At 36.6% G+C, this 72,089-nt stretch overlaps 1 protein-coding gene and 2 pseudogenes across 1 annotated transcript; 1 reads left to right on the top strand and 2 right to left on the bottom strand.

Annotated features, from left to right (window-relative positions):
* Positions 1-3,931: 3,931 nt before the first annotated feature.
* On the bottom strand, positions 3,932-4,698 carry LOC134391186 (transcription initiation factor TFIID subunit 9-like; annotated as a pseudogene).
* A 14,289-nt stretch (positions 4,699-18,987) lies between these two features.
* Positions 18,988-68,104, bottom strand: KIF14 (kinesin family member 14). Its single transcript, XM_063115159.1, has 29 exons — positions 66,999-68,104; positions 64,838-65,092; positions 64,032-64,119; positions 59,397-59,495; positions 58,326-58,378; positions 57,346-57,376; positions 56,719-56,826; positions 55,716-55,832; positions 55,247-55,362; positions 53,854-54,026; positions 52,383-52,530; positions 52,070-52,133; positions 49,653-49,837; positions 47,733-47,835; positions 46,747-46,907; positions 44,651-44,798; positions 44,011-44,163; positions 42,299-42,425; positions 35,989-36,082; positions 35,343-35,472; positions 32,531-32,631; positions 28,199-28,293; positions 25,383-25,607; positions 25,010-25,194; positions 23,969-24,127; positions 23,256-23,378; positions 20,695-20,769; positions 19,749-19,887; positions 18,988-19,370 (listed from the first exon to the last, which is right to left on the bottom strand). Exons 1-29 carry the CDS (start codon positions 68,102-68,104, stop codon positions 18,988-18,990), a joined length of 4,944 nt encoding a protein of 1,647 aa, XP_062971229.1.
* On the top strand, positions 38,625-38,780 carry LOC134391469 (U2 spliceosomal RNA; annotated as a pseudogene).
* Positions 68,105-72,089: the final 3,985 nt, after the last annotated feature.

Raw genomic sequence — 72,089 nt, 5'->3', positions numbered from 1 at the left:
AGTTGCAGGTGATTTCACATGTTTATATTACATTAGAAACCTTAATATACTGCTCAAAAGAATTTGCAATATTAGGATGTTAATTTATATCTGCATTCTGCTCTCATTAAATAGAAAACCCTTGGAAAAATGACCACATTTCCTGATTTTTGTTGCAAATGCCAAATGGATGTGCAAATGAGTTGTTTCATGCCATTTTCCAGTTGGCCTGCAGTGGAGATTGAACCCTTAGCCAGTGAGAACCAGAACAAAGGCAGCATTAAGATTCCCTGCACAGGGATGGGCGGGCACAGCGGAGGGAAGGGAGCCCTCGCACAAGCGGCTCACGGTTCTGTCTCAGCTGCCTGAAATGACAGAGCACAAGCTCTGTTTGTCATGACTGGTATGAACCATGAAAGGCATCTCAGTTGGAACTAAATACTCATTGCTGTTGAGATAAGGAGCGATTTTTAAAGTCTTCCTAAAAATTGGTGTTATGCTTAAACACTAACTACTTTAAAAAGGGGCCCAGGACTTACATTAGGCCCCTTGTGGCAGTTGGCTTGCTGAGATCCTAACATAGGCAATGCGTGGTCATGCTAAGCACAAAACGCATCTACAAAACCTCTGCAGTTGTCTTCTTTACCAGCACATGTCACCATTGTGCCAGTGAGTGACCCACTACCCAGGTGGCACCACTTTAGCCCAGGGCCTTCTAAATCCTTTGCTCCTCTATTGCTAGTTGAAAAATGACTTCTGCCCTTTTCTGGTTTATTTGCATTAAAATATAATAAAAAGAAGTACCATTTATTGACAGATACTGAGTTAATTCTCAACTTTGCCTGCACAATAGAAAAATACCCAGGAAGATTTAAAAACATATGGGCCATCCCCACCTCAGAGTAATTAAATCAAAATCTCCAGGAGTCAGGATTCAGGTGCTGGTATTTTTTAAAAGCAACCTGGGTGATACAGGTTTGGGATTCTCTGCTGTGGAGTATACTTACATTTATAAAGCAAATGTATTTCACAGAGCCTAGTTTTCCAAAGCCCTATAGTTTCAGGTTTAGCCTAACTTTTTAGAATTACATATACAAATGTTAACTTTACAAAAGACAGGAAACTTTCCCCAGGCTAAAGTCTCTGTTGTAAGATAAGGAATTGTGGCACAACAAGGTTGCTGGCTCAAGGACAGACAAGCTACTTGATCAATATTTTAAAATGCTGGGGAAGCTGTGTAGGGGGAAAGAATCTTTGCTAAGATCAAGCTTTTGTTGGTGGATTGACTTAACCTTCTGTGAATTGCATTATGGAATGTCACTTTGCTTATTTCGATGATGTTACTCGTTTTCCATTTGTTAGCCATTATTCTGCTGATATCCTTGTGTCTTTGTAATGGTTAAATCAACTGAATTTTCTTGTAAAACTTCCGTCTTTACAATAAAAGGGAGAGGCTAACTTTGGAAGTGCTGCCACATTCAGTTTTGCCTCTACTAATGAGGAAATTACTGAAGTGCAGTCCGTCCAGGCCTCAATGCATATGTAGTGCTTGAGTATTCGTGTAATTCTTTTCTTCATATGTGTTACACAGGGAAAAGAGGTGTAACACTCTGTTTCCGCTCCTAGCCAGAGGCTGTCAGGTATGTCTGTGGTATAGAACAGAGCCTTTTCTCTCCTGAGTTACAGAGGTAACCGTGAGTCCCCTAATGTGTCCTAATCGATTTGAACCACCCACTGGGGTCTGGTCACTACACTTTTTGTACGCCCTTGTTTCTGTGCCTAAGTTCTACATTTCTGATTGCCTAAGACTTGCAGAAGTAGTTAATTTATACATTGCAACTCTGCTTTGTTACATAAGCATTAGGTCAAGAGCAAGACCCTGAGAATGCAGCTCTGACCAACTGAAACAGATGGCAACTGAGCCTTCCAGAGGCCACACTCCCCTCATATTTATTTACCTGGCAGCGGCAGAATGAGCCCGTTTTGCTTTATGTGCAAAACTTTCCTCCCAGGCCAATTTTCTGTTGCCCCCAATGACTTATCGCAAAATGAAATAAAAGTATCAAGAACAGTAATTTATTCCTGAAATACATCTTCTAAGAGCTACAGATATCTACCACGTCGACCTCTCCTAGCCTGAACCTGAGCTGTCACCCACATTAAATTACTTTCTAAATCAGAGGTAAACTTCATATCATAAAATACCATTCATAGCCACATCAATCCAACCTGAAATCTGCATTACTCTCTTGACCTGAACTTCTAGATATCCACAATTCACAGATCGACCGGCTTGGCTCTATCAATATGCCTCACCCTGATGGTGTATTACACTAATAGATTACTGGAGTCGCAGCTCACTCTGTTGATGTATAAGAGCAATACGTTAGGAAGGCCCCAGCTCGCTTGGATGATGTATAGCTGGAATAGGCATCTGGGGGAAGCATGCTGGTGATGTATGGCTCTAACAAGGGCACCAACTGGGAGAGAACAAGTTCAAAGTGGGATCGGTTTAGCTTGTAGAGGCAAAGAGAAACACAACTTGGATCCCACCTGGCCACATTCTCACTAGCCTCACAAGGCCCCCTGTTTGCAGGAAAGTAAGCAGCTGCACACATAGTTAAACAGTGAGGTCTTAACCACTTCTGCCTTATGAATGATTGTTTGCAATTACTATAAATCTCTGCAGAGGCTTGGGTGAGAACAAAGACATGTAGATGTTACTTTTACTTTTTGGACATATGATATATTTCATAATAAAATTAATAAAGGAAATATCATAAGGACAATCCATTTTATTAATTTTTAAATTTCTGAGCAATGTAGAAAACTGTAGATGTGTGCACCAAAAGACATGTACAAGAATGTTCATATCAACATTCCTGTAATGACCAGAAACAGAGAATAACACCAAGGTCCACCAACTATACGATGCAGTGTCTATCGACTATGGCCACGATAATCTTCATGGCATACAGCAATGTTTTTTTTTCTAGCTCATGGTTTTACAGGCAGCTGATCTAGGCTGGGCTCTGGATGGTTGAGGGAGGCTCTCCTTCACAAGACTCTCATCCTGCTCCTGGGACCAGCCTGCACACTGTCTCATGGTGATGGCGGAGACACGAGACACTAGCAAGCCCAATCTTCACTTTTTTAACGATTGCGTCATTTCTGACTATGTCCTCTTAGCCAAAGCAAGTCACACAGCTAAAGTCATGGCAGGGAATTACACCCTACCTACAGTCAGAAGACACTGAAAAATTACATGTCAAAGGGAATGGATACGGGAAGGGTGGTCAAGAATCCAATTAATTCTTATTTATTATTAATGCAATAATAAATCTAATATTACATGAGGAAATGGTTATCTAGTCATACAATGGAACTATCCAGCAAGGAAAATGAATGAACTAGTGCTATACACAACATCCTAAATCTCACAAAAATAATACTGAACCAAAGAGGTTAGATACAAAAGAATTCATAGGTGTGATTCCACATATATAAACCTGAAAAACAGGCACAGTTAAAGATGGTGTTAGAAGTCAGGGTAGGGGTCACCTCTGAGGGGCAAAGACAAGGCGCAGGCATCAGGAGGGCTTCTGGGTGTGTGTACACTGTTTCTTTGGGTAGTGGCTACACCGATGTGTTCACATAGAGGACGTCCTTGCAGGACCCATACAATTTGTGCACTTATGTATTTGCTATGCTTCAATTAAAAAGTTTTTTTTCCAATGAATGACAACTTTATTTTTTTACACTTAAAGGCTGATGGAAAAACAATTACTAATCCTGTTAAAGAAAACCCAACATTTCAATTGAAAAATATGGTAACTGTATTTACTCATTAAACACTTTTTAAATTTTCTAAAACACAACTTGAAAACATCCAACATGTATTTTTAATTCAGTACAATGGATTTAAGACCGTGTTACACGCATCGAGGCTAGATTACAAATTATCACCGTCATCATCATCATCGTCATCTCCTTTCGATACATTTGATGATTCATTGGCATTATTTTGTGATGACACCATATTAGTTGTAATGACAATGTTTTTGGACCCAATTAATGATGGATTAATCGGAACAGCTGATGTTGCAGAGATTGATGCTTTTACTGCTGGGGACGGTGAAGCAGGCGTCTGTACTGTAAATCTTTGCGCTGTGAGGGAGTTTGTAGTCCCCACTTTAGCTGAAACAGACACGGTTTGTGGGGTTGGTGTGTCTAGTGTGGCAGTACTTGGTCTGCCGGTAACTGAACCAACCTTAACTGTGGAGCTGTTATTCTTCCCGCAGAAGTAGGTACCTTTTTTTGTAAAGACTTAAGCCTATAGCTTGGAGCTGTTAAGCAGTATTTATCAGGTGGCAATCTAGGACCTGATTATGGTTTGATCCGTGGCTAAGGGGTTTAATTTCTTTGCTTTGCAATATCTAATAAAAAAAATCCCTTGGTGGAGGAGAGGTAGAGGACTGGAGTGTGCGACACTGGATCGCCAATTGCACATCATCATGCATCAGCAGTAGCTTTCTTAGCGTGGCTTAAACGAATTTTTGCATCATCTAGAATTGTGGTCGCATATTGGAAGGCAAACTCCAACACCTGGTTTATAACTCTTGGCTCATGGTCTGTAATCCCCACATCATTCAGGATTTGTGCCATCAGCTGTGTATCCTTCGGCATGCTCTTGGGACACGCTGTCCTGCCAGACTGCATGATATCCATGATCAGACTTCTCGAGCTAAATCACCCACATCAATGTATTTCAGTCCTGGTCCTGATGCAAGTTCTTTGCCTAGTGTGGTTTTTCTAACCCCTAGAGTACCTCTCTCCACCTCACCTAGGAGCCTCTGGTCAAAGGAATTAACATTCCGTGTCTTAAAAGTTTATTTGAAGAAAACTGAACATGCCAGGTAGGTCAGATAAAAAATAAGAATAAGAAGACATTTAAAACATGAATGCCTTCAAGTTCATGATAGGCACCTACACGATTTCATGATGGTATGCGGAGTGACGGCTGGACAGTAGTTCAGAGGGGCAGAGAAAGGAAGGGGCTTCCGTCAGGGAGCTGATTTAGTCCTGCCCACCCACGGTTTAAACAAATGCTGGCTGACAATTATATACTCAGACGAAACTGGGGAGGATTTGAGTCTGGGACTTGAGTGCATCTGTACTTTCAGAGGACTACATTAATTAGCAAAATAATTAAACAGACCTGGGTTCTACTCTGAGCTCTACCCACTTCCTGACTCTACTCACGGCCCCAAACCTGTTTCTTTGACTAGGCTTGTAAGGACAACAATAGTATTTCCTTTATAGTCATTCGATGATTAAATGAGCAGTTGCGTATACAGTGCTTAGCTTAATAATTGCCCTATAATAAGTGGTCAACAAATGTGAGCTCCTGTTATTATCCATCCTTCCACGTACTTGTCCACCCTCTCATCCATCTGCCCCCATCCGTGCACCCATCCATGTATCCGTCCAGCCACCCATCCACCTACCCATTCATCCATTCATCATCCAACCCTTTCTTCCTCCCTCCAGCCCTTCATCCACCAAGATTTATAAAGAAGTGAGGTATCTGGCGTTTATAAACGTGTATTTGAGGCCTAATTCCAATTACTTCTCCCTATGTGGTCTTGGATAATTCAAATTTCTAAATTTTTTTTGCTTATTCTTCTGTAAAATGGGGAAGAGCACACATCCTTCCATTATAAAGCTACTATGAGAATTAAATGATTCATTAAACTCTCTTTAGGCAACATATCTACTTATTGGGGTACCAAGGCCAATATGACAAAAAGCAAGAGACACCACACTATGGAAATATAAAAGACCTATAGACCAGCGCCCTCTCGCACTTCAGATTCATATTTCAACTTCCTCCTGGATATCACATGTTGGAGGTGCCAAGATCCCTCAAATCAACAGATCTGAAACTAAGCTTATGATGTCTCCTGTTATGGGTGAATTGTGTCCCCCCCAAATTTATATGTTGAAATCCTAACCCCCAGTACCTCAGAATGTGACCTTATTTGGAGACAGGGTCTTTACAGAGGCAATCAAGTTAAAATGAGGTCATTAGGGTGGGCCCTAATTCAGTATGGCGGTGTCCTCATAGAAAGGGGAAACTGTGAGAGGAACACGCGTCGAGGGCCACGTGAAGAGTCAGGGAGAAGACGGCTGTCTCTAAGCCAAGGAGAGTGGCCTGGGACAGAGCCTTCCCTCACGGCTCTTGGAAGGAACTAACCCTGCTGACACTTTTATTTTGGACTCCGGCCTCCGGAACTATGAGGAAATACATTTCTGCTGTTTAGGCCACCGAGTTTACGGTACTTGTTGTGACCTTCCTAGCAAACTAATACCCCTCCCGACCCCCGTCCTTCTCTTGTATTTCCTATCTCAGTAAACTCTACCACATGTGCCTGGTTACTCAAGCCAGACACCTGAGCATCAATCTTTTCCCTCCAGTTTTCTCAGTCCTCCCTTCACCAAGACACCATGTCTTGCCCATTTTCCCTCCTAATATTTCCGAGATGCATCCCCTTGTCTCCCTCCACACCGCCATGATCCTAGTTCAGGCCTCCTAGAGGTCACCTCCCAACCAGTCTGCCCCTCTCCAATCCATTCTCTGTGCTACAGAGGGATCTTCCTAGAATCCAAATTCAAAATCACTTCCTGGCTCAAAATCCTCCAGTGGCCAAATTCCTTAATGCAACTTACAAGACTCCCTGGTGGGGGTCCTGAGGACATCTCCTGCCTCAGTCTCCCCACTCACCCATTTCCATCAGTACCAGCCCCACTGGCCACACACCAGGCTGTGTCTCGCTGCCTGAGATATTCAACTTCGCACCTCCTCACCTGATAACTTCCCCTCATTTTCCAGGTGTGACCTTACATATCGCATCTCGACCTGAGGGTCACATCCTCCCTGTGCTCCCTCTGTCAGAGCATAGGTCACACCACACTGTCACTGCCGCTGACTTGCCTGTCTCCCTCTAGAATGTGAGCTTCGTTGGAGGAGGTCCTGGGACATCTTCTCTATGTCTCAGTGCCCTGCCTGCCACACCCCAGGCATTCAATTAATATCGACTGAAAGGTTTTCATAAAGGAGGCAGAAGTTGGGAGAATGGCAGGCCTATATGAGGTGGAGAGGAGGAGAGATGATGTTTCTCATGTCAACCAAAACTTGGAGGCCAGCACACACAAGGTCCATCTGGTAGACATTGAGCGGTCATGGTTTGGAAGAGGAAGGTTGCAGAAAGAGTAAAGTGTCAAGCTCTGCATTTGGAAATCATTCCATAGGCAGAAGCAAACATCGGAAGTTCTTGAGTAGAAGGAGAGGAGGAAATAAATTCAGAGACTTGACGAGACTCTCCCGGAAATGCTAGGCAGGGTAGAATGAAACAGGAGACTGAAGGAGTGAGGTCAGCCATGAGCAGCCTCCACCACAAGGCAACAAAGACCTACAGTGTTAACAGCGGGGGTGGAAAGAAAGGAGTGGCAGCGGGACCCTCTGTGGAGGACGAGGCGACAGAGTTGCCGTCCAGCTGGCTGGTGCAGGCATGAGCCAGGTGGAGTGATGGAGAGTCTGAAACCATGAGATGGCGATAAATAGCCACCAGGAGGGAAAGAAGTTTGGGGAAGGAAAAGGTGTTGGATGAGGCAGGTGAAGATAAGAACTGGAATGTGTAAGCCTGTCCTCGGGCTGAGACAGTGCAGTCCTCAGACAGGAAAGAGCTTGCACTCCTGGGGGAGGAGTGTGGGTAAAGAACAGTGAGAGAGCAAGCCCCAAGCCTGGGGACTGCAAGAGAAAGCACGACAGAGACAGGATGGGGCAGAGCAGGGAGGGGCCGGAGGAGTGTTCAGTGAACGGAAGCCAGGGAGAGCTCCGGAGCAGAAGACGGGGTATAATGAAAGCATTTAATGCTGCAGAAAGACCGAGGAGAATCATAAGGTCCAGAGATGATTCACTCTTCTTGAGAAGACCCCACTGAAAGCACCGCTCTGCAAATAACTGGGAAACCCCTCGCTGATTTGCACGTGGGTTACCAGGAACTCGGGCTGCTCTACTGTAAATTTCCCTTAGTGTCGAATACATTTTATGTTACTTCAGATGGAATTTCTCATAATCTAAGCTGTGTGCCTATCACCTGAGTGCTTAAGCTTTTGACAAGTTTCTGGTCCCATATTCTGGGCAGATGTGAACTTGGCAGTGGGGACAGGTTCTTTACATTTCTTAATTCCTTAGCATCAGGATGAACTGAAGATAGGATGTCCTGAGTGGTTAGGGAGGTTATAGAAGTGGAGAGAAATGAGAAAGGAGAGATCTCACTATCGGCAAAAATTTCAGGCTAGTACTAGACTCTTAACGTGATTCTAAAAATTTTGCAAAATGGTACTCTTCCCTTAGAGTAATTCCCCTAGAGTAATTGAGATGGGAGTGAGGGGGCAGGAGCCAGACTTGAAAATAAATACAAATGGTGAACTGTGGCAGTGGAAGGTGGTGGGAAAGAGTGCAGGTTTGGGTATTCACCAAACTAGAGTACTGGTCCTCGTGCCTTCTGCAGCTGCGTGATCTTGTGCTAGTTCCTTAACATCTCTGAGTCTCAATTTTATTTTCCGGAAAATGTTGGAAGTACCTTGTGTGTTATTGTGAACATATCACGAACATTAAACGAGATCATGTTTGTAAAACCCTAAGCCCAGTGTAAGAACTCAACGAAGTTCCAGTGTAAGCTCACAGGGCGTGTTAGCTACGATTATATTTGTTAGGAAGGATCTGTGGTCGGAATGTAAATGCCATTAGTATGTGATGTGTCCAGACACTCCTGGGAAGAGGAAACAATGCCCATTGGACGTTCCAGGCTGAGCCGTGCTGATAAGTCACCAGGAGAAGTTGAATGGAGCCTAGCAGGCTTTTTCTGAGGTAGAAAGTCTAAAAAATAGTAGATTTAGAATTGAGAGGCCAGGACTTAACCTGTCAGAAAAGACTTGAAGAGGAAGCATAGGTGTAAGCATAAAGCAAGCAAGCAGTCAAGGGAATGAAACCCAGAGAAGCATGGAAGATGGAGAGTGGGGCCTCCCCAGCGCAGCTCTGGAGGTCAGGCACCCGGCCCCAAAGCTGGTCACCAGCAGGGACGGGACACAGTCTGTCCCAGGTCTGGGAGTGGGAAGCAGGTAGATAATATTAATACACTCATAATAATATTTACTGTTATTTACTGAAAACTGTGTGCCAGTCACTATCCTAAGCAATTCACGTAGCCTAACAATTCAATGAACCTTACAGCATCCCCATGAGAGTGTATTATTAGTTCTAAGGATGACGAGGAAAGTGGGGTGCAGGGAGGTCGTGACATGCCCAGAGTCACGCAGTGAAAAGCAGGGCAGGAACTCAAACCCGGGTCTGGCCTGACATCCCACGTTCTTGCCACTTCGTGCCAGCTCTCTAAACTCTGCCCTTGCTGGTGGTGTTTTTGTGACCATGTGTGTGTTTGGTGTTTTAGCCTCTGCCTCTTCTGTCTTTTCTCCTAAGCTGTTTTGGACAGCAAAGGGCCAAGCACTGTGCTCTGCTCCAGCCCTTCTTGTATTCTTTGTAGCTTCTTCCCAAACTCATATTTTCACTTTTTAAACAGAATGAAAACAAGGACGCACTCAAAAAAACATTAAATCTGCAAAAAAATGAATTCTCTTTATTAGCGTCCACTTTACACCCAGAATCCCCTCACAATGTCTCAGCAATGTTTCAAAGTGATTGTAAGCACTTGTCAAGTTTTAATTTCTAAATTGCAGGGAAGGGGCTTTGGAGCAAGTCAGTTCAACAAGTGCTTCTGGGTAGAGACATTTTATAGGAAAGAGAATGGGTACAGAATCATTGCAAGGCTAGGTTTTAAAAAAAAAATGAAGTCTAGTTCAAGAGCGCTCAGTTAATCAGTCAGCAGAGTGACCCTAGCTTCCCAGAAGCTCATGATCTCATTTTGTTCCAGCAGAGCATGTTCCAGCGTTTTATCAGGAATGCTAATTCCTTCCCAGAAGGAGGTTGTGAATTACATCGTAGAAAAACGTTTTGCCCTAGACTGGGTTGGAGAGCGTTTCTTTGATTTTTATTGTTTCCGCCCCATATGTAAGTTACTTCATTGTCCACTTGAACCAACTTGTGTCTCCTAGATTGTGTGGAGGGGAGGGAGACTCGGTTTCGGAGAGGAAAGAAAAAGAACGTGAACTCCAGCCAAGGAGCTTGCAGAAGCCTTTGTCTCGTCTCTGTTCTTGAGCAGTAATAGGGAGGTTTCTCTAAGACCTCTAAGGGCTCTCAGCAGGGAGGTCACCTGGCGGGTGCAGAAGGTGCTCTCGTGAACGCCCGCAGAGGCAGTGGGTTCTGGGCAGCACGCGAGCGGGACCAGAGGGGAAGGCGATGAGGGCCTTTGTTGCAGCCCAACCACCCCAGGAGTGGTGTGGAGGCAGGCGCGGGGCAGGGGGTGTTGAGGGCGAGGAGGGAGAGTTACAGGGCAGAAACGACTTTTAAAATCTGGAAGAAAAAATGTGCAAGAGCCCCCTCCAAATCCTCAACTCGAGCTGAGTACCCAACTGAAACAAAGAAAAACGTAATGAGGTTGGCTGGTTAGCTCAGTTGGTTAGAGCACAGCCTTAAAACACCAAGGTCACGGGTTCAGATCCCCTTACCAGACAGCTGCCGAGAGAGGGGGAGAGAGAGAGAGAGAGAGAGAGAGAGAGAGCGTGGATGAATTATGAGACATTTTGCTCTACACATAATTGCCAAAATTCATAGAACTAAATGCTTATATGTGCGTATTTTGTATGTGGATTGAATTAAAACAAATATTTAATTTTTAAAAAATTCAATTACAAAATTAATTTTTTTATAGGAACGTCTCTATTTTTCTTTTTCTTTATGTCTTTATTTTTAATTTATTTTATTTATTGAATCAAAATCGATTATACATATTTTTGGGGTAGAACATTGAGATACGTTGATTAAATCAGTATTACTAGCATATATATTGTTACAAACTGTAATCATTCCTTATGCCCCTTGTCCAACCTCTCCCCCTCCCCCATTCCCTCCCCCTCCCCCCTCTAATCACCCTAGATTTCTTCTCTCCTTCTGAAAGAATAATGGTTACTCTGTTCACTTGTTGCCTAGATGATCTGTCCAGTGCTGAGAGGTGTAGAGCAGATGCTTCTTCTGTCTCTCTGAAATGGGCTTTGTGGAGAGAGACCTCCTCTTCTTTTCTTTATCTCTGCTGGTGACTCTTCTTATGTCAATGCACTCCAGTGGCTGGTGAACCATCTGCATGGTGGCTGTGGCATCTAGCTGCTTTTGCGGCAGCCATGGTTATTGTGGAGGCTGTGGTGGGCCACCCACGTGGAGGTGCTGTTTTTGGTATGCTCCTTGGCACTGGCAGTATGCCTGGTTGCAGGAGGGGTGGCCAGTCCCCTTCTCCATGCCTCAGGTCACCCAGTGAGACCCATGGAGCTGGCTTGGTGTACTTGGTTGTGGGAGAGGGGTCCAGTCCCCTTCTCCATGCCCCAGGTCCTTGGTCGAGCCCCGAGGTGCTGGCACAGTGTGCCTGTTTGAGGGAGGGCAGTCTGGTCCCCTTCTCCATGCCTCTGATCCCTGTGCAGGCCCGAAGGTGCTGGCGCCATGTGCCTGGTGGTGGGAGGAGGGTCCGGTCCCCCTTCTCCATACCTCGGGTACCCAGGTGGGCCCCGAGGTGCTGGCATGGTGTGCCTTGTTGTGGGAGGAGGGTCCAGTTCCTGGCTCCATACCCTGGGTCCCTGGGTGGGCCCCAAGACACTGGCTTGGTGTGCCTGGTTGTGGGAGGGGGGTCCAGTCCCCTTCTCCATGCTTCACATCCCCAGACTGGCCCAGAGGCACTGGTGCAGTTTGCCTGGAAGTGGGAGTGGGGTCCGGTCCCCAGATCCGAGCCTCCAGTTCCCAGGCAGGCCCCAAGGTGCTGGTGGTGTGCCTGGCCCAGAACTAGTTTTTTGTCCTTTCCTTCAAACACGGGAGAACTTCCCATGGCAGCCAGTACTTGAGCTGTGTGGTTGTTTAAATTGCTACTTTGCTGCTGTTTCCCTAGAGAAGGCTTTTTGTGCAGCTCAGGATTTAATGGCTGACCTTATAGGTACTTCTGGCTCTCCAGAGACCCAGTGGATCTGTGTTCTGTAGAATCTCTGATCTGGACCTGAGTTTTGTCATCAAACTGCACCCCATGCAATTCTGCATTCCTGACCAGTCTCATCTGAGTGGTCTGTGCTCATTGGGGTGCCAGTTGGCTGTCCTTGCTGTGTCCCAGTATTCCCCTGGTAGGCACGTCTACCCCACCACCTGTGCTGCACTTCCCATGGGACGGGCCCTGCGCCAGTCCCTTGAGATGACTCACCGGCCTCTGAATGGCTCCCTTTTTTCAGTTGTTCTGGCTCCTCGGTCCTGTGTGGGTCCATGGGAACCCTATTAGCAGTCTTGCTGTCCTGGGTGCCACCAAGACCCTCTTCTCTCCTGCCGCCTCCGAGTAACTCCATCTGAAGGGCACAGCTGTGGCTCCTGCTGACTCCTGCTCCATGCGCTCAGCAGCTCCAGCCTTGAAGCAGCTGCAGCCTGAAATGCTCAGAGCAGCTTTTTCTTTCTTTCATCATAGCTTCTCCTGCCTTCGTGAACTCCATAGGTCTCTCCTCCTCTTCACCTGAGCTCCAGAAGCCCCTGCTTGGCTGATGTTACATTTTTATAGTTGTAAATTTGGTTGATTTGTGGGAGAGAATGATGCTGGGAACCGTCTATTCCACCATCTTGACTGGAACTCCTCAAAAAAATTTAAAAAACAACAATGGATCCAGTTCTTAGATGGCAATTCTTTAGGCACACCAAATGATACTAGGGTTTTTTTCCTTTCTTTTTTGTGACTGTTTGCTTCATTTATTCATTCAGCAGATATTACAGGGTGCCTACCACGTGCCAGGTATTGTTAGGTGCCAGAGATACAACAGTGAACAAAACAGGTGAAAAATTCCAGCTCTACCAAAGCTTACCTTCTAGTAGATGGAGATACACAGTAAATAGGAAAGATTAGTAAAAGATATGGTACGTATGGTAAAAAGAGCTAAAAAGAAAGAAAAGCAGGGAAGGGAATAAAGAGAGTGAGTTGTGAGTGAAGAGAAGCAGAAGGATGGATAGTCTGTAATTTCAGACGGGGTGGCCAAGTCAATGACATGACATTTGAGTCAAGACCTGCAGGAAGCGAGGGACTGAGCAATAGGGATTTCCAGGGAAAGAGCATCCCAGCAGAGACAAGAGCAAGTGTGCCATTTAATTAGCTTTAAACAGGAATTGATTTTGGAGGAGAGGGGTGCAGAGCATGGACCTGAGCCCAGGAATTCTGGGTCCGAGTTTCTGTACTGCAGAACAATACACCTCCTTTTTCTCACCTGCAAAATGAGGACAATATGTTACCCACCTCCTGGAGATATTGAGAGGATCGAATGTGGTCAGATATGTAATGAGCTTAAGATTTCCGGCCTGGTGACTTCATGGATGGTGGCATTTTCCACAAAGATAAGAAATACAGAAAGAATTAGATTTAAAGGGTATAGGGGCTGAGTTAACTTTTTAGATACACTTGGATTTGATAGGTGGATAAGTATCACAAACAGGTACACAAGTTGGATAAGAGAACTCAAGAGAAAGAAAAATGTAAATTTGGGAGTGTCAGCTTATAAATGGTGGTTAAGATTACTTAAGTAGATGAAATTAACTAATAAATACTAATGGCTGGGCTGGCCCGTGGCTCATTCGGGAGAGTGCGGTGCTGATAGCACCAGGGCCACGGGTTCGGATCTCATATAGGGATGGCTGGTTTGCTCACTGGCTGATCGTGGTGCTGACAACACCAAGTCAAGTGTTAAGATCCCCTTACCGGTCATCTTTTAAAAAAAAAAAAGAAAAAAAAACCCGTAATAATAATAATGGCTAACATTTCTTGAATTACCATGCATGAGGTATTGTGTGCTAAGTGCTTATAACCGTACTGTGTTATTTAGCTCTCAAAGCCATGACCCTATCAATAGGCACTATTCTTATCACCAGTTTAGCGATGAGGAAACTGAATCCTGAGAGTTAAGAAAGCAGGCAGGGAGGTGGGGAGTGACAGGCACAGCCACAGCCTCTAGAATCCACGCCCTCGACAGCTAAGCTGTGCATCTGGCCTCAGGGAAAGCAAGTAGACTGCAAGGGGAAGGTCACAGTGCACAGAATCCTAGCGTTTAAAAGACCTGGTGGAGGATGAGTCCCATGAAGGAGGTGGGAAAAAAACAACAGTTAGAAAGACAGAAAACTCAGGCATGTTCTACTGTGAGAAACATGGGAGAAAGAATTTAGAAAGAGAAGGAGCAATCAACTAAGATAAAGACTGAATAATTTCTTTGGATTTTGCAATTACAAGTTCGCTGATGACTTCAGTGAGAGCAGTCTCAGCTGGGGAAGTGGGGGCAGAGGGCAGCAGAGTGACCGAAGAGAAAGAAGAGAAAATGGTGATTGCCCATCACAGCATGCAAACGGCAGACATGAAAGACAAAAAGAGGAAGAAGTCAAAAAGCTATGCAGACAGCCAACAGGTATATGAAAAGGTGGTCAACATCACAAGTCAGCATTAAAGCCACAATGAGTTATTATCTCACACCTGTTAGAATGGCAAGAGTTAAGTGTTGGCAAGGATGTCAAAAAAAGGGAACCCTTGTATGCTGTTTGTGGGAATGTAAATTGGTACAGCTATTCTGGAAAACAGTATGGAGCTTCCTCGAAAATTTAGAAATAGAACTACCATATGATCCAGCAATCCCTCTGCTGGGTATATACCCAAAGGAAATGAAATCAGCAGCTCATAGAGATATTTGCCCCTAGCCAAACTATGGAAACAACCTCCTAAGTGTCCACTGACAGATGAATAAAGAAAATGTGGTATATATACACAATGGAATACTATTCATATGCACACACACACAAATGATAATTATGTATGGGGATGGATGTGTGAACTAATTTGATTGTGGTAATCATTTCGCAGTGTATACGTATATCAAATTACCATGTTGTACACCTTGGACACATACAATTTACTTGTCAATTATACCTCAATAAAGCTGGGGAAAATAACAATTTTTTTAAAAAAATAGGGCCATAGCATCCATTTTCAAAATTTCAGAGATTCTCTATCTTCGTAGGGATAGCTCAATCTGTTCATCTTGAAAATGATGCTTGACAAATTTAGTTTACACTGAATATTAGCCAGAGAAACAAAAACATGATTCATTCTCAGAAAAGCCTGTGAATTTTCTCAGAATAGCTCTTCAATTCTTAAAAATCTATGAGCTCAGGGCCAGCCAGCAATAGGAAACGTGCATAGTCTCCAGGTGCCATCAGTTTAATCAAAAGTTTATCCCCGAATTCTCTCTTGAACAAATTAGCAATGCTCTGGTCATTCTCTTATATGTTCAAGTTTAGTGTGTTTGGAGGTCTTTTGCATTGAGAAAAATATGTTATTAACAACTGAGGATCCAAAAAGTTGGGCCTTTTGAAAGTCTAGGATATGAAACAATCTAATCTTTTTCAGGTTTCTATGACTTAACACCAAAGCATACCTGGCATTAAGTAAATAATTTTCGAAATAAGTGAATCCACTTAGCTATCAGCTGATGTTAAAACAAAATAAGTGCCCATACTTCACATCTAACTATGCTGTCTACCCTAGGTGAATCATTGTGCAGCATATGCATGTGTTGAAATGACACACAGTATCCCACAAATATGCACAAGTAAAAGTTAAAATAAAAATTAAAAGAATAAAATAAGGGCTGCCTGGTTGCTTACTTGGTTAGAGCTGTTGCTGATAACACCAGGGTCAAGGGTTCAGATCTCCTTACTGGCCAGCTGCCAATAAATAAATAAATAAATGGTTCTATGCTGTTCTCTCGTATTAAAAAAAACTAACAAATGAAAAACTAAAATAAAATTGTACACCTATTAAAAAATAAAAATCCCATAGTAATATTGGTTAAAGGAAGAAAGATGGAAAAGCTCAGTCTTGATTATATCATGCAATGACTAAACCTTGCAAAATCCAGAGCACAAACTTACCTGATTAATCATGCACAGGAAACTGGGCATATCAACCTTCTTTTAACTGAACCAAACTATTGATACCTTCCTCCCTCATCTGTGATGTGAATTCTTTTAATCTTTTTATTGAAGTATAATTGATTATACATATTTTGGGGGTACAGTGTTGGCTATCATTATTTGTGTATAATATATGATGATAAAATCAATATTCTTAGCATATTCATTATTACTGTGATAATTGAATTCTTACTTTCCATATTTAGGCAAATCTCAAAATGCTTATTGGCACATAATTAGCTCTGCAAATATGAGTGTACTAGTTAGCTAACCAGACAAAACACTTTTTGCTAAAAATTTCGATGAATCCCATGGAGGATACACTCACATCACACTAAGTAAGGGCAGTAAGATGTTGTTTAGTTATCTTTACTATCAGCTTATTATTGTGGAACAAAATGATGGCAAATATATTTTCAAAAATGCCATGTTTAAAGGATTACAATACAACTTATACACTGACAGAATGTTATATATGGCATATGCTTGCACAAAGTGTGATTTTGTGTACCTAATAAGGGTTTTGTAGCTAGTAATGGAAAGGACAGAGATTAACATTTACTGACAGTATATTACTTGCCAGGAGTTATTCCTGCATTTTTCTTATTTAATGCTCATAGGTAAATAGTCCATGAAGTTTGTATTTTCTTTCTGCAAATGAAGAAATGGGCATGAAGACAGTAACTTGTCTAAGGTCAGGTAGTTTCACAGTGGGAGCTGTGTGGAGGGAAGACACCGGAGAGGCAGGCCGGGATTCACATTCTAAATGTGTGAAAAAATATGTCAAACTCCAAAGCTCATGTTTTTTCCACTGTAGCACATGGGGATAAATCTATTCCAGTCATAACCAACTAAAGAGAGACAGACCAATCAATGTTTTAAAAAAAACTAAGTAGTTGTCAAAATATTAATATTTGTTTAGTGTTTCCTAATTATTTATCTGGTTTGCAATACGAGGATAGCTATTGTCAAGGCAGAAGATAATTTAAAAAGTTCATGGAAAGATTTGTATTATCTTTTAATTCTATTTTTTCCATGAACTTTTTGAAGTACCCTCATTGCAGCAATTCTAAGTCAGGAGTAAAGTAAATAAAGAGAATCAATAAAATAAAAAAGCTTAGACCAAGAGACAATACTGAAGCTGACAAGATTTATCAAAGGTATTTTCTTTTTAACATTTCTTATCAATGCACATGATTCTAATAGCAAATATATTTTTCACCATTCATTCAAATACAGTATAACAATTTATTCAGTATAAATATATATACACAAAATTTTACAAAGATATTAAAAAGCTTCTGACCAATGAAGTCATGAGTTTAGAAAGCAGAGACTAAAGATTAAATACTGAACATTAAGATGAAAACCACAATACTAATACTTTAGGAAGTTCTTCAAAGAAGTACGACCTTCAGAAAAAATCTTTATACTACACCTCATCAAACTTGATAGCAAAAGTGCTACTTGCCAGAGCATTGACTAATAAAAATACATACTGAACTTCAGAAAGAATACAAGCACACATGCTAAAAATAAAAGAAAAAAATAAAATTTGCTACATTGCACCATTTTTAAGGACCTGAAAATACAACACATGGTTCAATAATAGTGTTCTGACTACAATGACCATTATTTATTTACAATCTGTCTCCAACAAGGAAATCATCAGATTTACTCATGGTACTAACAGCCAATTTCAACTAGTTATGCCAAATGTATAAGTGCTACCTACCTACAAGTGAAAAATGAATGGATCAGGTTATTTAAAAGAATTATTCTTCAAGAACTATTCAATATCACCCAAGCAGAGCTGCTAAGTATCTTTTCAAATTACACATATTGATGAGGTCAAAAATGTCAAACTATTTCCTTAATGTAAGATCCCACAAGTAGAATATTATCTTTATTACTTGATCGTAGATAAAGGATTTTAAAGCTGTGAAAAATAATAAAGATCTTCAATCTTCATCAAATCACATACAAATGCTGTTATTACACCTTTAACAAAATAAGCATTATCAAGAAAAGTCCAGCCTCTGATCTCCCAACCCCACCTACAGCTGAGTATGATTCTGGAAACATTTAATTGGTTTTAAATTACATTCATACAGCCTCCACCAGCAGTGTAGATAACACAGTAAACTAGTATGCCAGCAAGCGTCTTATTAATATGTAATTATACTATATTTAGGTAGCTACTTATAATTTAGAAAGAGACAGGAAACTATACCCTTGAACATACTATTCAAAACAGCAACCAGTTATCCCTTTGAGAAGAGAGTTTTAGATTTAGCAATGCAAGTCAAGCTGCCTTACTTAAACTTGTATTGGCAACTTCACCATAAACCTATCTTAGCTATTTGCAGGGGTGAGAAGACACAGGCACAAAGGGTAACTGATTATTCAGGTTTCTGACATGAGAGAATAACCGTTTACAAACGGACCAATAAACCAACTGCAGGTAGCACATCAATACTGAAGGTAAATGTTTAAAATTCAAGGCAATGAGAAAGTAGACACATGACCATTCACTTGGTCCTGAATTCCTAATTTCATTCTGTTGTCTCAATGTCCCAATGTTTAGACATCTTGTTTAAAATTATCTGCTCAGAAATTTCTGAGTACACATTCAGGCATTTTGAAACCAGGATCCCACAATTCTTACCCAATGTAAGGCCATCAATAGACATGGACATCTTTGAATTATTTATACCGATTTCTTCTTATACTTTCCTGCATAAAGAAAATTGCCTACCAACTGTTCTTTTTCATTCATGAGTGGTCATAAAGTGCCTACACACTGATATTCACACCCACTGAATCCTACTGGGTTTGCATCCCTCTGAGCTCACTGCTAGGGATGAGCCACTGTGTGCATAGACACGCTTTGGTACACCTTTATTCCTACTGCAGTCAGTTCTGCTTGATTTAGATTGTGGTGGTTGTTCTTCTCTGGTATCTTGATTACAAGTTTCCCACGGTTTCAACAAATTGGGTCTTTCTTCAGATGCAAAACATAAGAGGAGTGACTTAGCTAGAGATTCCAGTTCCCTGTGGCGAACTTGGGGTATGCCATTCTCACAGCTGTCAAGGGAAGTAGAGGTCATGCTGCATTCATTCTGAAAATCACTGGCCAAGTTGCAAATACTTTCAACGCAATTCTTGAGAAGATTTATATCACTGTAGCATCCTAGGCAAGAGGGAGAGGGAAAAATTAATTAACCTTCTCGGTTTTTATCAGGTATTTATTACTATTATATGACTCTAGATATCTTTTAAGTCAAAGTGACCCTATCAAGACAATTCCAAACTACTTAAGATTATTCAGCTAAAGTGCTTATCTACTAGATAAGCACCTGGTTTTTCAGGATCTAATTATCTAGGCAGAAGTACTTATATCCACATTAAGTATGAATCAATTACACAACTTCTTACTGGTAACTAATATCAATGAAATAGCATTTGGTAGGCTTTAGGCTAATGCCTTAAGCTAGAAATGAAAAGGAAAGATATCTGAGATTCCTTTAGTTATAGAATTCTGATTACAAATTCCATTTGGAGTATATACCTCTCAGTGCAGAAATAATAATTTGAATAGTTTTCTCGAAGCAATGTTTTAACTTCAAGAATTCTGGGGCAAGGTTAATCATCTTCTTGGAATCTTGATATCCCGAATTTTCTTCTTGTACTTGAGTTCTGAAACTTTTCTGTGTAAATAAAGTCAATGTTTTAAAAAATATGTAACAGGCATATGGCAGTAAGGCTTAGACAATATGATTTAAATTGCCAGAATCTTATCTTTAAGAAACAGAGTTTAATTTTCTCACCAGTGCTTAATTCCATTTCTATAAGCAAGACCAAAATACAATATTAACAATTAATGTTTTTTAAAAGAAATAAGAATTTTCAATTGATTTTAAATCAAAGCTCTATTATCCTGTAACATAAGAATGGAATAAAACAACAGTACCATTTATTATCCGATACCATAAGAGAAATTTATTTAATTTTTAAGAGTTCAACTTTATAACATCTCCCATTTATTTTAGTTAATTAAAATTTTAAAGCCACAGGAATTATTCTCCTTTCCAACACATTTGATTATATACTTGTTCTATCTTTTTCTATTTACCTGTGACACAGAAATAAAATAATTTGTCTAATTCATCTATATTTTAAAATCTATGAGCACTCTGATTATTAAACACAATTTTTTAGCCTAAAATGACTACTCAAGCAAAAGCTGCGTTACTAAAACAGTAGCAGTAAGAAACACATATATTAATTTTAATCAATTTCTATATAATCCCTTATCCATTACTAAAACTAGTAAGTTATGACATCCAAGAGGAGGTTACTAGAGAGCTATTGTACGTGCTTCAATTAAACTTGCACAAAAGAGTTGTCTCTAGCTGAGGAGAAAAACTTAAAGAAAAACAGCCACATTTGAACCAAGTGAAATGATAAAATACACCAAATAAAATTAAGTAAAAACAATTTAAAGCTTCTCTTACTATTTTCCATTCAGTAAAGATGTTTTCAAGAGATCTGATCAATCCCATGGCATTAGTTTTCATCTGTTTAGTAACCTATAGAGAATGTTAAAAATATATCATTATACAAATAATTATTTAGAAGTATAAAAATCCTAGAACTGTATGGATTCAGATAGGGAAAAAGTTCTCGTCTAGAAGCCAGAAGACTGGAGTTCTATTTCTGGGATTGTAATTAAATAGCTCGAGAGTACCTAAATCACATAAATGGGATTTCTTTCAAAATAAATTTCACATTGATTTCTACATTAAATATGGACACCTTCTGATAATAATAGAATTTTTCTTATATTGAAATATTTATAGATCTGAAATTTCCAAAACTTGCCTTGGAAGAGGGTGAGGTAACTAATACATCAAGCAATTATGCTCTGAGAACTTTATAAACATCTTTATTATTTGATTCTCAATTACAACCTTAATGCTGCATATGGAATTGTCTTCATTTTACAAGTAAGGAAACTGATCCTGGGTCCTAACTCCTAACACTCAGAACCAGAGTGGGAGGCCCAGTCTAAATTCTAAGCCTTTGCTTTTATACTGCTCAGTGCTGCCCCCTAAGGTGCTTTCTTATGTAATTTCTGCCAGGGGATTCTGTTTAAATATTTAACTGGCTTTACACACAGAGATCTTGAGATCTTCCTTAGGTCTGACTCAGATTAGCTCGATGTGGTAAGAAAAAAAAAAAGAACATCCAAATTATTTTTCCCCCTGAATCTAGCTTTAAAATTGTAACTCCAGTGCCTTATGTTTGAGCCTAATTTATATTTCTTTGGATATTTTATTTTTTTCTGCAGGATCTTACGAGTTTTAATTTATAAGGATATGATATGCTAATACCAAGATGCAGATAATAAAAACTGTATACAACATGGGCCTGACCCTTATGCTGTTAATTTCCTCAAAACAGTACCAAAGCTAACATCCACTAACCTCTACTTTAACAGCTTACTAAGCACAGTCAAATACATTATTTAACCACCATTTTTCATTAACTATTCTATGCCCTTTTGCACTAATTGCCAGTGGAAATTCCACTTAGCAAATAGTGATAGATTAACTGTTTTAGTGATAAATGATGCTGTTGCTGGGCATTATTTTTAGCATTTTCATATACATTGTTTTTTAATCTCATATAATCCTCACAACAATTTCATGAACTAAGTGTGATCTTCTCCACCTTTAAAATGAAACAACCAAGGCTCAGGTAAGTTGTTCAAGGTTACATGGAAAGGTTTTCCTAAAAAAAAATTGTAGCTCACTCCATGCCTTCCCGGAAACCACCACCCGGAGGAGTACAAGCTAACAGTCCTCCACAGGGTCTACTTTGATAGATCAACAAATACGTATGTAAACGAGAAGACATCCTAACAGGTAAGATCTCAGGAAACTAAATGTCCCCAAGTATGTCCATCCCAGACACCCGACTCCAGCAAGAGAAATGGAACGAATAGAGATGGTTTTTACAAGTTGTTACAAAGAGATTCTAGAACAGACAAGTCTGTGAAATCTAGTCTCTTAAGATTTGAACTTGTATCTTCCTAATCCCCACTTCACTAATAGTAACTCTCAATAAAGAAAATTAATGCATTGACAGTGATTTACAAAATTCATTTATGTAGCATGACAAGTTTTGGAGTCTGGCAGAATATGAAATCCTGGCTCAGGACTTTACATAGTTGGGTGACTGGGCAAGGTATTCCAACTCACTGACACTCAGCAATAACAGTAATTCCTTCCTTGAAAAGTTGTGAGGTTCACCACTATCACATGTAAAGCACCTAGTCCAGCAACTGTCGCAGGAAATTATTCAGTGAATGAATAGTTTACAACCTGTGACATGGGTATTATTACACGTGATAGGTGAAGAAACAGGATCAGAGTGCTAAGTGACTCGCTAACTGATAAGTGAGAAGTGATAGAGCCAGGTTGCAAACATGGGTCTTCAATATCAAAATCCAGACCTTTCCTCATATACTACCTTTAAGACAGCATGGGTTTCCTGCTTTCATATTAGTTAGCTAGAAGAGGGGAGGAAGCATATTTTTGGAAGTCATTGGCTCTATATCTTGATATGAAATAATCTATGTGTATGTCCCTGAAAAAATATTTAGTCCAAGATATTAGATCAATAAATGTTAGTTTCCATTCTTACATGGAAGAGTAGAGACCTTAACAAAGATAAGGAAGAAAAAGACAAGCAGAAAGTGAACACTAGATGTCACTACCACACTCCACTCTCCACTTAGGAGTTTATCTACAGACTAAATTCTCATTGAAAATAGCTGTGACAGGACCTAGCAAAATATGAATAACAATAGGGGATGTGGTAACTCGAGAATAACTTGGGAAAATATCACCATGAGATCATGGTATCATCAACCTCTTCAACAAAAATTAATTCAACACACATTAAAATATATAAATTTATAAAAACCTAATTCATTGTATTAAACTATCTTTAAAAAATCAAACTTATACATTCTCTGGTACTACATAGAACATTCTTTTGTTCATCTTACCTCATTTCGTATACACTGCCTTAAGAGTTCATGCTGAAGTTCTTTTACTTTTTCCAGTCCCGAATCTAATAGAACCTTCATTCCTAAGCCTACACCATCACAAACAGCATTCATGAACTCCTCCTAGAAAAAGTTTTTAAGCATTAACTGGCAAATTCAGCTTTTATATATTTTTTAAATTATCAAGTAGCTGAGTTATATTTTCCGCTTGTTTTAGAACTGTAATACATTCCAAGTTTATTAAGTTCAACTAAAACTGATTAAAAACTAACAGTCTGTAAGTAGATAAAATTAGCAAATCTGTAATTTAGTATTCCACTTATAACATGTAATAAAGAATGTTTATCATCTTAGGCAGGATACTATGTTGCTAGGCCACAGTAACGTTCTAATATAACACTATGTTTTCAATAGTATAAATAATTAAAGCAAGCAAATAAAAAATGTTGAGAATTACAGTTTCTCATGTATGAATTGGCTGAGCAAACCCTCACATCAAACCAAGGATCCAAAAGGTAAAGTAAGATTTGCAAAATCATCCAGGACATTTAACCAACTTAGATTGAGATAGTTTTAAATCTTATTGCCAAACTACTAAAAGTATGAGCTATTTTGAAAAATAAAAAGAACCTGTAATGTTTAGTGATACCATTACCAGAAGTCTCTAATGTTCCCTCAGATGAAGTCTTTCAAAACTAATGTTGCTAAATTACCTGGACACTGACAGCCTTATTGTCACTGTTTTCCAGAAAATGTAGCTTGCTCCCTTTCAGAACTGCTAATTGTCCCACATACTTTACAGCTTGTTGTACAATCTCGATCACTTTCTTTTGAGCTTCTTTTACCATTGACAAAATATCTGAACAGCATCCCTGTAAGATAAAAATGGACCAGTGTATCAAATACATGAGACTGGGGGTGGGGGGAGGAGGTATAAAATAACCTGAAGAGAATAAATTTTGTATTCATTGATACAGAGACTACACTTCATAAATGTCTCAGTCAGAACCAGAAAACATGCAGACCTATAGCTACTAAAGGTGATAAAATGAAGAAGACATAGTCTCTATCCTCAAAGACCTTACACAGTAATAGGAGTCATAAGGCAAGTACAGTAAGAACTTAACTAGCTATAAGATAGAAGTGGTAAGTGAAAGGAAAAGAACAAAAAAGTGTCTCTTTTGCCTTTGAATTTTTCCTGTCCGGATAGCCATCTGACAGATGTTTAATTAAGATATTTTCTTTTCTCAGGGGAGAAGGAAAAGAAGGGGAACTGGAGTGGGGGGGCACGGAAACCCTTTAGAACAAAAGTCTTCTCACATGCATTCGGTGTACACATGTCTTTGTGTGTTTTCTGTGTATGAATAGAGAATAAACTCTGGGCCCAAGACTGTCTGGGTTCAAATCCAACTCAATCACTTACTAGTTATGTAGCATTTGAAAGGCTACTTCTCTTCCCTGTGCCTCTATCTCCTCATCTATAAAATGGTGATAACAACAGTACCCACTTCTGGGGTTGTAATAAGATTAAACGAGTTAATACTTCTAAGTCACTTAGAACCACTAGTACATAGAAAGCCATGTAAGTCTTGGTTCAATAAATCACTTATAGACATGCACAATCTCAGGACTTCAAAACAGAAAGCACTTCTGAAAATCCTACAGATCTGATTTTAGAGAAGATGCAGAGAGCAGAAAGTCAGTATATACTGAACAAATGAATTCTTCAAGTGATAACGAGCAAATCAATTTACCTGCAAAAATAACTGTAAGTAGCCTCCCAGTTTTTTAACTTCTTGTCTCAATTCATCTTCAAGTCTTGCTACGTTGGAACAAGGTAAAAAATCATTCAGCCAGTGTTTGATTAGCACCACAAGCTGCTCAAAAGCACATGCAATCTGGATAGTAAGTGACTGGGTTGCTCGATCAGAAGAGAACACTTTGAAAGAAGAAGGAAAATTACTGGAAGAAATAATCTCCAAATAAAAGAACTCATATATAATCATCATTAAAACATTTTAACATAGTCAAAGATGCATGCCAGATGTGCCAAATAATCACTCAAAACAAAGTACAATGTGCAGTATATAATCGTTCACGTGTGTTAAAAGTGGTGAGACTGCTTACAGTTATCTTGACTTTCTTCATCTTGTTCTTCATGAGCTTTGGAAATGGCAAATAGACCACTATAAATTTTAAGAAAATTATTCATCAGGCTATCTGCTATACTTTCTTCTTCATCATAACTCTGTCCAAGAAAATCTAATGATAAACCAATCAATTCTTTGCAAATTCCAGGAAGAAATGATTCTGCTGAATTTGAGTAAATGGTGCTTGATTTCCCCATTAAGCCTGCAACAACAGGAAATATCCATCTTAAGCCTAGTTTTCAGGCACAAACCTTTCAAACAAACGCATTAATGCAAGCATAGTATAGAATAACTGGTCAATAAATTCAAAGTAGGCTATACTTATTTCAATACATCTTTATTTCTATGTGCCAAAGTGAAAACACAACTCCATGCCAGGCTCAATTAACCTCTCAACATCATCAGTCCATAGGTTTAGTAGCTCCTCAACTGCAATACAGATAACAGAGTATCCAAATAGCCCACATAACCATTGGTTTAATTTCCTTTATTTACTCGGTGGTAGGGATTAATTTTCCCTAATACCTAAGGAAACGTAAATTGGTGAAGATAATGCAAGTTACATAAGATAAAATTAGTAATTTGATTAATTCATGAACTGGAAAAGTAGGCAACAAAAACTATATTAAAAGGAGTATCTCATGAGCTACCTCTACTTTATAACAGTTCTTCTCAAGATATACTACAATCAACATAGGCTACAGATGACTGCTTATCTACAGTTAATACAGCACCTCTCTGGGAGACAGACTTTCAGAAAGTATATATAATTTTTTAAGTACTGCCCAAACCACAAATTAATGGAAAAGCTTGAAAGAGCTCATTCAGAGCCTCTGGAAATACCTTTGTCCTAGAGTGCTAACATTTGAGTACAATGATTCTTATTTAATATAAAAGATTAGTTTTCTGGTCCAGTCTATAGGTGATCAGAAGCAGCAAACTAAAAGGAAGGTAGACTAAAGGCATAGGATTGGGAATATTAAGAGTCTAGAACAAAGATAAGAGTTTTATTTGAGTAGGTAAAAAAAAAAGAAGGAAAAGCTACAAGACACAAAGCTACAGTGTAGTAACGAATCAATTTCATTATGTTGATGATGACTATATTACAGTCATCAAGAATAGTTAGCTAGACAGTCTCCTAGTCTCTGTTTAAGAAGATAATTGTATTAATGCATTCTAAAATCAAACATCAAAATTTTAGAAAGATCTGCAAAAATCTAGTTTAAAAATATGGCCCTTAAAGTTGAGAAGTTAAGACACTTGCTCAACTTCCCAAAGCTGGACGATGTTCGACCCTGGCTGGGTACAAACCCTGTTCTCCCCACTCCCCCAAAGCCTGGCCTCCTTCCACCACCTCACAGCTGCCCAGACAAGTTCCTACTAAATGCACAGTTTCTCTGAACCTGCAAATAAGCAAAGACCTCCCATATCTCTGAGTTCCTCTCAAAATTACTTTTGTAAAACAGCTTACTCTCAAGTAATACTGAACAAATAAGTTGCTACCACAGCTTATCTATTTATGTTGCTGGCAAATAAAAGGCCTGCAGCATATTTTTATATACCTTAGATTAAATAAGTAGTAGGATCATAATTATCTTCCTAAGAGATAATTTTATAATTTAAAAAACCCAACTAATTTCTTTAAAGTCAAGATGAGACATAATTCCTCTTATGACTACTCCTAGTCCATTAGGACCTTTATCAAATAGACTGTTATATCACATTACATAGTAATTTTAAAACTTTTGTTTACTAAGGTATAACTTATATACTGTCAAGTACACATATCGTAAGTGCACAGCTTGTTATTTTTACATACATATATGCCTGTGTAACCCACACTCAGATTAATATATACAACCTTTGCACTACCCCATCCCAACACATTTCCTCTTCCCAGTTAATGCCTCCCAACAGAGGTAACCACTACTCCATTCTGAACTACTCTGGCTTCTGTCACCATAGATTAGTTTTACCTTTTCTTGAACTTCATATAAATGGCATGATACAGTATGTACTTATGTTTGGGGATTTATCCAGGTTGTTGTGTGGATCGGTCATTCCTTCTTTTTTACTGCTATGTAGTAGTCCAGGGTTAGTGGGTAGTAGTTTTTAAATTTTAGTTATTACAGGTAGTTACACATACAAATTTATAGTGTATCCTCCCCTTCTATAGATAAATTAACACTATAATAAATATTAGTACAAAGTAATTATCCAGAAGAATAATTCCTGTAACTTTTTCTTTTAGATTTTTTTTTTTAAAGTAATTTTGGAATAGATGATACATGGATTATTATACAAAATTCAGAAGGAACCAAAGGGTATGCAGTGGAAAGGAAGCTTTCCTTCCTGACCTGTCCCCATCCCCCACGCTCCCATGGACAACCAGCACTTTGGGTTATAATGTGGTTCTCCCAAGATTTTATTCATTTACAAGCATCTATGTATACATCTTCTTTTTTCTCCACCTCTTACAAATTAAAGTATATAATACATAATCTGCTACATTTTTCCTTTTTCACTTATGAAGAAATAATATTCTGACACATTTCTTAACATATATATTTCTTTCACATTTGAATTAGCTACTCTACTAAAAGGCTTTGTAATAAATCACAGAGCACAGAATTTTAGAAGTGGAAGGGGCTGTCCAATCCACCTGCCTCATTTTACAGAGGAAATGAAAGCTTCCAGGAGATAAAATTATTTATACAAGAATACAAAACAAGGTCATGGTGGAGCCAGGACTTGGTGCTTTTCACTATACAGAAATTTTGATGGAAAAAATACCTGATGAATGTGAAGAATGCAAATTCTGAACTGGGTGGACTGGTATGTCATGTAAACAACCAGAAATTCTTCGATTCTTCATCAAACTTCTGCTCCTGAAAAAAGATGAGAAGATAAAGGAGGTTAAGATTAGAAGTTGTACACCACGTGAAATATTATTAAGAATATTTATTTTAAAAGTCTCTAAAGAAAACGGACATGCATGTGTGTGCTTTCCATGGAAAAATTTTCATCAAGGACTAAATTCATCTGGTTCACTGAGAAAGAATTTTACTAGTTATAGGCACCGTTCTAAGCATACAGTTCATAAAACAGAATAAATACATACTGGGCACTTCTATTTACAGGCTCTGGATACTGCGGTGAAACATAGCAAATATGGTCTCTGGGCTCACGGAGCTTAAAGTCCAGAGCAAAAGAGAGAAATTAGGCAAATAATTACAATAAAGTGATGAGATTGTGAGAGCACAGAGCGCTGTGGTACAGCCTGGAAAAGAACTTGACCTGGACCAAGGACTGGGGAGGTACTCCTGGAGCAGTGACCCCAAAGGATAAACAGGAGTTAGCCAAATAGGAAAAGGCCTGGGAAGCAGGAAATACTGTCTCAGACATAGACACCAGGATGTGGGAAGACCTGGTGATCAACAAAAGTATCACACACGCAAAGAACACATTCAGAAGGACGTAAGTCTGCAATGAGAGAGAGAGGCAAGGGATGAGGCTGGGAGGTGTGCAGAAGCCAGCTTGAGGTTGACCTCGTATGCCAACTGGATTTTATCCTGAGTGAATTATCCAGAGAAGGATTTTAAATAGGGAAATGATCTACGTATGTAAGCATCTAAGTAAATTTTTGCTACGTGGTGTGAAAGCAATACAGTAGCACAAATGGAGGAAATGATTCTATCTCCAATCGCTCTTTTGCTGCCTCTTTTCCCTCAACCTATAAAAATGCTCAAATATCTCCCTTGAGTGTGATCGGCCGTCTAGCTGTTAGTCTTTTCTTTTTAGCTGCTTCTTGAAAAAGGAGTCTACTCCTTCTGCTACTGGAAAAAGCGAGCTACTTCCATACTGCATTCATCTATCAATTTTCTAAACTCCAACTCCAGCTCATTATGTCAATGAAACTACTCGAGCAGTGACCTGGATTTAAACCTAGTGGATCCTTTGAAGTCTTTTTCCTAACAGAACTCTCTACTACTGCTGGCCACTCAAAGAAAAACACTATTTGTTGAAAAACTGTTAAACAAAAGCATTCTATCAGAAGTAGCCTAAATGTTTCATATATAAATTTCCCCTTGTGAATTCCTACAAGAAAAACACAGACATGTGACTGATAAAAGGGAAAGAAAATATCAATTCACAAATATTATAATTTTCCTACTTAGGGGTGAAAGGAAAAGGGACATTATTACAGTAAGTTTAAACTAGGAAAACTGTTATTCTTGCAACACTGTCATAGTTAAACAATGTTTAAACCCAAATAAAGAAAATGCTTGTCACATTCCTTTCAAAGAGATTTACTTAACCTTAGGGAAAACTTTACTTATAACTGTCAACAGTACATATCAAAATTTACAGGCAGCCAAACCAGTCTATTTTATTGCAGGACAACTGTAGCATATCATTGCTTGGTACCACTTCTGTAATTAAGAATCTGTCAGTGTTTCCATTACCTACAGGCATTCTCAGAGTTTGCAATTCTGTCATAAACATTCTTACAAGGCTGAAACTTCATACACAAGGTCTCAGACTAAGAGCAATTCATTTTTTAAAAAATATGATACTTTTAAATTACAGAAGTTCTCAAAAATATCTCTACCAAATGAAAACACCCAGTTTCAAAATCTTAGAAAATACTGAGGTTTTGATTTTTTATAACATCTTAAACTTCTCTAATTATTAACCTAAAAGTCTGCAGGAAATAAGATATAAATCACCAATATTCGATAGGCTTAAATTCTAATGCTCATTAATTATTAATGCTCATATTGTGATCCACAACTCTGTTAAACAAAGTTTATATTTGCTTGTTATAAAAAAATAATAATAAGTAATCCTAAAATCCAAAGGTATTCATAAATCATTCTCTGATGAGTTTGTTTGCCTGGTTTAAATTTTGGGGAGGGTTATATTCTCTAGGTTGGCTTAGGTATCCCAAGCCCTATCCACTCAATTCCACCCAAGGGCCTTCTTTAGCTCACTTTAGTGCCAGGGCACAACTCCATCCAGAGCCCTCAGGACAAATCATCTAAGGATATCACTATCTGTTTATAGGAATTGAACCAGAAATTATATCTTCTCTGTATTCTAAGATTAATATTAATCAACATTTATAAAGCACTCAATAATAATCGGCGCTGCTGTTTATTGATACCCATCCACTGGAGTAGGAGCTTTTCATACATTATCTCTAATCCTCACAGCCACTCTGCAACACGATCATCATCAGGCCCCCGTTGTTGGTCATACTGGTTACAGAAGTAGCAGGAGCAGCAGCTGCTCTCTATATATGAACTCACTTAGTCTTAATGATAAATCTCTGCAATATAGATATATAATACCACCTCCAATTTAAAGATGAGAAAACTGAAGCCTCGAGATATGTCACTTGCCCATGAATACGCTGAGCAAAGATTAGCACCCAGGACTCTTAACATCAGAGCCTGTGACCTTTTCTACTATACTACATTGTAGGGGATTCAGATATATTTCCTACACTCAAGGAGCAATACGCTTTGTATTTCTTTTAGGATAATGCTTGTTATGTCTTAGCCATTTCTTATTGTAGTTTAGCAGTTAGCACATAGCAAATAAAGCAGAAATAATAGGGAAAGGGGCACTATAAATTAGTTCTATATCTTAGAAGAAAATTACAAATGAACTTAGAATAAGAATGGTCAAAAAACAATGAGAGGCCTTAAGAAGTTTGGAAACTAAATGGATTCTGACCTGCAGCTGAAGGGAATAAAGTTTTTAAAAAAAAAAAACAATTTAAACAGAAAGATGCTGTTGTTTCACATGTAATAGGGAGGCAATATGGCATAGCTGTTAAAAAAAATCAGGAGCATTGGAGTTACCTAAACTTGGATTTGATTACCAACTGTTCCTCTTATCAGCTCTGTGATTTTGGACAAATTACTTAACCTATTTAAATCGTCAGTCTCTTCAACTGTAAAATGATAGTAATGACAGCACCTACTTCATAGGTTTGTAGTAAGTACTAAATGAGATAATGCTTAGCAAGCATTCAATAAACGTTCTTCACAACAATGCTGCTTCCGTTGGTGGATGAATGCTATTGATTCATTCTGAAAATTCCCAAATCCCTCTTTCAAAGTTGTAGACTTGAATGTACACCTCCACGTCTCCTAGGAACCTCATCATGTGCAAAAGTAAACTCATCCTACCCTCCACCTCAGAAGCACCATTTCCCTCTAGTCAGTCACTCAGTCTCAAACCCGGAGTCTCCCTGAGTTCTTCATAGCCTTCCAGCCACAACCAGTCACCACGTCCCACTGAATCTGCATCTTGAACAGGTATAAAAGCTGACTCTCCTTTCCAGTCCTTCTGCCTGGCCTTAGCTCAGGTCTCTATCAACTGCTCCTGCCTCTACTTATCTCAGTTCCTGGTCATTGTGGACAGAAAGTATTTTTAATTCATCTTCGTTTCCTTAAGACATGGCAGTCATCACAGAAATATTTGTTTAAAAACCAAACTAAGGGACTAAATTGCTTCCAAGACCAAGGTCTTTCCATGATACCATTTTGCCTCTCTATAATCTCAGTATCTGAGGTCTAAGCAGAACTAGTTTTTCCTTGAAAAGCACCTATTCACTGTGGCAGTCTTTTATGTTTTTAGTTAATAAGCAACATTAGTCATATATAGAAGTTCTCTATCACCATGATTTACTCTTTTGTGGTGCTCATACTAACCTGACTGCATTTAAAGTTCTATAACTTACAATAAACTATCATAGAATATGCCAAGTTCTTGAGAAAGGGTAATTTAAAAGCAATAAATACTGTTCATGTTTATAAGAAATTAGATTTATGCTATTCTAAATTGCTCGCAAGACTTATATGATGAAATACTGAACATTTTTGTTCCTCTTCTAACTGGCATAAAACATCTAATGCCCCAAGTGCCGTAATTTGATCAATAATATTATTTGTCTTATATGAGTATTTTTGGGTTCCTTTTACAGACATATCCATCATGACATTAGACAGTTCTTTTAAAATAAGGAAATGATATATATACAAAAATAAACACACACACACACACACACACACACACATAGAATAAGAAAACCTATAACAAAAACGTCTTTACCTCCTTCTAGACAATGAAGAAACTGGTGCATTTGTAATGTCAGGCTCCCATTCATCTTCAGGATCACAAAAGACATCTTCACCCCTGTTACTACCATTACTCTAAGAAAAATAAAATATATAGTTTTCATTAATTATGGGTGAAAAAATGTTTAGCAACCAAGAAAAAGTTTAAATACTTTGTAACATTTGAATTACAAGTTATCTAACAAGTCTAAAAAAAAATCACATTCCTGATAAAATTAAAAATCCATCCCATAATACAAGTGATTATATTAAAAGATATCTACTAATGAAAGCAATAGAAATAATTAAATAATTCAGAAATAATAAACATGGGATTTAGAAGATACAGTGAAAACAAAAACAATAAAATCCTCAGGACAGAAATAAAAGAATAATCTGACAATGTTAAGATGCAATGACTTCCTGGTTAAATATGTTGACCATGATAATAATCTTAATTATAATTTAAATACAAAGCAAAACCAATTAAAATTCTAGAAAAATACTAAATAGAGCTTGATTCAGAGAGAGTATAATTATATAAAAAATAAGTAGCAAATTGCAACAGTTGAAAGTAGGAATTTAACAGTGAGGGTAACTCACAAACTAGGTTTTAACATATAAGTTAAGGCAAGAATGATCAAATGACCTCAGTACTGTTTTTGTTTTTCTAAATTCACAAGCCGTTAATACTCATTGTAGAAAATTTGGAAATTATTAGTACATATAAACAAACACAAAGAAAAAGATGAAAACCACTCGTAAACCCATCATTTAGAGATAAATACTGTCAGTGTTTTAGTATGATTCCTTTCAGTCTTTTTGAATTCTCTACTATGAATATACTTTGCATTCCTGGAATCAACCCTACTTGATCATGGTATAAGTATTCTTTAAAAATAGTTTGGGGTCTGATTTACTAACATTTCATTCAAAATTTTTATAGCTGTGTTCCTATTAAGATTGATTTGTAATTCTCTCCTGAGTTATCTTTTCAGTTTTTGTATTTTTGTTTTGTTTTTAATTAGAGTTATTCTAGTATCTTAAGATGAACTCTGATATTTTCTATTTTTTGCTATCTTCTAAAATAGTTTAAACAGAATAGGATTTACCTGTACTTTGGAGGTGTAAAAGAGCTTACCCATAAAACTGATATACAGCACCTTTTTTTCCTCCAATTTTTCCTTGAGGCTAATTTGTTGACAAAATTCAAATTATTGCATGATTATTCATCTATGAAGTCAATTTTTATAATTTATCTTTTTCTAGTCTTTTCGTCCTAGAAGACTGTCAAATTTGTAAGCATAAAGTTTTACAGAGAATATAATTTTTAAATATTTTCCTTATCTTTATTTAAATGCCATTTCTCATTCCTAAAATCACATGTTTATCTGTTAAAAAACCAGGGCTTAGGTTTGCTAATTTCTGATTCATTAATTATTGCTTTTATCTTATAATGATTTCTTCATTTGCTTTCCTATTTTATCATTTCCTGTAAATAATTTATTTCCATTTATCCATTAAACAATTCAAGCATTAAGGCTATAATTTGGCAGCATCCTCTGAGTTTTTATATATAATATCTTCATTATTGTTATTATCTAAATAATGCCGAATATAATTCCATATAAAGTCAGATTATTTAAAGGTGAAATATTAGACAAATAGTAGCAATGCAACAATTTAATAGATGTTACAACTATTTTAGGGATAATTTTAGGAATAATTAGATAATAATATAGAGAAAAATTAACTTTAAATTCATACTGCTCACAAAACACCAAAATAAATTTTATGTGATTCAAAGATGTAAACATTTTTTAAAAATTAAAAGGAAATGCAGAGGATTGGACGATATTTCAGTAAGATCTCTGGATTAATAGATTCAAATATACCAAATTAAAAAATATCTGTATAACAAACTGAAACCAAGAAAAAGATGATACAATCAGGGAAAAATGTATATGATAAACATAAGATAAAGCCTTATTATCAAAATATGTAAAAACACTTTTATAAATATATTGGTTCATTACCTACATTAACTTAAAAAATTCAAAGGGCACAAATACATATACTTTACCCATAAAGATACAGAGTCAAATCCTCAGATTCACTAGTTGTTAAGATATAAATTGAAGCAAACTGGTAACACCGGTAAATGGCAACACTTCTGGCAAGCAATTTTTCAGTGACCATAAAAGTACAATAAAAAGTTCATATTTTTGGTATCATTTTGGAAAATAGAAGACACGAAAATAAGATATTAAAAACTAAAAGGTACAGAGATATTTTTAGTTGTGACTATTAAAGGCATCAAACAATTAAGAACACCCAAAGCACAGCAAGAAGGAAATGTAAATGTAAATATGTAAAAATGCACATTATTAGACATAGGAAGATAATTGCAAATGTTGCAAATTGCTTTATGTCTATCAGATTTCTTCTTCATTTAAGCTTAAATGTAAAACTTTTAAAATATACAATTATTGTTATAACACGAAGGTCAAGGGTTTGAATCCCCCTACCAGCCAGCTGCCAAAAATTAAATAAAATAAAATAAAAATATATAATTATAATTGAATAGATTGCAGCATTAAGTTTCTCTATTACACATGTAACTATATTAAAATAAACCAATAAAACCTCATTTACATGTAAAAGCAAAGTCAATATATATCAATTGCTAATACTGGTTGGTTTGGGTAGTTGATGGAATGACTTTTCCAAATTTTCTTGACTGAGAATGTCACTTTTATATTTCTTTATTTTAAAAAGTTTATAGAGATTTTAATAATATTCCAAACCTCGTAAAGTTCTTTCATTGCTGCAAGTTTAGATTCAAACTTTTCCAGACTCCAGAAAGCTGATATCCCTAGTTGCAGATTACGAACCCGAATGGAAGTGTCAGAACCACCTTTATCAGATACATCATGTCTGAAAGAAAAACAAAAGAAAAATGCTTATCCTAAAACATACACACTCATTAATACTAAGAGTTTTCTGGAGTAGAATATATTCCATAAAAATTCAGTGCACTAATTAAATCTTTCCAAAGTTAGGCATTTTTATTATAGTAATAATCATGTCTAGTATAAACTATATAATAATGTCTTACATAAAATTTTTTAAATCAAAAAAATTTGAATAAGGTATATTTCCTTTAAAAAAGTAGAGAACTTTTTCAACTCAAAACTAAATCAGTAAACTCCTAAACATTTAAAACGATCCTGTTTATAAATACACTAGCGCGTCAATGGTTGAAACCTCTTTTGCTCCAGAGCAAGCTCTGAAAGGGGAGGCTGAAAGTGTCACTGGGGATTCTGACACCAATTATTCCTAAGAAGGCACTGTAGAATGGACTGTAAAGAGATTAAAAAACAAACAAACATATGAAGGTCAACTAGTTTAAAACAAAGGATTACCTTATAATCAGGATAATTAATTATTTACCTGCCAAAAACATAACATTTTTTAAATCTGTTGCTGATGGCATTGGCTTCCTGAATCATCATTGAGAGTTTCATGGAGCTCCAATTTGGCTGAACTAATACAAAACACACAAAGAAGATTCAAAATACATATATGAGCACTAACGTCTATCACTAGGCAGATCAATTCCTGAAAAAAATTATTGACTTTAATGGTTTTAATTTTCTACTGCAGAAGAAGGGTGATGTTCGAGAAATTTTTCTTCAACCCTCATTGGTGAAATAAAATATTCTTCATATAAAATGAGGTCTTTAGCCTGTGGAGGAATGGAAGAAAATTGAAGTTGATATAGAGAGGATAGGAATTATTAAAAAAAATAAATAAAACAAAAAATAAATATAAATAAATAGCTGGCTGTTTAGCTCACTTGGTTAGAGGGTGGTGCTGATAACACCAAAGTCAAGTGTTTGGATGCCTGTGCTGGCCAGCCGGCAAACAAAACAAAACAAAAAAAGGAACTGTACGAAAGGAAACACCAAAAACAATGCTTTTCTGTAAAGATTTTTTTTCTAATCTCCTTTTTACCAATCTCTTTTTTTCCCCTAATTTCTAATTTCTTTAAAGTATCAGGTAATGTATAAACTACAGCCACTTATATAGAACTACATCCCTTTTTTATTTGCCTGAAAATTTTAAAGTATATATATGTGTGTGTGTCTGTGTATCAGGACATAAAAATAAAAAAGGAAAACAACTTAGTCCACTATTTCATTTTCCTAATTAAAATTTAAGATTTTTATCATAAATATTTTCTATATTGTTCAAACTTATAACCAGTATTCCACTAAAAATCCTTTTTCATAAGGATAAAACTCATTATTCATATGGATAAAAAAAATCAAGTATTCGTTGTAAAACATTGTTCTAGGCCCTGAGAGGAATAAAAAGATGTATTAATACAGTGTATTTATTTATATCTTGGAACAGATATAAAGAGTATTAGTATTTTTAAAGTTATTAAAAATAGAAGTTATAGAAAGTATACAATGTGACTGACTACCAAGTATTCTTGCTAAAAAATTGAACCTGAATCTCATAGGCCTGTAGATGTAACTACTACTTTATAGGAAATATAGGCACAGAGGGACCTGTTAAGCAACACCACAGAGAAACAATCAGCAAAACCCAGAATCTGGGAAACTCTGCAGGACAAATAACCTGATTCCTTCAACAAATTAATTGCAAGGGGAAAGAGAGAGAGAAGAGTGAATTTACAGATTAAAAGAGACTTAAAAAGCATATCTGCCAAATACAATGTGTAGATCATGTATGCATCATGATTCAAACAAACCAAATGTTAAAAAATATGAAACAATTCAGAAAATTTTAATATAGACCAGATATATGATGGGTGTAAGAACTTATTATTAATATTTTTAGGTGTGATGATAATATCATGATTATGCTTAAAAGAGTGACAGAAAAAGGAAAGAAAAAGAGAGTCCTTATCTAATTTAGAGATACACAGTGAAGTATGTACATCTCAAATGATATCATGTCATCTGGAGTTAGCTTCAAAATAGTCAAGGAAAGCAGGAAGATTGAGTATAGCTGTGACAAGACTGAACATGTGCTGAGAATTGTTGAAGCTGAATAGATACATATGGGTTTCTTATAGTAGTCTCTCTACTTTTATAGTTTAACATTTTCCATAATGGAAAAAAAAAAACTTTACATTAAAAACATGCTATGTTCTATATAGAAATGTACCAGAAAAAAAAGTGCAATCAAAAGCCTCCCAGGATCTGATGGTTTCACTGATGAATTCTATCAAACATTTGAAGAATTAATGTTAATCCTTTTCAAACTCTTTTTATATATTTGTTATATTATAAGCCAATATCCCTGATGAATGTGAATACAAATATCCTCAAAAATATACTAGTTAACCAAATTCATCAGCACATGAAAAGGATCATACACTATGATCAAGCGGGATTTATCCCTAGGATGCGAGGATGGTTCAACAAATGCAAATCAATAAATATGATACACCACATCAACAGAGTAAGGATAAAAATCATATAATCTCAATAAGTGCAGAAAAAGCATTTGACAAAATATATCCTTTTATGATAAAGATTCTCAACAAATTAGGTATAGAAGGTATACCTCAACATAATAAAGACCGTATATACAAGCCCACAGCTAGCATCTTCAATGGTAAAAAGGTGAAAGCTTTTCCTCTAAGATCAAGGATAAGACAAGAATGCCCATTCTTGCCACTTCTATTCAACATAATACTGGAAGACCTAGCAAAAGCAACTGGGCAAGAAAAAGAAACAAAGGCATCCAAATTGGAAAGGAAGAAGCAAAACCATTCACAGATGACATGATTTTATATATAAAAAACCTTAAAGATTCAACCAAAAATCTGTTAGAACTAATAAACGAATTCAGTAAAGTTGCAGGATATAAAATCAATATATAAGAGCTGGCTGGTTATCTCAGTTGGCTAAAGCCTGGGGCTGATAACATTAAGGTCCAGGGTTCAATCCCTGAATTGGCCAGCTGCCAACATATAAAAATAAAATTAAAAAATTTTTAAATTTAATTTAATTTTTAAAATAAGCAAAATAAATAAACATACAAAAGTCACTGCTTGTTGGTCTTTTGGCTAAGATTGAATGTTCTTATCAGTTTAATATCTGATACATCCTCTAAGGACAACATATTAAATGGACTTTTGAAGCAACAAGATGAAATAGGAACTTGCTCTGTTTTAAAAAAAAAAGGCGGTTTTGTTTCCATAAACTAACAATGTACTATCTGAAAAAGAAATTAAGAAAACAATCCCATTTATGATAGTATCAAAAACAATAATATAATTAGAAATAAATTTAACCAAGGAGGTAAAAGATTTGTATACTGAAAACTACAAAACATCCATGAAAGAAATTGAAGACAGAAATAAACAAAGATATCCTGTATCCATGAATTGGAAGAATTAATATTGTTAAAATATCCATACTACCCAAAGCAATCTATAGATTCAATGCAATCCCTATCAAAATTCCAATGGCATTTTTCACCAATATAGAAAAACAATCCTAAAATTCCTATAGAACCACAAAAGACATCAAATAGCCAAAGCAATCTTGACCAATAAGAATGAAACTGGAGGAATCAAACTATCTTATTTCAAAATATACTACAAAGCTATAGTAATTGAAACAGCATGATATTGGCATAAAAGCAGACACATAAACCAATAGAATAGAATAGAGTCCAGAAATAAATCTACACATTTACAGTAAACTGACCTTTGTCAGAGAAGCCAAGAACACACCACACAATGGGGAAAGAATAGTCTCTTCAAATGGTGTTGGGAAAACTGGATAACCACACACAGAATGAAATAAGACACTTATCTCCCCCTGTGATATTTTATTTATATACAGGTTTTCATCCATGCTTTCTGGCTCATGCTACTCTCTGATCTACTCCTGCTCTCCCTTCACCTGCTCCCTCTTATCCCCAAGACAGGAAATTCTCTGACCTACCTTATCAGATTGTAGGTCATCAGACCCCCATTTCAGGAGGGGTCTTGCCCCATACCCCGGAGGAAGGAATGCTGCGAAGAGAGGCCGAGACGAATCTGCAAGGCCTTGCTGGGTTTCCCCACCCAGTCTGCTAGTGTTAGATCATACCTTTTTTGTTCAGTTACATTTCCACATTGCTGTTCATGTTTCAATCATGCTTATGTAAAGAAATTTCCATAAAAATCCAAGACCATAGGGTTCAGGGAACGTCTGGACAGCTGAACTCATCTGCCTAATTCTATGGGAATAGAAGCTCCCAAGCTCAGAACCGTTCCAGACACTGCCTTAGGTATCTCTTCATCTGGCTGTTTCTTTGTATCTTTTAAAATATCCTTTGTAATAAAACAGTAAACATAGGAAGTGTTTCCCTGAGTTCTGTGAGCCACTCTAGCAAACTAGTTGAACCCAACGTGGGGGCTGTGAGAACCTCAACTTATAGCTGGTTGGTCAGAGGTTCTAGAGGCCTGGGCTTGTGACTGGCACATGAAGTATGGAGCAGTCTTGAGGGCTGAGCCCTCAACCTGTGGGATCTGATGCTATCTCCAACTAGATAGTATCAGAATTGAATTGGAGGGCACCCAGCTGGTAGCCACTAGAGAACTGCTGGCTTGCTGGCCAGTGGGGAAAATTCCCCACACCTTTGGTCACAGAGGTCTGTCTTCTGTGTTGCTTGCTGTGCTGTGAGAGCAGAGGAAAAACACAGTTCGTGTTTTGTTTTTTCCAACACAATATAAAAAAATAAAATCAAAATAGATTAAAGACATAAATATAAGACCTGAAAGTGTGAAATTACTAAAAGAAAACAAAAAGAAAAAGCTCCCTGACATTGGTCTGGACAATGATTTTTTTGGATATGACCCCAAAAGGACAGGCAACAGAAGCAAAAATAGGCAAATGGGATTGGTTCAAACTAAAAGTCTTCTGCACACCAAAGGAAACAATCAACAGAGTGAAGAGACAATCTACAGAATAGAAGAAAATATGTGCAAACCGTACAACTAGTAAGGGATTAATATCCAAAATATATAAGGAACTCAAATCAATAGCAGGAAAATAAATGACTTGCTTTAAAAAATGGGAAAACGACCTGAATGGACATTTCTCAAAAGAAGAAATACAAATGGCCAACAGGTATACGAAAAGGCACTCCATATAGCTTATCATCAGAGAAATGCAAATCACAACCACAATGAGCTATCATCTCATACCTGTTACAATGGCTATTATCAAAAAGACAAGAGATAAAAAGTGTTGGCAGGGAGGTGGAGAAAAAGAAACACTTGTTCACTGTTTGTGGGAATGTAAATTGGTACAGCCATTTTGGAAAACAGTATGAAGGTTCCTCAAAAAATTAAAAAGAGAACTACCATATGATCCAGCAATCCCACTTCTGGATATATACTCAAAGGAAATGAAATCAGTATGTCAAAGAGATAGCTGCACTCCCATGTTTGCTGCAGCATTATTCATAACAGCCAAGATATGGAAACAACTCAAGTGTCCATCAACACACAAATGGATAAAGAAAATGTGGTATACAACATAATATTAGTCAGCCACAAAAAAGAATTAAATCCTGCTGTTTGCAACAACATAACCTGTAAGACGCTATGCTAAGTGAAATAAGCCAGACACAGAAAGACAAATACTGCATGATCTCACTTATATGTGGAATCCATAAAAGTCAAACTCACAGAAGCAGACAGTAAAAAGGTGGTTACAAAGGGCTGCAAGGTGAGGGAAATGGGAAGACGTTGGTTAAAGAGTATAAAGTTTCAGTTACACAGAATGAATAAGTTCTGGAGATCTAATCGGCAGCGAGTTGACAATAGCTAATAATATTGTATTATATACTTGAAATTTGCTGAGAGAGTAGATCCTAAGTATTCTCACCACACACCCACACACACACAAAAATGGTGAGGTAATGGATATATCAATCAGCTTGATTGTGGTAATCATTTCACAATGTGTATAAGAGCATCATGTTGTACATCTCAAATATGTACAGTTTTAATTTGTCGATTTTACCTCAGTAAAGCTAGTAGAGAAAAATCTCTTTAAAAAAATATGTCCAAGCGAAAAGAAAACAAAATACCCAATGATTAAGCACAACTAGGTATAAAATAAGAACTAAGGATTAGAAAAAGATACGTTTTTAAAAACACATACACATTAAAATAACACCTGAAATTTTGTTTACTATTTGCTTATTGTCTTAGCTCGAGCTGCTATAACAAATTACCATAGACTGGGTGGCTATAAACAACAGAAATTTATCCCTCACAGTCTTGGAGGGTGAAATCCAAGGTCAGGGTGCAAGCACAGTGAGGTTCTGGTGAGGGCTCTCTTCTGTGTTGCAGACTGCTATCTTCTTGCTGTGTTCTCACTTGGTGGAAGAGGTGAGGGAGCTCTGGGGTTTCTTTTATAAGGGCACTAATTCCATTTACCTAATCACCTATCAAAGGCTCCACCCTCCTAATACCACCAAATTGGGGGTTAGTATTTCAACATATGAATTTTGTGAAGACACAAACATTCAATCTATAGCACTGATATGACTATTCTAAAAACAATCATTCATACAAATTCATTTAGATCCAGAAAAGTCACCAATGTCTAGAATAAAACATTTTTAAAATATAAAGGCAACTAACTCTAACATTTTAATAACTGTATATAACATACATAACTTTAAAAAGTGTCTGCTAAAATAAGCATATACTCACTTGTAAAAGTTTTATCCCTATTACTCTGATTCTGCTGTAGAATTTGTACTTCTTTAGCAATTTTTTGCTTTTCAGTTTCTAAAGCTTCGAGAATTCTTGCATGATGAATGCTGTGGTCTTCTAAGGCCTAATTGATATTCATTCATATAGACCCATACATGAGAATATTCAAGGAGAGAAATTATAAAACCAAATTAAGATGATGAATATATTAATTTGTTTTGCTATAGTAATCATTTTACTATTTGCATGTATCCCATAATATCATGTTGTATACCTTAAATATACACAATAAAATCTATTTTTTTAAAAGCCAGATTTATAATGGTAACATACTATATAATTAAACCTCATTTTACAGTAACGTTTTATTAAACATACATGATTAACATGTTTTACATGTTTTATTAAATATAAAAAGCTTTTAAAAAATGATTTATAAAATTTCCTAATACAATGATTTTTCCCCACAACAACATCATTAGGAATTTTTGATGACATAGATTAATCTTTTCTTTCCATTGATAGAAAGTGAAAAAATCTTTAGAAAAAAAAGGAAAACTGCTCAAAAAGGCCACACTCAAAAACATTTGTAGACTAAAGAAATTAATTTAAAAGACACAAAAAACCTAGTTTGGCACAAAGAAACCTTATAATAGCCCACTAATAATAACTGCTTTTCTCCTAAAACTCTCTGAGGTGGCTCACTAGCCACTTTGAGTCCTAGAGTTGACTAGCAGGTGTATTATCATTAAATTATAATATCAGTACTTCAGGATTACTAGGAGTATTTTACCCCACATCCCCCACCCCACAAACTTGGGAAAAAGAGAAATAAAACTGACATTTGAGAGTAAAATCTTAAGATTAAGATAGAAGGAATCAGAACAGTGGCTCTCAAACTTTGGTATGCATAAGAATTTCCAGCAGGGCTTGTTAAAACAGATTCTTGGCCCCACCCCAGAGTTTCTGATTCAGTAGTGCTGGAGTGGAGGCTAAGAATTTGCATTTCAAACTGGTTCCCAGGTGATGCTCATGCTGCTGGTCTAGGAACCACACTTTGAGAACCACTAACATAAAGAGAAATAATGGCCAGAAATGTTAACAGTAAGGTGACTGAACATATTAACATTCTGGTCTTATCCTTCAGTCTTATGACTCGTTAATGTGAGTTGGCCCCTGAAAGATGCCTCTATCCTCAATGAGATGACCGTAGTAGGTGCCTGGGCTCATAAGACAGGTTACGAATGTTCTACTGCGAGTTCTCTTAGGAAACAGTCTGCTTGCCGCTCTTTCCAAGGGAAGGTGATGCTGCATTCTGACACCAGGATGTGACCCAATATAAGAAAGAGCTGTGTGTTCTTGCTTCTACATATTGGGTCCTAGTACTATATCACTTATTTACATTATCTGGCATTACTAATGGCAGGATAGTTGTAGATGTATAAAACGAGAAACCTGGAATGGAACTAGCTGGAAATAAGAGCCCTATATCTTTCAAAATATCTGTGTGATGATGTTTGAGCAGATCTGTGAGCAACACCAGAATATAAACTTTCAGGCAAGAAGAGCTGTTGATGATGAGAATCGAGAGACCTGGATTTGGCTCTCACCTGTTAAGATACCATAACTCTTTAAAAAACAAAAACAAAAAAATGTAAAAATCCAGCTTTTCCTCAGAATAAAGCAAACTAGTCATAAAATGAAATTACCTGCTTTGTAGCCAAAGTCTCCATTTCTAATCGCTTTTTGTTGACATATATTTCCTGTTCAAGGTGTTGTTTTGCCTTTTCTAATTCCTCAATTTTGTGATTAGCCTTTTGGTTATTTATTTCCTGCATTTTCTTCCTTTGAGATTCTTCTTTCTTTAAAGAACAATAATAAAAAATGACTCAGGGAAAAAAATTACAAAGCTTTTTTTCTAAAATAGTACCAAAAAAAGTACAAAAGTCCTTTTCTTTAACCAATGCACAAGAAATTATTCACTCATCAAAAAGTTGCCCTATAGTTTCTCTATTTCATTCAGGTTAACTAATCTAACTAAAAATAAATATCACTGGTCAAACTTTTTAGAGTATTCGCCTCTGAAATGGATGTCTAGGAATGTAAGATTGCACAACTCAAGTGACTGAAGGACAGAAGACTTTCTGTCCATTTTTCTTCTTCCAGTAGCCACTGTCTACTACCAACCTGCTTCCTAAAGTAAAATTAAAGAGACCAGAACTCACTGCAGCTTTCATCCTCTAATTTCTGACACTCCCCTAGTTCTCTTATAGGAACATAATCAATTTTACAGCCAACATATCATTTGGGCTGCACTATCAGAGGAAAAAAAACAATTCTGTCCTTTACCAGTTCTGCTTCCAGTGCTTTTATTTTGTTTTCATATGCAGCTTTTTGAGAAGAAAGCTCTTGCTGAGCCATTTCTTTTGCAATTTGGATTCCTTGCATCATTTCTTCCTTTGCTTTCAACCTTGCCTCTTTTATTTCTGCTTCAAGTCTACAAAATACCAAGATATTTACAGGGTACATTGTTTAAGAATTCCTTATATACGATAACAGTTCTTAATCATATATAAATGTTTTCCATTAAACAAAAGCTTAAATCTTAAAACTTAATTTCTGACACTATCAACAGTGTTCTTAAAATTTTCATTGGCTCAGGGACGGCCCATGGCTCACAAGGGAGAGTGTGGTGCTGATAACACCAAGGCCACGGGTTCGGATCCCATATAGGGATGGCCGGTTAGCTCACTTGGGAGAGCGTGGTGCTGACAACACCAAATCAAGGGTTAAGATCCCCTTACCAGTCATCTTTAAAAAAAATTTTTTTTCATTGGCTCTAGAATTGTTTACACATACAAAAAAAGCCAGCATGAAAATTTGCTTATTTCTAACTTAGTTACTGTTGCAGATGCCTGATATTTACATAAATATATTTTTTAAATGTTTAAGAAAAATAAATTATGTAAAAATATAATGTTATAATAAATACTGTAATAATTAGCTAACATTATAGTAAACACAAAACAAGGGTATTTTATGTTAAACTAACAAAAGAACAAAAATTGTATTTTTAATTTATGTTTAGGTCATAGATTAGGAAAATATTGAAATGTCACTAAAAACACGATACAAGAGTTGGTAAAGCAGAAATTGTACCCTATATTTTCAACCACTTAAAATAATTTCACGTTTTGATAAGTCAAAACAGTAAACTAGCTTTATCACCTCTCAATGCACAGGGACAAAAGCATCAGTGATTATAGAAAACCAAAAAACTTCTTTCTTCTCCATAAAATCAATGTTTTAGTAACTGCACTACATAGAAATTTCCATCCCCAGTTTTACTGAAAAAAAGAATAAGAATGTCAAAAGAAAGAGGGCTATCAGTTACCAGGGGCCAGGGAGAGAGAACGAGGAGTTACTGTTTCAGTTTGGGATGAAAAATCTTTAGAAATGGATGATGGTGATGACTGCACAACAACAAAGGCACTTAATGCCATTGAACTGTACACTTAAAAATGATTAAAATGGTAAATTTTATGTTCTGTATAATGTACTACAATAAAAAAATTTAAAGAGAACAAAAGCAGATTCAGGCTTCTTAAAAGATGACAAAGCAGGGTTAATCCCGTCTATACTCATCATTCTTGATTCAACCTCCCTTTATCAAGATTTGTTGATTTTATCTTTTATATTTCTCTCCTACCTCACCACACTATCCTGATTTACTTTAACAGTCTCTTACCTGCATTTGCAGCCTGCAACCTTGCTCTACCTCTAATCTATTCTCCAGACTTGGGTCACGGTGATCTCTCTAAAATGAGATTCTAATCATGAGTGTTCCGTATGTGCTTCAAATTCTTTAATGGTTCCCTTATCCTTTAAGATAATGTCCAAACTCCTTAGCATTTTAGCACTTTACCATTTAGCTTATAAGGATACTGCTTAAGCCTGAAATCCTACAACATTGCAAGAACTAAAACTGGAGCAAAAGAAGAAAAGAAAAACAAATATACCCTCTCCAAATCTTCCCCAAACTTCTAATACTCTCTTGGGACTGCTCCAGCAGACATCTTCTAATCCTCTAGAAACCTTTGACAATCCCTGGTCAGGGCCAGGTGTCACCCCATAAGCTTCCACATCATACAGGTTTCTGTCAGACCATTCTGTCACCACTGTTTGTCAGCCCCTGAGATGAATTCCTCCAGCATGGGAGATAAGTTTCAATTATTATTCTTTATATCCCAGCAATGGGCACAGTGACAGACACATAACACATATTCAGTAAATGTATGCTGAATGAATGAATGTACCAAGAGAGAACATTTTATCACTAGAAACCAGCACCCAAAGTGTTAATTACTGGAGTTAATCACAAGTGATTAACTGTGTTGCAGACCTCTCTCATACACTTACTATTTCATATCAGTAACAATACTTACTGTGATCGCTGTGCCATGAGCAACTCATTTTTTGCAAATTCAAAGTCTTTTGGACCCTCGCTTGTAAGAGTATCTCTACCCGATGGTCTTTTCCCTTTCTGGACTTCTACTGGATGATTAAATCTAAAATAATGATCTCCACCGAGAATCACCCGATCACCCTAAAGCACACAAAAAAACTTACTATTTGAGGTGAGTCTGAACCAAAAAGATTATAGGGGAAAAATCATTATGCTCAACAATTCAAAATAATCTAGTATTACTAATCATAAACATAAAAATCATAGCAATTAACATTTATTAGATACTTTCTTAATGCCAAACACTGCATTAAGCACTTTACATACATAATTATCTCATTTATGTCCCACAACAACTCAGTGAGATACATATTATCATCCCAATTTTAGGAATGAAGGAACTAATGTGCACAGAGCTTAATAATAGTAATAGATATTCATTGAGAGTTTACTATTTGCAGACATGATTCTAAGAACTACACACAAATTATTTCATTTAATCCTCTGCTACTCCTAAAAGGTAGGATATATAGAGAGTGACCATATGTTTCAGCTGCCTGCAACAGACTGATTCATGCCTGTTCTTCTAGCAAATTTATTAATAATGCTCTATAAAGTGTCCTGATTGGGGTGATATTATTTAATCATCTAGTTAGATAATCTGCCAAAGGTCACATAGCAAATGGCAGAAACAGGGCTTCAACCATGGCTGCCCTGATTCCAAAGCCCAGCTCTTTACAGGACACATAATGAAGCTGTCAGTGGTCTGCTCTTCAGGTACTGGCTCACAGAAATATAACTTTTGTCTTTGCACAAAGGAAGGCAATTAATGAATTAATAGGAAAGAAAATTTTTGAAATGGAAAAGTACTTGATCTGGTTCAACTTCCTCATCTTACAGAGAAGAAAATTGGGACTTAAATAAATTAAATGATTTGCCCAAAGTCAAACAGTTTCTTATACTTACATGATGTAATACTGTGGATTCCAAAATATGTTTTCCATTTACATATGTCTTTGCTTCACCAACTGGGACAATACTCACTGTCCCACCAAAATTTTTGATAGTACTGTTAAAAAAAGATGTACATTGTTACAATTACAGGACACATTAAGAAGTAAGGAAAAGGCAATATCGGATAATCTTGCTTGGGTTATTCCTTTAGTGTTAAGGTTTGTATCAATTTGTAACAACCATAACTTAAAATTATTTTATTTTCCTCCAGCTATATCTTGAAGGTTGGAGAAAAAAGCCTGGCCTCTCTTGCAATCCACCAGTGGTGGGAAGAATTTTCACTGTATGTATTCTGACTATAACTGCTTTTTAAAAAAAAAAAGATAAATAACCCTCCCCCGCAAAAAAATACATAGAAAAAAATTCAAGAAAAAAAATTAAAATATTGACAATGATTTCCTAAGAACAGAACAATTTTAACTGTTTTTATTTTTTATTTTTCTAAGTTTCTGGTTTTATATATGAGCTTTAATAACAACAAACATTTTTCCCCACTTGAAAAATGGGGAAATACAAAGGAAGGAATAGCATAGAGATAAAAGCATACTCCTTAGTCATCTAATTAACTGGAGTCTGACTATAAGATGATATTGTGGAAAATCACCTATAAAAGCTACATATTCCTTTGAGTTTTTTTATTCAGAGAATAGGAATGAAACTCCAAACTCCAATTCGTCTTTGGATTAACTAGATAGAAGAAAAGAAAAAGAAAACTGTGGCAAAAGCTGAGTCCTAACCAAAAACCTCCAGCTGTTGGTAGGCTACCGAGATCTGTAATTAGGGATTAAAGTGGCCAATTAATATAGGAAAAGATGCTCAACCTCATTATTAATCAATGAAACGCAAAATGAACCCACAATGAGATAATATTTGACATTCACCAGATTGGCAAAATTAGCCTGACAGTATTAAGTGTTAACAAGTACGTGGAGTAACAGGTAACAGTTACACTCACGACAATGGGAGTAGAAACTGATAATCATTTTGGAAAATGATTTGAAATTACCTAGTAAAGTTGAATATAAACATATCCTACAATCTCATATCTCTACGCTTAGACATATAATTTAAGAGTGCTTCTTAAACTTTAAAAATTATTATAGCAAAATTAGAAAACCATCATATTTGTACAGCACATTGAAGCAAACAGAGAGACTGCTCTCTGGTCTGACAGCTCAGACCTCCCGAGTTTCTACCAGCTGCCCTGAGGGTTCTGAGAGTCACTGTTTCAGCTTACTATCTGGGAAACGTACTCTGGAGAAACTTCCCACATTTGTGCCGGGTGACCTGTACAGGAATACTCATAGCAATATTGCGGGAGCACAAAATTAGAAACAACCCAAACATCTATCAACAAAATAGATTGTAATGAGAGATAAGTTCATACAATGAAATACTTCACAGCAGTGAAAATGAAAGCATCAACATACACAAACCTTGGAAACACAATGCAGAGCCCAAACGGTTTACAAATACTATCATCCCATTCAAGTGAACAAAATTCACATAAAACGAAATTTTTGAATTTGTCAAACCAACCAAAAATTCTGCCATATAAGATGGATGGAAGTTTACTTTTATGGCCATCATTGTAATTCTAAGAAAAGAAATTATCCCTCAATCAATAGGCTAAGTACATCAAAACAAAAATACAGAGAACATTATATAGTACTATATATTGAGAGTAACTGATGTATTGTCCTTACAAAATGCTGAAAATGTCTGTTTTTTCTGGCTAAAAAATGGGTCTGAAGAAGTAGACCAAAGAATCAGTATAAATGAATACTTCACATGAAGGGCCACATGTTATCAAGATATGGAAGCCTATTGAAAAATCAACAGGATTTTTTTTTTTTAAGAAGACTAACATACCAATGATCATCAGCAATCAGCACCCCAGATAACTGAATATCATGGCCTGAGTTTGGTTTATACTTTCCAACTGTAGTTGTCCCTTCTTTTATCATATATAGCAGCATTTCCGATAGTTGTGGATCTTCATTGAGATTAACGAGGTTTGGCAAATGGTTGTCCATTTGAAATGTAATTCCTGCTTTCTGTTAGAAGTAAAAAAAAATCTAATCTTAACCACAAGCATGAAATTGTTAAATTCGTCTAAAACGAACTATGTTAAATATTAGAATCATTCTATGTGAAGTCTCAATAAATTAAAGGTTTCTTAGAATCTGTCCTTCTTTCTTAGAATCTCTCCTTCATGACTTCTCTGTGACTGTTACCATCATACTTAGACTCTTAGGAGTTATATTGACCACTCGTTTAACAATCCATCATCACCAAATTGTGTCTTTTCTTATTGACCAATTGTCCTCAGAATGACTCAACTCCTTCTGTCGCATCTTCACAGCCATCACCTTCATTCAGGCCTTTATCAATTCTCAACAGCACTAGTGCAGCAGCCTTCTGATTGCCCTATCAGCAACTTCTGTGTTCAATCTGTCTTACAACCTGTATCAGATTAATTCTCTTGAAAGTGTACTCTCAAAATATCAGTCTCGTAGTCAAACACTTTCAATGGCTTCTCACTTTCTACAAGACAAAACTCAAATTCCTTCGCTTGGAAATCAAGTCCTTAATAAACTAATCACGACATATCTTTACAATTTTATCTCCTTATGACCCTCGTATTAACTGCTTGTTGCAACAAAACTGACCCACACACCCTCTTCTCAGGACAGCTTAAACTTTCCCACCTTTACTCTCACACAATTTTCCCTTCCTAGAATGCTTTCTTCCTCTTCTCTACCGACCTAAGCTTCTAAGCCCATCTTAATCCCACCCCTTCTGTGAAGCTGAACAGCCATCTCCAAGGAATTTCCCTCCTTCCTCTGAATCCTTACAGCACTCCCCTTCCAATCATTTGAAATATTTCTTTATGGCCACTCCCCTTGCTCTTGACTCATCTTCTCCAATCTCCTTTAGAATTTCACTCCATCAAGGAGTTTCTGACTCCTATAAAAATGTTCAAGTATCTTCTATTCTTTAAAGAAACAAAAACAAAACAAAAACTTTCCCTTCCCCCTTCCCTGACTTCTACAATTCTCTGTCACAGAGTCCCTATGTGTGGTTCCATTTCCTCATCTCTTAGACAGTCCTCAACCTCTGTCATCTGGCTTCTGCCTTCACCACTACAATGACCTTACAGTTTCACAATGCATTGAAAAAATTTCTGAAACCTGGGAGTCATTCTTAATTTTTCCATTTCTCAGACCCACATTAAAAAAAAATAAAAAATGAAAATTCCTGATCCTATCTATTTTACCTCCGTCCTATCTCTTAAATCCCACTCCTCCACTACACATTCCTATTGCCACTGCCGTACTCCAGCTCTCATCATCTCTTGCCTCAACCACAGCAACAGCTTCCTAAATGAGTAATTTTCCCTGCCATCATCAGTCTTTCCTCCCTCAAATCCACCTTTCGCATTATTACTAGAAGAATCTACTTAAAACAGATGTCTGCTCATGTCACTCCCCTTCCATTTAAAACCCTTTGGTGTCTCCCTGTCATCTAAGTTCAAGTTCCTCACTATTTCATGATCTGAATCTTACATCTCTCTCCAGCCTAAGCTCTGTCACCAGCTTCAATTTCTAACCATATGAAACTTCTTAATTCTTTGGACATCCAAGCTGTGTTGTGCCTCTATGCCTCAGAACAAGGTATTCCTTTGCTTAGAAAATTCTGACTTAATCTAGCAAATTCCTGTTCATTGTGCAAAACCCTGCTTGTCTCTTTCTCCTTGAAGTCTTCCTTGATAAACACCCTTCTCAAAGTTAATTACTCCCTCCCTCTCCTGCCTTTCTACCTTTTACATATACTTCTCATCGCATTAGGTTGAACCATATGAAACTGCCAGAGTTCAACCATTTTTCACCTACAAAACTGGCAGTTCATATGTTCAATCTAATCAAAACACTCTGCATTTCAGTCTTCTATTTACATTTCGTAAACCTCGCTCTGGATCACAATCTCACTGAAGGCTGGAACCATATAGGGAATAGGGCCTCTATTCCCAGCACAGCACAGACATTCAATAACTATCTGTGGAGCTAAAGTGAATATAACAAGATCGTTTGTTTGTATTTTAACTTTTCCATTAGCTTATGGGCTCTAAGCAATCACAACCTTGATCTTAATACTTCTTTATATTAATTCTCCTTATGGTATTGCTTTGCACAGAGTGAGTACATAAGTATTTGAGAAATTAAGTTTACCTATTTATTGGCATATTTAATTTATTTTCAAATCAGTTTAGAAAGTTGAAATGATACCTGCAACTCCTTTGTTTCTTGAAGTTTTCTTTTTTCAGCTTGTTCAAACTTTTCTTTCCACACTCTTTCCAAAGAGGAAAAAAAAATAATAGAGTTAAAAACATCCAGGTATATAAGACTGAGAATCAAGAGACAATCAATGAAGATGAGGGAACTACCTAGTAATATTTAAAATATGATAGTCTGGGAGTGGGCTGCTCTAGTCATATGGAAGGAAGGGATAAATACAGACTCAGTATCTTCTTAAGGTCCCAACCAGTCCTATGATTCCACAGCAACATATTTAACATTTAAAATATCGACTATATTCCACCTTTGCATTTCTGCCATGTCCTTCTCCTGTTGATGAAGCTTCATTCTTAAGGATGTTATTTCTTGCCGATAGAGCCTGTATCGTTCTGGGTCAATATTCCGACTGTTTCTCTGAGCAGCTTTTAGCTTTTCAATTTCTGCTTTCAGTTCTAAAGATTTGGAAAACAATGCATGATTAATAACATTTGATATATAATAATTCCACGGTAGGTATAATCCTACAATCTTCTATTTGAAGTTTTGAATATTAATAAATATGGGGGCTGGTTAGCTGAGTTGATCAGAGCATGATGCTGATAACACCTAGGTCACGGGTTCAGATCACTGGCCAGCTGCCAATAAATAAATATTACTAAACAGAATATTTGCAGAAATCAAGTTTACTTTACTTACATGATCTATAAATGTCTACCTAGCCTTAATCTGAAACAGTGCTCCCATATTAATGAATTTTCCCCCTTCATTAGTAGGATGGCCATATAATATATTGTACACTGTGGGACACTTTTGAGAGCAAACGGGGTACTATTAAATACACTGGGGCCACAGACATAAACTAGGATTGCCCCAGGAAAATCTTACTCATAAAGACAAGTGAGATAAAGATCAAAGATTTTTTAAACTGGAATTTAGAATACTTAGTTTTAACAAAAACAGTCCCATTTGTAAGACAGAAGCGATCCAAAGGGAAAGGATGGACTATAACAAAGAAAACTAGATAAATGGGGGCTGGCTGGTTAGCTCACAGGGAGATCATAGTGCTGATAACACCAAGGTCACAGGTTTGGATCCCCATACTGGCCAGCCACCAAAAAAACAATAAAAGAAAAAGAAAATTGATTCCTCTCTGGCTCATACCTCTGAAGTGTCTATCAGTTTCTGCTGCTAAGAAGGGCCAAAGAACAAAAGGGTATGAAAAGATGGTAGTTCCACATAAACAGAGATAAAATTTGTACAAATCAAGATCCCTTGCATGTATTAAAGTCTATCCTAAGTGAGTGATTACTGAGAGACAAATAGAAAACAGTATTTAGCATAAATGAAGTAAGGCCTATGCTAGAAACTCAAGCTCAAATAGCCTTTGGATCAATGAACTAAGCAAGAGCAGAGCTAATAAATGGAATGACAATGGAGGAAAGGTCGTAAAAGAAAAATAATAACTTTATTGTTCTTTTGCTGCACACATCTATGACTTGGTCTGTAGGATAATTTTTTTATGCTTGCTGTTTCCCCTTTACCCACACTCTATTTTCTATGTTCTTTTTCTGATTGTTTTACCTCTTACTACTTATTCCCTTTCCTGCTGTCCTTCTACCTGTCTTGCTCCTCACTGTAGGACGGTGACTAGATCTATTATACAAAGGTATGGTAAACAAGAATCTGATTTTCTAAAACTGCATATTTTAAGACAAACTAATATTGGAACCTAAATCATGGCAAAATAATTTTTAAATTTTGAGAAAAATATTCACCTCTAATTAACTTAGCATTCATATCTTCATTTACTTTGGCGATGTTGACTATCAAACGGGCTTGGTTAGCATATCTAAGTGTGCTTAATGTTTCTTCTATGTTGCTGGCAGCAGGACTGATCGTAGCAATCATTGTAGTTTTTGAATTTCCACCCAGACTTTCTTTTAATAGCCTTCAAGGAAAAAAAGTCATAATTAGACTTAGCTTCTACAACAACTTAATAACAGTAATTATCTAGAAAGCAGAAAACAAACTAATAAGATATCTAATACAGTATTATACTCTTTAGTCAAATGCCATTTAAAGTTTTTTTAGTATTTCTGGCTATTTTTAAATCTCATAAACACTAATTTCTCCTATACTTTTTATATTGTCTCATGATGCAATAATCTGTGCAGAGGTTTTAAAATACGGTTAACCATCAAATATTTAGAAAGATACCTGTCCCCTTATGAAACTGTGAGCTACTCTAGAAACTAAAGGACTGTGTCTTGGTCCTCTTTGTATTTCCAGTGCTACCACAACCTTTGAAGCAGGTGCTCAACAAATGCTGAAAATGATGAATGGACATATAAACAAAAGTTCTGTATTATGCTACATGCAGAAGTTTATATTAGAGAAAAAAATGTGTGAGACTTAGAAAATCTTTTATTAGTGCAGAACGAATTTCACTATTCTTTACTTTCAAAAGCCATGAAAAAAAATCAGATTTTCCCTTATAGGTTTCAAGGTGGAAACCACATTGTAACAAATCAATTATAAAGACACATTACTATCAAGTAGAGATGAGGTCCTTATCCTAAATGTATATTAATGCTTATCAGAATTGAACACTAAATCTACACAGATGTAATTTGAATGTAATGGATTGGAAATTAAATATATATTCACTAATGAAAACACTTACCAAGCACCTATGTGCTAGTCACCATGTACATGTACTAATAAACAAACAAAATTATTCAGTTTTACTTTATACACACAGCAATACGTTTGGTAATACCATATATGTTCGAACATATTAGTGCCTAATTAGTTAAGTACTAATAATAATTAAGTATAAGGATAGTTGTTTACACTCATACAGCACATATTATGCATTAAGAGTTTTACATTAATAATTGAATCCTCACTATAACCCTAAAAGATAGGTATTGATATTATCCCTATTTTACAAATAAAGAAACAAGCTAGAGTATTAAGTGATTTTTCCAAAGTTACAGAGCTTATAAGATGCAGAGCTGAGATTCAAATACAGGTAGTTTGGCTCAAGAATTCATCTGCTAACCACTTCTTTTCTATCTCAAAGTTATATGAAGTCAGTCTATCATTCTCTTCCCCACAATATTCACTGTATTTTATACAATTCTTTATACTTCAAAAGATACTTGCCATGTTAGAACAGATTCACGATAAGGAATAAAAACTCTCTTTCCGTTTGCTTGTTCAGAGAGTGCAGATATAACCTTTCCCAGAGTTAGCAAGGACTTGTTAATACTCACACCTTCCTGTACATAAAATTTTAAAAAATTTTTTAATTAAAAGAACTTCTTAGCAACAAATTTATTTCACAAAATATATTTCTCCCCTCATGTAATTACTGAGTAAATACTTTCTTACATAAACAACCAACTTTATTATAACTCAAAACCAATTTTATTATAACTCAAAATTTATTAATTTTCTTTGAAAAATAATCACAACCAAAAAAGCATGTATCACTCTTTAAACCACAGCAATGCAATCTGTAAACTGAAGATAAAAATACATTTCCTAGATTAAGCATATTCAGTTTGTACTCTCCTAAAAATAATGCCCACATGAATAAACTTCAACAAAATGAGAAAACCATCCCATTTACCTTCAGTCGATCTCCACTAGTGTGAGCCCTAGAGCAGCGCTCGCTGCCTGCCAGATCAATTAGGTTTATGCGGCTTGTTATTCTGTGATCGTGTTCTTCCCCTTCCACAAATTCTGTCTACAGCAAAATGATATTAAAATAATCTAAGTTCTTTTATGACTTTCCATCAATATAAGTCTTTAAAAGGAAAAGTTATACAAGATTACAAATCACTCATTTATTTTTAAAGCCATCCCTTCTTAAATCTGTGATAATTTGTAAGGCATAAATATTCAGTCTACTGAAAAGAATACACTGAGCAGTGGTTAGATTATGCCAAAATTTTTTTTAAAAAATGATTTTAAAGGGATTAAGATCAATAACTATTCAGTTACATTAAAGAAACAACCAAAATAGAGAAAAAGCTTAATGCAAAATAATGTTGCTTATCCCAGCATTATAATAGCAAAACATTTAAAACAATACAAATGCCCAACAGTAGAGAAAAACTTGAGGAATTTTAATAGTTAACGGGATATTATTTAGCTATTAGAATTATTTTGCAAAATTGTTACAGCATAAAATTGTTAGATTTTGTGAATTTAAGTGTGATTATAAAACAACTATAAGATTATATACCAAAATGTTTAGAGGGTATTATTTAAGTATTGGAACCTATGGCTGAATTTCTTAAAATCTTTTACATTTTAATGTTTTTCCAAATACTCTATAACTACCATATATTATTGATAATATATCATATATTGATATGATCATATCAATGACATCATGATAAATTAATAATCATCTATTATAGATTTTAAAAAACAGTGATAAATAACATATTACCATATATACCAAAAGTCATTCAAAGTTATTGTGTATATTTCCTAAAATCCAATTATGTTTATATGTTCATATGACTATACTTTTACCTTTTGATTTGAAGAAGAAAATAAGAAAAACATGAAACCTAAATGTATTTACTACCTTACCTATGAAAATAATCAACAAAAAAAAATACCTTGGTCTGGGTCATCACCAGGGTAAACACTGAATGAGACCGTGAGCTTTTATCATTCATACCAGTAGCAGCAGTTGCTCTTTGTTTATTTCCCAATTCTAGCCAACTCTAATAAGAAAAAAGGAAGGGAGGTCAGATCGGCAGACTGTAATTTATTAGAAGAACAAATTAAGAAACAACAAAGAAAGTACATTTGGTAACACATACACATTTGTAATTAGCTTATGAAATGAAATTAATAAGTGTTTATCTTTTAATAATTTGCATTCCCATTGTCTATTTTTTTTGGTCACAGAAATCTGAAGCAAGAAATAATATATAAATAATATATGTTATAAAATATATGACATGTAATATACAATACTATATATTATAGAATATGTAATAAATAATAGCTTTTTAAAAGGCTGTTTCTATCATTCTAAGCTGACATGATAGTCAATATCTATTTTTAATTCAGAAGAGCAATTCTTTTGATTAAAGCTTAACTAAAAAAATCAGTACATGATAAACTAACAAGATTAACTTTTTATTTACTCAAACAGCAATTAAGGAGAAATACTGTTATGAATATTTATAATTATGTTCTTTCTACATAGTGAAGAGACAAAATACAATTAATCTTACCTGGATATCAGAGTAAGAACTGACAACATTCCTATTTTTAAAAAGTAAAAAGACAAAACAATTTTACTGATATTATACTGTTGCTCTCATAAAACAATAATAACCTTTCAATTACATAATTATTCTCTGAAGTAACAGGCAAATTCACAAATACTGAGTTTCCCAGAATCTTTATTTTCCCCTATTCTTAAAGGGCAAGAAATAAAATAATTCTTTAATTTTACCAAAAAGTACACTTTTTCTTAATACAATGAAACATCTTAGCATCTTAACATTATAATATTCAATTCTAATTCATAACATCAAAAGATGTATTTTAACACATATGTATATGCATAGGTACCTGAGGGTACTTCAAAAAGTTTGTGAAAGGCAGAAGTAAAAGATACTATGAATCTTTCCATGAACTTTTTGAAGTACCCTCATATGTGTGGGCATGGGTGTACATGGGTCCCAACATAAACCCAGATTTATTTAATGGAGCTAAATTTATACCTAATTATTTTTCCTTTCCTTTAAGAAAAGCATTTGGAGTGTTAAAAGCGGCAGTAAATGACTCTTGGCATGTAACAAACTCAACTCAACTTGGCACCTTCTTTCCTCTTCAGGAAAAATAAGTAGTAGGTATAAAAAAGTAGTAGGTATAAAAATGCAAGCTGAGAGGGAAGACTTAATGTGGAAAGGAGAGTGTAAAAGAAAGAAAAATCAAATATTTATTTCATACTCAGTATAATTAGTACTCTATGCTACATTATAAGTGCTGTGAAAGATACGAACAAATATAAAAACAAGGAACTAACATTCTATTTGGAAAAGAGAGGGAAATTTAATTAGACAATATTAGGGGTAGAAGACTAAATAGTTATCCAGGGTTTCTAAGTTGGGAAGGCAAATGAGAACACAGAAAGGATTACGGGAGAACAAAATTCACTCTACTCGTTTGTTTTCTCCTCCTTGCTTTTGCTGAGCCAAACACTTACATTGACAGCGCTTCAACATATGGACCGGAAATGGGATGCTCCCTTACTCTCAGCTAGAAGAAGCAAATATTAGCATCAATAAGAGTATGACAAATATTTAATACTTAAATTTTAAATGATCCTTTTTTCTATATTTTGAGTTTAAGGTAAAGAGATTTGTCTTTGCTTTATCCAGAAATAAACACAAAGGTTCTCACAGAAACAAAACTGTAAGACATTAAGAAATGGCTTCAATACCAAAAACTGTATATAGTTGCATAATACACGACATTATATTGTAGCATCAAATTTCTTACTATTTTTATTCTTAAATTAAATCCTGCAGTAGCTATTATTTTTATGCTTTTAAATATCTCTTTAAAACACATTTATTAAATTTCAGACATTTAATTTTTTTCTTCCTTGTTACATTATACATATTCAACTCTGTGACCAGAAATTTTAAAACACACAGAAGTCATAAAAGAAAATGTCAAGTATTATGTAAGTTTCTCAATGCTGCCAATAGTAAACTGCACAACTCTGGGCAAGTGAAGAAGGCAAATGACTTCTTTAGATTTTCATTTCTTGTGCTCCAAGGTCCTTTGCAAAATTAAAAATTTTTAATTCTAATAGGAGTTTTTAAACAGCTAATGTTTTGTGAAACTTTCTGTTTCACAGATTACCTACAAGATATCAATTTGCTAAATAAGCCACTGAAATACATATTTTATAAAAATAATACAACTTTAAAAACTTTTACTACTTTTTGGCTTGCAGACTATTAGGGATCTGGTATTTGACTTATGTGGTCCAACTAAATCTTAGAACAAATATTTTATCTTTAATTATTACACAATACTTGATTAAGATGAAAAGAAGTTAATTTTTAATAACTATTTTAATTTCCACTAGTGATAATGTTCAGCTTTTTCCTAAATAACAGTGTAGTTTAGGCTATAGATTCCAAGCATTTGCTATCATACAATAGCATTTTAGTAAAATTTTAAGCCATATCATCTGCAGAATTCATATAATTATATGCATTTATAAAAACAGAAGTTAAAAACCAATAAGTTGTTTTAATCTTACCGGTTGCTTTCTCTGCCCATTTTCACCTTTACAAACCAGAAGGTCATGAATTTTTTCATTATATACTTCAAAGAAGCTCATTTCAAGGTGATAGTTGAGCTAGTAGGAATAGAAACACAGCATGCATTTTAAAATTCTTCACATATGTTGCAAATCATGTATCTAATATGTGTCTAGCATCCAGAATATATAAAGAACTCTTACAACTCAACAACCAAAAGACAAACAGCCCCCAAATTAGGCAAAGGACGTGAATAGACATTTCTTCAGAGATGATATACAAATGACCAACATGCATGTGAAAAGACGCTCAACGTCATTTGTCAGGGGGGAAATGCAAATCAAAAACAATACAAAACTACATCACGCCTACTGGGATGGCTATAAAAATAAATAAATAAACGAAAATAACAATGTTGATGAAGATGTGGAGAAATTGGAACACTCCTGCAATGCTGGTAGAGGAATGTAAAACGGTGCAACCACTGTGGAAAAGAATTGGCAGTTCCTAAAAAGGTTAAACACAGAATTACCATATGACCCATAAATTCCACTTCTATACATCCAAAAGAATTGAGAACAGGTATTCAAGCAAAAACTTTTACATCAATGTTCACAGCAGCACTATTCACAATAGCCAAAATGTGGAAACAATCCAATTGCCCATCAACTAACAAATGAATAAACAAAATTGGTATATCCATACAACGGAAAACTACCCAGTCATAAAAAGAAATGAGGTACTGATGCATGCTACATCATGGATAAACCTCCAACACATTACACTAAGTAAAAGAAGCTGGACACAAAAGGTCACACATTACATGATTTCATTTACATGATATTTCCAGAATAGGTAAATCTATAGAGACATAAAGTAAATTAGCAGTTGCCAGGGGTTGGGAAGAAAGCGGAATTGGTTGTGACTTATGGGGTACAGGGTCTCCTTTGGGGGCAATAAAAATTTTTCGGAATTAGAGAGGGCAATTGCATAACATTATGAATGTACTACATGCCACTGAATTATACACTTTAAAATGATTGACTTTACATTATGTAAATTTATCAATAAAAAAATATTTTAATATGAACAACAAAAGTCTTTGCACTTTTTATTAACTTCTAGGTAAGGTTCGATTCAATTCAGTATGTATTTCTTACATACCTACTATGTGTATGGCTTTCAGCTATAGTTAGAAGAATATAAAGACAAGGTTCTTGGGCCAAGCCCGTGGCGCACTCAGGAGAGTGCGGCGCTGGGAGCGCAGCGACGCTCCCGCTGCGGGTTCGGATCCTATATAGGAATGGCCGGTGCACTCACTGGCTGAGTACCGGTCATGAAAAAAGACAAAAATAAATAAAAATATAAAAAAATAAAGACTTCTTGCCCATAAGGCTACCATCTCAGAGATATACAATATATGCTGCAATAGATAAGACAGAGCAGTAGAAAATTATGAACCAAAATGAGAGATAATGACTATAAATAAAATGACTAATCAGAAAGAGGAGAAATTAGGATGGCCAGAGAGGCTGGGGAAGGAGAAAATAGGAGAGATGAGAGATGCGGTAGACTGGACCAGAAAGAGTGGGTAGGGCATTCCTGGGTGAGGGCAGCAGCACCTGAGCATGGCATACGCTCAGGACAGGAAAGAAACCCTGTACGTTGACATTTGATCTAGTAAGATGGAACCTTAAATCAATAATTCTTCCACATTGGGGAGAAAAGCAACTATCCGACTAAGTGGGGCTGAGCTTCTCCTTTTGACTCAGAAAGAAAGGGTATAGAGGCCAAAGGGGGGAATCTTTGCTTCCATAATGCTTTTTTGACAGTTCAGGCATGATTTCCTTATTAGAGAAATAAATTTCATCCATTGGCCTAGAAGTAAATCAGCAAGCATCCAATACTAACAGAACTGGAAGCTTCAAGGGGGTTTCAAAGAGATTTAGGTTCAATTAACCAAATATTAATTGTGCCCCACTAGGTACAAAGCACTTTTCTAGGAGCTGTGGGAAAATGTAAGATGAATTGGACATAGTCTTCATTCTGAAAGAACTCACAGTCAAATTGGAAATGCAATACAGTACATGAATAATACAAGGCAGAATACATTTGGTGCCATGTAAGAGGACAAAGCACTTCCAAACAAAGAGACAAGCTATATGGAAGTACCATGTAATTATAAGGCCATTTACAAATGCTGTGATATAGGTATAGGGGCTCGGAATTCAACGAACGTGTATTAATGCCTATTTTACATAAAATAGTATATTATGTTATGGGGTCCCAAGAGGTCTTAGCGATGAAAATGTAGCGGAAGATGAGTTGGGAAAGGTAGCTGGGGCCACATTAAAGAGGACCTATCTTTTTTTTCTCCCTTGAGGCTCCTCCATTCTGGCTATACCACCTTTATTATCTTCATTCACATACTATCACCCTCTACCATCCTGAATAATCTCAAAGTTGGTATAACCACAATGATTTAGTTGGGCTCACTATGTGCCAGCCACTATTCAAAACCTTTTACGTATATCAACTCATTTAATACCCACAAAAAACCTATGAGAAAAGTATTATCATCATCGACCCTATTTTCTGTTCTGAAACACAAGAGAGGTTAAGTAAATTGTTCAAGGTCACACTTCTAGTAAAGCAATGAATGGAGCTCAGATTCAAACTCAAATGATCTGTCTCCAAAGTCCATGCCCTTAACCATTCATTATACTATATTCCTCAGTGATACAGTCATTCTATGCAAAATCTGAGCCTCCCAGTTCTGTGAAATCATTCCAAAGACCTCTGCCTCTCCTTCACTTTCTCTCTCTCTCCCTGGCGTCCATTACCTTCAAACTGCACACTCTCTAAAATCTTAGCCAATAAAGAACTCTGACCCACAAGCCCACAGCTTTCTCACTCTCTTATTCCCACTAAACTTGGACTTGAATCGTTTCATCTTATAATCTCCAGGCCACCATGTTTCTACTGATCCCTCTCCTCTTCCTATTTTCAATTTAATTACTGGGAGTAAGAAGTTGGTAGGGGGAGAATAAGGAGATAGAACAGGACAGTATATCTATAGAGAAGACAGAACTCATCATCCACTCAATTCTGCTTTTCCTCCTGTGTTCTCAGTGAATGCCATCGATATCTACCCTGGTTCTCCAAACAGAAACATTGATTTCTCTCTCCCTCATCCTCCATTTCCAATAGTTAGCGAGTCGTACCAGTTCTACTTACTAAGATCTCTCAAATGTGTGTCCCCTTGTCCACCCCTACGGTCACTACCTTAGCTACGTTTCTTGACACGTCTCATCCAGCTTACAAGTACCCCAGATGGTCTCTTTGTATCCAATCCTACTTCCCTTCACACATTCTCCAAATTGCAGCCGGGACTATCTTTTTTTTTTTTTTCTTTTTTCTTTTTTAAGAGCAAATATGATCATATTACTTCCCTGCTTAAAATCCTTGCATAGCCTTCTAGATTCCTGGAAATATGGTTATAAAGTCCTTCACAAGCCAAGTTCCACCTGCCTCTCTAGTTTTATCTCGTTGCCCTCCACCCTCAAATTCCATGCTCAAAACAAAGTAAGCAATGTACACATTCCCAAGGGCTCCCTACTTTCTTGCTTTCAAATCTTTGCATGTGCCACTCCTCCTGCCTAGATCATCCTTCCCCCTCTTCTTCACCAAGCTAATAAATGCTATGTGTCCTTCAATGCTCAGTTACTCCTTCCTCTAAGAAAACCTCTGTCCAATCTTATATGTTCTTACTTACATTTCTGTCATAGCATTTAGTTTAATTTATTTAGCATTTAACATTGTACTTGGCTGTTTACTGGCTGAATTCTCCTATTATACTCTCTTGACTCAGGAACTGGGTCTTTTAACTCCATACCCCCAAATCTAGCACAATATTTTCCCAATTTCCCCTAGCATAAGAGTGACTAGAAGAAAAGCATGAAAATTATAAAATCCCAAACTCTACCCCAGACCAACTGACTCAATCTCCAGAGGAGATTTTCAGCAAGAGCGTGCATGTGCATACATGAACACACACAAACACACACACACACACACCTGCCCCTGCCACACCTGGTGATTCTTATAGTCAAGCAAATTTGAGGAAAAACTGGTCTAACATACTGCCTGGCAACAGTAGATGTTCAGCAAATATTTGCTGAATGTATGAATGAATAAGTGAAAAGCAAAGCCAGCCCCACCTGCTCAGGTGTCATACAGTGAAAAAAGCATGGCTTTTAAAGTCAAATCTGGGTTCAAACTCCAGCTTCACTACTCTCTGCTTCACATTGTCCAAAAGTTTATGCGTGCTGTCCTTAGTTAACTCTGTGAACTGCCTGACTGCAGAGACGCATATAATGTCACATAACTACCACACTGTGAGTCACCACACACACACAAAAGAAATAAAGCAGAGAAAGGTATAGAAGACAGAAGCGATGACTCCTCTATGACTGCCCACCGAGTATAACTGACTGAATTTAGAATCCCCATCTTCCCTCTGCATACCACTGTTTCAAAGGATCTTCCATTAAGTATTTCCTTAGCAGCTGATTTGAACTTGATTTGACTATTTTCTAGTCTGTTATGAAGCCTGCAGATATATGAGAACATACCTCTTGGGACTGTTTTTGTGCTACTTGAGCAAAAAGATCTTCACAAAATCTTGGAATTATTCCTGGTTCTTCACTAAATCCCATCATCCTGGAAAATACATTATGAATAAGGGGAAAGTAAAACTAATTAGGTTTTTTTTGTTCTTTTTTATTCTTGTTGGGCAAAGGGGGCTGGGGAGGGAGCGAGGAGCAAGTTAATTAAATCTCATAGTTAAGAACCTGGGCTCTGGAGCCAAATCTACCTGAATCAAAACCTTGATTCCGCCATTTATTAGCTCTGTTACCTTGGACAACATACTTACCCTACTAAACCTCAATTTCCTCTCTGTAAAATGGAAATAATATAAGTATCTAATTCAGAGGGTTGTTATGAAAGAATACAGGCAGACTGTAGCACGGTGCCGGGAATACAGTAAGAACTCAATAAATGCTAAGTACTATTAAAATTCTGAGTAGTTCCTTCTAGGACAGGTATTATTACCATAGCTACCATTTATCAGATGACTTACTTTTAATTCTCACAGTAATGCTTACGTGTTAACCTCTCTGGGCTTCAGTTTACACAAGAAATATAAATTACAGTAAAATGGGGTCAATGACACTTATAAAGTTAACTGTATCTCATGCGTAAACTGAAGCCCAGAGGTTAAGTAATTTGCCCAAGTTTGAAGAACTAGCATATACAATGCATGAGATTTGAGCCCAGATCTGTGTGGTTTCAAAACTATATTCTTTCTACTACACCATGCTGCTTCTCACAGAAGATTTAAACATTTCTGGATAATTGTAAGTGCAATACAACTTACGTATATGATTTTCCAGAGCCAGTCTGGCCATAAGCAAAGAGACAGGTATTGTAACCTTCAAAGGCACTGTCTAGGAGTGGTGCTGCTAGAGTCTCGTAGACGGTTGTTTGGCTGGCATAGTGAGGATGACATTCATCAAAAGACCACAACGAAACATCATAAATAAATTTATAAATTTGTTTCATGTCAGGGTGTTCCACAGTTATTTCTTCCGCATTCATGAAGACCACCTGGGATGCTTTTTCAATCTTCTCTCTTTAAAAAGAAGCACAAAGAAAAAAATCAAGTTATTGTAATTATTGTGGTTACTATTACTACAGAATATAACAGGGACCTCAAAAACTAATTAAATATAACATTCCTCCTTTAGTTTTATGTGGAAAATGCAGATCAGCAAACATAATTCTAGTGAGTTACCAAATATATTTCTTGTAGCTCCAGTGTCACCAAAAGGAAAATGGAATTCCAGATTTCTTGTCTAGAAACCCTACCCTACTTTCACAAGATTTTTCATCTTTTTCTCTTGAACTATACCTTTTCCCATCCCACCTACTATAATCTACCTATACTCTCCAGTTCAAACCTGGAAACATCTTTATTATAAAGAAATTTAGGGGTACAGATCTATATAAAGCTGACATAAAAAGCAAACATAATTGCAACAAACCTCGTTGAATATAAGTTCAAATTAAAAGTCTCTTTTGGCTATTAGTGTGGTCACTGTTAATCCAAAGGTCTTTCCTCCTCCAGATTCTTCCCTTAAAATCATAAATTTTCATGTCCATCCTTTTTCCATCTCATAGGTGGAAATCCTTTACCTTTAAATCAGAAATTATCCTAGAAGCCATCTGTCTCATCAATTTGACGAGCACCATTCCACCCCACCCTGCTTTCAGGGCTTATGTGATGAGTCTGGAATCAGGCACTTGGTCCCTTACTAAGTTCTCTTCAGTGGAGTCATCTCTCTTGGGTTTTGTCCCTACCAGCTCTGTTCTTTGTACTGCCTCTCTTCCTCTCTTTCAGTGTTCTTGAGGCTTTCCTGTTTGGCTTCCTGACTCTCTCAGATCAACTTTCCCTCATTTCTCTCCCCTTGTCACTAACCCATTTTCACTAAAAAGGACTTAGAGTACCGTATAATTTGCCTTTAATCACTGACCCTTTAGGTTCAAACTGGAGGTTCCTTCCCCAGTGCAGTGGTCACCACAGCCTCTTCTATCTTGCTTAGATACACAGCATCAAGTTAAAAACTACTGACCCTGCAAAGTTTTTCACTGTCCTCCATTAAAATATTTTAAAATAATTAGATTCCTCATTCACATTTCATCATGTTCATCTTGTTCAGCCCTATCCCTAATCTCTGTATATCCCACCCATGATCACTTTTAGAGAGATTTTTTGCAGTCAAAATCATATCTAGTAAGGTATAACCACTACATATCAATTTATAACCACTATATATTAATTATAACCATAATTATAATATATAGTGGCATTTATAACCACTATATATTAATCGGAGATGACAACGATGATGACAACCACTCTGGAAAGAGTTTTAGAAGGACTTCTTTGGGGAATGAGTGGCCTGTTATGGCTCTTTTTAAGGAAAAGGTAGAAGATTTCAACATATATCACGGATTTGAAAGCAGACTGCATTAGACACTTCAGTGACTCATTTAGACTTTTAAGTTTGGCCAGTTAGTGTGTACCACTCAGTTGGTTAGAGCATGGTGCTGATAGTACCAAGGTCCAGGGTTCAATCCAGGACCAGCCAGCAAAATAAAATAAAATAAAATAAAATAAAATAACAAAATTAAAATAAATTAAATTAAATTAATAAAATAAATAAAATAAAATAAAAAATAATAAAATAAGATAAATTAAATAAATAAAATAAAATAAAATAAAATAATAAAATAAAATAAAAGCAGTATACCTAGAGAAACTTACATATACAAATAGAGTAATTTCAATTTTTTTGTTTCACAATCATCAAAAATTATCTACATACTACAACTAAATCTAAAAGTTCTCTCTCTATAAATATATTGCCAACAAGTTTGAAGACACTTGAATACACTGACTTTCCAAAGGCAGAGGGGAATTAAAGACACATTACATGTCACTGGTTTGGCCTTAGATTTAAAAAGGTGTAACATACCTCTTGGTGAAAGGCCTTACACGTACGGCCACTGTCACTTGACTATTCTCTACTTTTAAGAGGTCTTTTTCTGTAGAGGTGTTCTGAACCGCACTTTCTTCTTCAAGAGGAAGTGTATTTTCTTGTGACCTTTCCCTTTTATTTGCAAGAAAAGAGTCTTTTGGCCTTTGTTTAACTTGAAGGTTAGGCATCCTATTCTTCAGTAGTGAGGCAGCTGGGCTCTCAAACTGAGGCGTGCTGCACTTCGGCATCAATGAGTGTTCTGTTATACATTTTGTAGGTGTTCTTTTTTCTAAGCTTCCAAATTTATTTGGATTTTTCCCAATACTTCTATGATGCAAGTTTCTTGTTCCCGACACTTTAATATCCAACTTATTCTGAACAGGTTTTGTTGCCAAATGTCCTGATCTAACAACTTCGGCCTGACTCTGGGAACCAACAAGTGCTGTATTACTTGAGCACTTCAGTGCGACATTTCCATTTGCCCCACTGATGGCAGAAAATGTTTCTTTATGTCTCTCATCAGCCATCATTTCCACGTCTTTTGGATCTTCAACTAAAGATACAGAAGGTGCAACAAAAGAGTTTTTATCATTATTTACAGTCTTTACATTTGTACTAGTTTCCTCTGAAGCACAATTATTTCCTGTTTCACTGCCCACATTCTGCGTTATTTTCCACTTTTTGACAGAATCTGTCTTAGCTGTTTTCCACTTTTCCACAGAATCTGTTTTAACGCGACGTTGTAATATAAGACGTTTTTCTGCTGTTTTTTCAGTTGTGTCTCCCAATTCACTACCAAGCAAAGATGATTCTGTGTTCCTTGTAGCTCTTCTCTGAAGTGCCAATCTACCTACAGGGTTAGGGGTAACGGGTGTATCTTCTGGTTTTTTACAGGTAGAAATAATATAAGTGCTATTTATGTCTCTGATTTTACTTGCAGATCTCAGTAACGGATTATCATTTTCACGTTCTGACATATTCGAGTTCAAATGCAGCTTAAGTCTGTTACTGTGGGTGACGACACTCAGTGATGAACTCTTTTGAGAAGAAGGAGTACCAAGGATACAGCTGTTATTTCTATTATGAGCAGTGTATATTGACATTTTGGCAGCAAGTTATTTTAAAATAGAATGTTGCAGGAGAATCTAAGCTCTTCTTTGGACATTCATTAGATTTCTAGCCATTTCTTATACATTAGGTTGCAAAAATATCTGCTAAACTACAAAAAGAAAAAAAAAGATTTAGATTTCACAGATAACAAACAAGCTTTAAAAATAGAGAACTTCCTACTGTGTAAGTAAATTCCCAGAGGCATACATTAGAATAAATCACAATCTCCTGCTCAGATATCGCTTCCAATCAACTTCAGACAAATTCTGCCCTCAAAGAGTTTACAGTCATTATTCAGCAAGTATTTACTGAGTTCTCATTATGTACCCAGCCCTCTGATAGATACCGTAGACTTCAAAAACAAGACCCTTGTTCTCATTTCCTTAGTTTAGAAGAAATACACAGATAACCCTTATATCAGGCCAAATGTGCCAAGTGACTGAAGAGACAGATACCAGGGCTGGCTGGTTAGCTCAATTGGTTAGAGTGTGGTGTTGATAACACCAAGGTCAAGGGTTCAGATCTGCCTACCCTCCAGCCACAAAAACAAACAAAAAGAGATATAAAAAGTGCATATCAGCATAGATTTTTTTTTCCCAAGTACCCCAGCTTGCAGAGTAAGGAAGGACTAAAGGAAACTCTACCACCTAAATCAGAGTCTGGAGCAAAGCATTTTTATAAATACCTGTTAAATGTCTGTTGAATACAGGAATGTCCATAGAGGAGATTAAATTGATTGGTGTCACAAAGCAGATTATTCCCAGATAAGTACAACTTACAATAAATATAAGTACTGTAAATTAATTGCTTGTGTTGAGAAAAACTATGCAAGATTAAATAGGTAGATGCCTGCCCTTCAGCAGTTAGACAACAAATTAGACAGGGGTGTATGTAAATACACTCGTATGTCAACAATATCAGGCACTAAAGTTTAAAAGAAAGAACAGCAGTAAGAGCTAAGAGACCTGGTTTCTAGTCAACTCTGCATCAGACTCCTTATATGGATATAAACAAGTCTTAATTTGCATGCCTGGTTCTAACTTGTAGAATGACACTAGCTCAAACTATTCCATAGATTATTGCTATCAAGGAACAATTAAGAGAAGCTAATTTTTGAGTCTTCTAAAGTTCTACATAAATAACAGTCATCATTACACAAAAAAAATCGTCGGTAATATGCATCACCCTTCAACCTTTCAAGTAAAAGTATACAATCTTCCTGTTATGAAATTAATTTAAAGGCAAAAAAAGATTCTGGAAATTCTACTGCAACTAAAAAAAACTATTTGTTACACAAATCAATACGGATTTTGTTTGTCTGGGGAGTCTGCCATGAGACTTTAAAGAGGACTAAAAGAAGTACAAGGAAAATAAGCCACAACCCAAACCAAAACATCCGGTGATCCTGTTCTTCTCCGTGCGTCACCACGAGGGTCTGTGACAGAGTGTACCTCTTAGTGCCAATTCATTCGGTGAGACTCGACGGGCGAAGGCCTGTGGGCCGAGCGGCCCTGCAGTCCGGCTTCCCTGGCCCGCAGACGCGTTGCCCCGCGCCCTTCCTTCGGGGACCTCTTCGCCGCCGAGCCGGAATTCTGGGGAACTGAATGGGGACCGGAGCTAAGACCACCTGCCCGCGCCTCAACAGTCGCCCGCAAAGAAAGCGCCCGCGCGCCCTGCCCAGCACCGACACCTTGCCCCTCCGCAGGGTCCGCCACCTCGGAGGCCCCCTCGAGGCCGTTCCCACGCCACTCACCGCCCCCAGCCCCGGCTCCTGAGGTGTTCGCAATTTGAATGGGCGCCCCGCCTTCTGATTGGCTGCTGGACGTCGCGTCGAGCGCTGCGCCTCCGTTTTTCCCCGCCCCCCGGAAGCGCTGGTGGTGGGGTTCCGTCAACGCTCCACCCACCCCGCCCTCATCTCCCTGGCAACGGCCCCGCCTTCCGCCAGGCTCAGGCTCAGCTGACCCGTGGAACTTGGGCCTCTTTAAATCCGATCGTAGAAGGAGCGAGGGACCCGGCAGTGGCGGGCACGCCACCAAAATGGGTTTAAAACGAGAACTCGAAGCCTGACAGACTCTCTTGCCGATCCTTAATATAAAAGAAGCATAATCTATCCGCCTTATGTCAAAGACTTCGTATTGTAAATGGCTGTTTGCCCCCAAGTTAGTCATAATAATTAACACTGTCCTAGATTTCCTACGCTAGGCGTTGAGATAGAAAAGGTAGTAAAGTCTTGCGTGAATTAATCCTGAATAATTTATGAGATAAGTATTAATATTGTTCCCAGTTTATAGATGAGGCACTGAGGTTTAGAATTAGTAAACTTGTGAAAGACCAGACTACAAGCAAGGAACATAGCTAGAACTCCGAAGCTGATGGACGCCATAAAATTTAACTCAGTTTCAATAAGATTTTGAAACCAGGAAAAAAAAAAAATAGCAAAAGTACATTCTGAAAAATAAACAACAATGAGAATTACTCTAGCCAAACATATTATAAAGCAACAAAATATTTTAAACAGGCAAAAGTGCAGATAATGGAAATGTATTAGATGAGTTCAGAGACCAGAAGTGACTCCAACTGTATAGACGAATTGAACGGTAAACTAAAACTTACTCTGAAGTCTTTCTGAAATATAAGTAAAATTAAGTGTTATGGTTTTGAATGTCTCCCCAAGCTCATGTTGGAGCTTAATCCCCAATATATTTGAAAGGTGGGGCATTTAAGAGGTGATTGGATCGTGAGCACTATACCCTCATGAATGAATTAATCTATTCACAGATTAATAGATTAATGGTTTAATCGGTTATCACAGAAGGGGCACTGGTGGATTTATGAAGACAGCAAGTGAGCATGTTAACGTGCTCTCCTGCCCAGCCCTCCATATGTGATACCATGCGTTGCCACAGGACTCTCCAGAAAGTGCCCACCATGAAGAAGGCTCTCACCAGATGTGTTTCCTGGACCCTGGAATTCTCAGCCTCCAAAACCGTAAGAAGTAAATTCCGTTTCTTTACACATTACCCATTTTCAGGTATTCTGTTATCAGCAACAGAAAATGGACTAATATATTATGCTCTAGGGAAACTTTCAGAAAATAGAATATAGTACTTATCAGATCTATGGGAAATGATCATTCAGTTCAGAAGCAAAAGAAATATGGCAAAGAAAAAGACTGATGAACACAAATACATAAAAATTTTTAAATTGTATAAAATTCAGAATGTAATACAGGTAAAATGTAAGATAACTGGAAAAATACAATAAATATGACAGAAGATGTAAAGACCTCCTTCAATTTTACAAGGAAAATATGTTTTTAAATAGAATAAGAAAATAAATAGACTATAAAAATGGACAAAATTATTTCACACCAGAAAGAATTCACATACTTACAAAAGTAATTCATATAAAAATAGATACAAACATCCAATCGTTTTTTTAAATTAGGTACAAGTAAAAAAAAATTTAATTTTGGTGCTAGTGATTTGTACCAAAATTAGAAGTGTACATTTCTAGTGACATAAATTGGTATGCTTCTTGAAAACAGGAACTATATCTGTTCATAGTGTGTCCCTAGTGCATAGTATAAGTCCTGATATACAGCAGATGCTCAGTAAATATTTATTGAGTAAGTAACAAGCCCTTCTAGAAAGCAGTATGGTAATGTATTAGAAGAACCATAAAGATATTCATACCCTTTGACCTAGTAACTGCACTACATAAATTTATTCTAAGAAAATATTTTAGTAGAAACCAAAAGGTATACAGGAATATTATCTATCCATATTAGCCCCAAACTGGAAAAAATCTAAATACCCAACCATGAGAGAATACTTTAAATGTTTAAAAATAAGGAAAAAAATAATAAGTTATAACTATGAAAGGTCCACAAAGTTATAATTACTAATTCAATAGGGCCAGACAATGCCTGGTCTATAGACCAAACCATAATCTGCCACACCAGACTGTGAGACCAAG

Source organism: Cynocephalus volans, chromosome 11 (genome assembly GCF_027409185.1).
Source record: "Cynocephalus volans isolate mCynVol1 chromosome 11, mCynVol1.pri, whole genome shotgun sequence".
Lineage (NCBI taxonomy): Eukaryota > Metazoa > Chordata > Mammalia > Dermoptera > Cynocephalidae > Cynocephalus > Cynocephalus volans.
This window is presented reverse-complemented; position numbering and strand designations above follow the sequence as displayed.

Coding starts and splice junctions, on each gene's coding strand:
- KIF14 (XM_063115159.1), bottom strand. CDS start 68,104: ATGTCAATATACACTGCTCATAATAGAAATAACAGCTGTATCCTTGGT. Junction 42,426..44,010: donor AGACTTTGGCTACAAAGCAG/GTAATTTCATTT, acceptor AATATCAATTAG/GCCTTAGAAGACCACAGCAT. Junction 32,632..35,342: donor CAATGAAAGAACTTTACGAG/GTTTGGAATATT, acceptor TATTTTTCTTAG/AGTAATGGTAGTAACAGGGG.